The sequence below is a fragment of the Aquila chrysaetos genome, chromosome 14 (genome assembly GCF_900496995.4).
Source record: "Aquila chrysaetos chrysaetos chromosome 14, bAquChr1.4, whole genome shotgun sequence".
NCBI lineage: Eukaryota > Metazoa > Chordata > Aves > Accipitriformes > Accipitridae > Aquila > Aquila chrysaetos.
In genome coordinates this window covers 11,520,370-11,592,458 of record NC_044017.1, presented here as the reverse complement: position 1 = coordinate 11,592,458, position 72,089 = coordinate 11,520,370, and the positions used below count along the sequence as shown (strand labels likewise).

The window sequence follows — 72,089 nt, the reverse complement described above, 5'->3', positions numbered from 1 at the left end:
AGGACATAATGAAATGAAAACACACTATCCAGTTCTGAACACAGGAAAAAAAATCTATATAGTCATCTTTTGATTTCACAAGTGGGATATAATCTCCCATATCTGTGTCGTGGTTTAACCCCAGCCAGCAATTAAGCACCACGCAGCCGCTCACTCACTCCCCCTCCCACCCAGTGGGATGGGGGAGAAAATCAGGAAAAGAAGTAAAACTCGTGGGTTGAGATAAGAAGAGTTTAATAGAACAGAAAAGAAGAAACTAATAATGATAATGATAACACTAATAAAATGACAACAGCAATAATAAAAGGATTGGAATGTACAAATGATGCGCAGTGCAATTGCTCACCACCCACCGATTGATGCCCAGCTAGTCCCTGAGCGGCGATCCCCCGCCCCCACTCCCCCCAGTTCCTATACTAGACGTGACGTCCCATGGTATGGAATACCCCGTTGGCCAGTTTGGGTCAGCTGCCCTGGCTGTGTCCCCTCCCAACTTCTTGTGCCCCTCCAGCCTTCTTGCTGGCTGGGCATGAGAAGCTGAAGAATCCTTGACTTTAGACTGAACACTACTTAGCAACAACTGAAAACATCAGTGTGTTATCAACATTCTTCTCATACTGAACCCAAAACATAGCACTGTACCAGCTACTAGGAAGACAGTTAACTCTATCCCAGCTGAAACCAGGACAATCTGACATAACGGTATTTTCTGGAACAAAGAAAGAATTTCAGTGTGTAAAGAAATGTATAAAAATGCAAGTACACTTTATTTTTCTCAAAATATGTCAGTTTTATTTCTTTCAAAGAACATTTGGTTCTATAGAGTTTCCACCACTGTAGTCATTAGCTTTGACTGTATTCCATCTCATCAGTAAACAACTGACATACCATGTTTACCTTTGCAATTTGGTAATCTTCTGACGATGTTGTCCAGACAATAAAATGTTAATTGTTTTCAGGGTTGTTTGCTTTGACATCTGTAATCATGGTTGCTCTTTATAATTGCTCTCATAACAGAATCTTTCACATGCAAATTAAACTGTCTTTTTATAACAGTCTTATTAAAAATTATTATTCCCTCAGTGGGCTGAGACAGCATGGAGGTGACATATGTGTTCTCTAGGGGAAGGAATGGAACATCTGAATGCATGACAAGTCTTTGCTTTAGGAAAATAAATGCATCTTTGTGACTAAAGTGAAATTAAGTGAGTTTTATTTTGGTCTCATTTTGAAGAGGTCTTGGAGTGCATTCATGAATACAACTGAAAGATACAGTATTAATCCTTCAGTGATGGCAGCTAGGTTTCTGACTCATCTTCCTTGCACTAGGAGTATTAAACTCCAGAATGACAGGATTGTAATGTTTTTACCCATAAAAATATCAACAATGAGGTTTAACAATATGAAAAGTTTTATTTGTCCTTTCATGCATGCATATTGCTCTCATTGGTAGCAATGGGAATTAAGAAACTAGCTTGGAGATGAAAATAGTCTCCTAAATACTTCATCGAATTATTTAAGACAAATCACTGACAGAACACAAGCCAAGTACTTATATTTCATTATGAAAACCTGGCTATGTTAAGGTGGGACATGCCTTTTCCCCTTATTTTTGTTAAAACCAAACCAAAGCACATGCAAAGCATGATGTTTGCAAATTAGGATATCCAACAGATATAAGACAGTAAGAAAGAAAGAAGCCACTAAACCCCAAACAAACAAAATCCATTACTTGTAGGCAAATGAAGATTTCTGAGGTTGGGTGATTTTGCCCTGCCCTGCCCTGCCTTGCCCTGCAGTAGTCAATGTATTTAGCCCAAATCATAAGAAGAAAGTAGAAAGCAGTATGGGCACCGTTGACCTCAGAGATGCATGATATCTTGCCTTTGGCTTTGTTGTACCTGTGGTCAGCAGAAACATATCTGCACATTCAACATACTATCCCCCAAAAGATCAGAGGTGCAAAGAAATAGGAAGGGTCATGCCGCTGTTCTGTAACAGACAGTGTGAATATCAAGCCAGGAGTATATGGGAAACAAAAACTGTTCCTGCCTGTTTCTGTAGGAGGGCTCCACAAAGAATGGTGAAGTTTTTTGATGCCACTTTCTGCTCTAGCACAGGTGACAAGTGATACAAGAAAGACTATAAACTATAGTACATTTGACATTAAAAGTCAGAAGCAATTTGTCAATCTGCAGATTTTCAGAGCAAAACACTTTGAGAGATTTAATATTTTAAAACAAAACAGAAAATATGTCAAGAAGGAGTGAGGTGGAGAGTGGCAGAATATGTATCTGTGGTCTAGGCTGTAGGCCAGGTGAATAGCTGGGAGTGTCTGGGGTCAATAGAAAATTAACTACTGGACATGGTCCTGGAAAGATAGTCATATCTCATTAAAATTGTATGCGTCTACTGTTTTCTGTAATGGAGAGAAACGTTTTGGAACTGCTAAGGAGATAGGCTTTATAACCTCCTGAGACTGTACTTTTGAATTTTGAGCTTTCAAACACTTTTTTTTTTCTTTTTTGTAGAACTTTATTCTGTGTTTAACAACAACATTTATGTCTCCTGGAGCTCAGCTATGTATGTCTTGTGTGCCCATAGTTCTGAAAGTTTTGAGTAAAAAAAAATGTAAGAAGAAAACCCCTGAAGTGTTGAGTCATCACTGCATCACCTTGCTGATGAGGCTGTTCCTGTGCAGTAGTAGCATGGTGACGTGACTGTCTGCATTGTATCTATCCACAGTATAGACATATAGAGATGAGGACTGTGAGGTCTGACAAGGACTGTGGATCACACTTGTCCCTCACTGTCCTGGTTTCAGCTGGGATAGAGTTAATTGTCTTCCTAGTAGCTGGTACAGTGCTATGTTTTGGGTTCAGTATGAGAAGAATGTTGGTAACACACTGATGTTTTCAGTTGTTGCTAAGTAATGTTTAGTCTGAAGTCAAGGATTCTTCAGCTTCTCATGCCCAGCCAGCAAGAAGGCTGGAGGGGCACAAGAAGTTGGGAGGGGACACAGCCAGGGCAGCTGACCCCAACTGGCCAACGGGGTATTCCATACCATGTGACGTCATATCTAGTATAGAAACTGGGGGAGTGGGGGTAGGGGGATCGCCGCTCGGGGACTAACTGGGCATTGATTGGCGGGTGGTGAGCAATTGCATTGTGCATCACTTGTATATTCCAATCCTTCTATTATTACTATTGACATTTTATTAGTGTTATCATTATCATTATTAGTTTCTTCTTTTCTGTTCTATTAAACCATTCTTATCTCAACCTATGGGTTTTACTTCTTTTTCCCAGTTGTCTCCCCCATCCCACTGGGTGCGGGGGGAAGTGAATGAGCGGCTGTGTGGTGCTTAATTGCTGGCTGGGGTTAAACCACGACATTCACACTGGTAATAATCAGTGAAAACCTTTAGTACTTTCATCAGTACAAAAATAAATCTGAGTTCAATGAGCAAAATTTAGCAGTATGTGAGGGAGAAAAACCATATTTTTCTCTAGTCTTTCATTTTTAATCCCTTAAAGTTTATGTGTGAATTAATGGTTGATTTCAGTGCTGTCAAACTGGGCAAGTAAAACGAACCTAGATGTTGGTCTCCTAGTACCTATCTCAGCTGAATCCTACCTCATAAACCTATCTTATTCCTGGGATGGAAGTGATTTTGTATGTGGGTGGGAATCCAGTGTTTCTTTTACATAGAAATAAACAATACAGTGACATTTCCTTCTTAGGATATTTATAAGGAAAAATACTGTCATGGTTGCTTATGTGGAAATATAGAGTGTCAGAGACAGAAAACTGTTTCTCTGCATTTAAAAAAGAGAGTACTTAGGCAGTGCCAGGACACAAAGGAGGTTTACAAATTTATTAAGCTAAGGTGAAAAGTAGCATCTTGTGAAACAGCTGTCCAACAGCAGACTGTATTTCTGAATTCCCCTTTTATACTACCTTTAATCAAGACAGTTGTTTCAAATGCTTCTGGGTGCCATAGCCAAAGGGAACTACTTTAAATCCCTGGATTTATTTGGTTTCCACATATTGTGTACCTTTCAAATACATTCTTCAAAATATAAACATTCCCAAGGTCAAGTTACAGAATAAGATTGTATGAATGCAGTGTCATAAAATGTTAATAGTACTATGTGACTGAACATTCACAGAAAACGGTAAAAATGTTCAACTGCTGAATGTACCCCTTTACCGATGCTAAGCTCCACTGATGGATGGAGGAGTATGTCTACACAAACATACTGCAAAGCCCTTAAGCCCATTTTACATTTTAAAACATTCTAAATTTGCATCCATACCATACAGGCTATTGCACATTAAGTCTGTCTTATTAGCAGATTATTCTCTAGTGCTAACAATCATTTTATTCCTAGTTGACATGCACAGCACTACAGTAAGCCTAGCCAATCAAAATTCAATTGTCAAGAGGCAGGAGAAATGTCTCCATTCATATTACACTCCATCAGCTTTCTTAATCACTTCAAGTAAATAAGTTTGAAAACTTTTTAACTTCATTTACATAAAATGCATCTTCGCTTCTGTCTCCTGTTACGTGAAACAGATTTTTATCTTTAAATGCCTTCTCTGATACCAAGGATGCTGAAGGATAGCAGAAAGAATATTACTGGCCTAGTAGGACTTTGTGTCAAGGGCATTTGTGAGAACAGCAAGCCCTCAGTTTCCTCAGTGATCTGCAGTGGATTTACATGACAGTAGAACAGGACTAAGGAACATACTTCTGCTTGTAATCAGAGACTTGAAGGATCAATCCACAGAGAAAGGACTCTGCATGTGCATAACCCTGCATTTTTAGTTTCTATTGTGAACAGACAGGCAATGAAAGAGCAGTGAAAAACTAGGGACAGGCAGATTAAGGAGAATTAAGAAGGCAATAAAAAGCCTCTGGAGGTAATATTAAGAGTAATTTCTAAGGCTGAGCCACGCAGTTTGACAGAAGGAGTTAATGCAAAGTTTATTAACTGAGTTTCTAAGACCAATTGTAATGTGTATTCAGCACGAACGGGAGATGTTGCCTTTCAGGACAGCAGCCCTACCTTCATTTTAAGTTCATCCAGTGTGTTCTGTTAAGATTGGGGGCTTCAGCAAGAGTGCATTTATTCCCAGAGATCCAAAGCATGAGCTCGGATACCTAAATCTAAGTGACTTGGAATCTTGTAAGGGATGCACGGCAAGTTAAGGCATATTTCTGGAATTTTAAAGCAAGTGATATATATCCACTGCTATATAATTGCCATATAACTATCTGTTATGTGATTAGGTGGATTTGAATGTTGCCACTGCCATTATTTAAAAGAGGCAGAATAAGGTGTGGAAGAAGAGGAAAATATAAATAAGCTTTTAAGAATAAGGATTGAATCTTTTATATCTAGCTGCATTGGTTTTCTCTTTTTTTGTGAAGGTATGAATTGTACACAAAAAAATGGATTTGTACTTGTTTCTGTGGTCTAGTTGGCACAGTAGGGAACTGGTTAAGTTTTCCTAGTTTTATACTCTGGTGTGTTCAGACCTCAATTTTTCCCACGCATCATGCACTGAGAGCTCAAAGCTGCTGTAGGGTTAGTGGTCTGTGTCAGCACTGATAATCAGTGCACAGGAGCTAAGCATTCTTTATTTTCAAACTTTCAGAACATGTCCATTTCTTTCCCTCTGTGTACTCTCCACACTGACATGGGTTCACTCATTTCTGTGAGCTGAGTGAGAACACATGAATTTTGAGCACGCCAGTTCATATCTTGAGCTGGCTGCTTTGTGCCACCTCACCAGTTCTTAGAGTCAAGGGGAAGGAGAATTAACCAACACTGTACAGAATTCATTGCTAAGGTAACTGTGTATCTGTATATTAAATTACACCTTCTTAGTTATACCTGAAGAGTTTAGTACTGAATGACCACAATGTTTTACAGGTTATTAATTGCTATCAGAATATAAAAATAATTATAGATGAAACTCATTGCAGTTATTTGAATGGTGATAAAAATTAGTTTTTTCCCCAGATTTGTTATGGATTGTTGATGATAATATTACCTTTGCATTTCATTATTTGCATAGTGTCATTTACTTCACAGGAGGTATATTCATACGCTTTGTTCATTTTTCTCCAGTTTGTAGGCTATCTCTCTATCATTCTGTATCAGACATTCCTGCATCAAATGTACTCTACCTTCCAGCTTCCACATCTTTGCTTGAAATGGTAAATTAACTTTATCATAGGAGGTATAAGCTTTACCTTTCAAGGAAATTACTGTCTTAGAACATATCTGTATTTTTAAAAAAACTGAATACATACATGCATGTCTTCCTTCCTTCCTTCCTTCCTTCCCTCCCTCCCTCTCTCCCTCTCTCCCTTCCTTCCTAGTTCTCCTCTCCTCTCCTCTCCTCTCCCTTGTTTCTCCCAGATGTCAGACTGCTTTTTCTTCCCTTAGCATATTTTCAAAGACTTGAGATGTAACTACAGAGTTGTAAGCAGGAGGAACCAATGCTGGAGGAAATTTTGACTATCTAAAACCATAACTTTTTCCACTTCTTTCCAATTTCTTATTATTTTCATTTAAGTCTTGCACTACTTAGCAACTTTAAGCCATATATAGCAAGTCCTTTTCCTTTTCCACTTTGTAAGTCTTCAAGTTGTCTTTAGTTCAAGCACGGAGACACCTGAATTGATGAACATTTGTTCTATATTCAAGTGCATGCATCTCTAAAGAAGCTACAGCCACTTCAGGCATAAAGGCTGAATTTAGTAATGTAGCTACCTTCTTTATTACAGAAAGATAAGTCAACCTATCAGAGTGAAAAGAATTAAATACACTTGCAACAAGAGAAGTTCTTTACAAGAGCAGCAGACAGTAACATTTAAAAAGCTAACAAAAGAGAAATCCTTTTAAACAAAAGCTTCCGTTACACTGTATTTTTAATAATGTAATACTGTCTTTGTATATAGCTAAGAAGAAAGGCTAAATAAGCAAAATAACCCTCTGGGGAAAGAAAGAATTATAACTCTGATAGTATAATATGTACCATAGCATACTGGAGTGTATTTGGCATGATTACAGGAAAAAATAAATGACTGCTTTAGTTGTTTTCTGGTCTTTTCTGTCTGCTGAAAGCACAAAAAATATTGTCACATCATGGGTAAGAATAATTATCAGGAATTTTCACTGATAACTAGATGAAAAGAAAGCTCATGATAGCCATATTACTGAGGCTACGTGTATTGATAAATAGAACAGCATTCCCCCACTTTTAAGGCCAGTTCCCTGTAGAGCAGATTGATGCATCCCCACTGCATAGCATTTGGTTCTGGAAGTGCTCAGGACTCAGTATAGGAACTGTATGATTTTAAGACAGAATTATTTTCCCAGGACTGTTTTTTTTCCCACTTTCCTTTTTTTCAGGTCAAATCGCTTTAAAAACTGGAAAGGCTCAGCTGACTGTTTCCTTCCTAGTGTGAAACTGAGTCAGCATGTTTCATATTTTGTTCTGTGGCATGAGGATATGTAGTGGTAGCACAGGTACAAAGCTCTTTCTGTTAAAGTTGGAGAGAGATACGGAGTGAAGGGAGCTGTGATGGGTTGACCCTGGCTGGTTGCCAGGTGCCCACCAAAGCCGTTCTATCACTCCCCCTCCTCAGCTGGACAGGGGAGAGAAAATATAACAAAGAGCTTGTGGGTCGAGATAAGGACAGGAGAGATCACTCACCACTTACTGTCACGGGCAAAACAGACTCAACTTGGGGAAAATTAACTCACTTTATTACAAATCAACCAGAGTAGGGTAATGAGAAATAAAACCAAGTCTCAGAACACCTCCCCTCCACCCCTCCCTTCTTCCCGCGCACAACTTCACTCCCGGATTCTCTACCAACCCCCCCAGAGGCACAGGGGGACGGGGAATGGGGTTTACGGTCAGTTCATCACATGTTATTTTCTGCCGCTTCATCTTCCTCAGGGGGAGGACTCATCACACTCTTCCCCTGCTCCAGCGTGGGGTCTCTCCCACGGGAGACAGTCCTCCACGAACTTCTCCAACGTGGGTCCTTCCCACGGGCTGCAGTTCTTCACAAACTGCTCCAGCATGGGTCCCTTCCACGGGCTGCAGTCCTTCAGGAGCACACTGCTCCAGCGTGGGTCCCCCACGGGGTCACAAGTCCTGCCAGAAAACCTGCTCCGTGGGCTCCTCTCTCCACAGATCCGCAGGTCCTGCCAGGAGCCTGCTCCAGCGCGGGCTTCCCACAGGGTCACAGCCTCCTTCGGGAACCCACCTGCTCCGGCGTGGGGTCCTCCACGGGCTACAGGTGGAGATCTGCTCCACCGTGGACCTCCCGGGGCTGCAGGGGGACAGCCTGCCTCACCATGGTCTTCACCACGGGCTGCAGGGGAATCTCTGCTCCGGCGCCTGGAGCACCTCCTCCCCTCCTTCTTCACTGACCTTGGTGTCCACAGGGTTGTTTCTCTTACATGTTCTCACTCCTCTCTCCGGCTGCCGTATACTGCCTGTCCCAACTTTTTCCTTCTTAAAAATGTTATCCCAGAGGCGTTACCACTATCGCTGATTGGCTCGGCCTTGGCCGGCGGCGGGTCCGTCTCAGAGCCGGCTGGTATTGGCTCTCTCTCGAACACAGGGGAAGCTTCCAGCAACTTCTTACAGAAGCCACCCCTGTAACCCCCCCCGCTACCAAAACCTTGCCACACAAAGCCAATACAGGATCCAATCCTTGAACAGTTTTGTGCCTATCGTCTATGGGAGTCAGACCTGGACTTAACTACCCCATGGCTTTCTAGAATATCATCAATTAAAGGCTGTCCACAAGAGGTCCAGAGAGTGCCCTGACAATTAAACAGCCTGGATAATCAGGCATCATCTTGTTGCATGAACTTCTTTTATTTAGCAGAGTAGACATGTTATAGCTAAGTAGATAAGCAGTGGTTAGCTACCAAAAATACATTGCCTGCACTTTACATAATAGATGTTTCTCACTCAATTGCTCTGCATGCACTCGTTAGTGTTTGCAGTAGTAGTATATGTAGCAAGATTCTGCAGTAATACCAGTGTATAACACAACTGCTGAATTACAGTATTTTGCAATGTCATACCAAAACCATTGTAAACCCAAATAGTCAAGGAGAAACAGCTCAATCTAATATAATATTTTTGTCCTTTTTTTTTAAAAAGTGCTTGAAAGCGTTCCTGTAAGCTCCATAGTGAGCTTTCAGATCATTTGTGAAGCTGTTTGTAGCAAGAAAAAAAAAAGTTGAGATTCTTCTCCTGGCTTCTAACATAATAAATCATCTTTTTCTATTTAAGGAAGCATGATTGCCACTGTAAACCCAAATTATTCCACAAGCAGACCACAGGAGACCTTGTTCTGGATTTCAGCTTCTAGCATCTTGAGATACCCCTAGCAGTTCCACATCATCTATGTAGTTCACTGAAAACATACTGGAATTGTGAAGTTTTGATTTTTATCTTATGCAAAATGAGGTGTCAAGTACAATGAAAGAAATAGCTTTTTATTTTAACGTTAAGTTAAACACTGGAATCTGCCTTAGCTGGGAACACAAAATACAAATGCATGGTAAGTACCTTACAGTACTTACCACGTTTGGTGGTGGCTGGTTTTTTTCCCAAGTGATAGGCGGGAATGGTAGGTGTCCCGAAGTAACTCATCTGAGCTTAAAAAAATAATGATAGTTTTCATTAGCAAAGACAACACTAAACACCATAAAATAATTTATAATAATGATACTTCATTCTATGTAGTTATGTAGTTGGAAACTACAAAAAAGTCTTTAGACCAAAATAAGGCATATGAATAAAACTATATACATTTAAAGGTCTTAATAAAAACAGCTGTAATAACATAGTGTAACAGCAGTAACAATAAGTTCTCATTTAAAATGTTACAGACCCTTCAAAATACTTTGAAAAGGAGAAACATGTAATTATGCTTATTTTTCACCTGGGAATAATAATAGCGGGGGGGGGGTTCATATATATTTGAAAACAACAAGCCTAGTAGCTAAATACTCCCTACAGCAAGTAAGGGAGTCACATTAAAAATCCTCTTGGGCTGCCAAGATACATGTTGTGTTTCCTAGAAGAATTCTTTAAGCATCAGGTCATAGGTGAGGAGGAAAAGGGAAGGCATGGTAATGGCACTATTTTCAGACGTGTTGCTACTGTAAAACAAGCAATGCAAAAATCTAACAGGCGTGCTCTTGCTGGTATTTGTTAGGTATGATGACAGGATTTAAAGGGCTTTATATGGAGCAGATCCTGGGTGTCTGTTTAGACAAGATCTAAGCATGTATAGAAGAACTGTAAAATATAGAAAACACAGAAAACAGAAAACATTCTGATCAGAAACAATCTTAATGTATTTTATATATATCAAAGACAGGCACAGATTGCCCAATGTGTGATTTACATACTCTAGTACTCCTTTATATACCTAATCCCTTATTTCTCTGTAGTCCCAAATCTCGTTTTGAAAAATGATTCAGTCAGGGATTCAACAGAGGGCATTGTGATGCTTAGCACTGCAACATCTAAAATGTAGATACTCAAAACTGAATTTCCAGTGCTGGTTTAGATGCCTAGATACAACTATACACCAAATACAGGAACCTAAATTAGTATTCAAAGCAGCCAACGTGCTGAGTGCTGGCATGTTAAGCGCCTCTGTATGAAACGTGAATCTGAAATTTGGAAGCTGAAGCAGCTTCCTGGGGATTCAGAGCTCTGCTTTCTTTCTGAGAGCAAGACACTACTGAATACCAGCTTCCTCCTCTCCTGTATCTTGTTGCAGGAGCCTTCCCATGGAAGATGCAAGCCAGAAATTGGAGTATGACAGCAAGTTTTCTCTGATTTTCTTTCCTCAAGGTAACTCTGCAAATTCCACATGAATGATGCCTAATGTCTTGTTGAATACTTGACCTAATCTTTCAGGAGCCTAATTTCCATTGCCTTTCACACTTAAATGTCTTCCTTTTGCAAATTGGGGCTTTTGCAATTTTGAAAAGGTTATACCTTTCTGGCAGAGAGCCCACACGGCAAAAATTCTGATAGGTTTATTGCACACCAGACAGTATTTTTTCATACTCTCTCATGGTCTAAGACAGTTTAAAATACATGGTAAGTGGCTTGAGGACTGGGGAAGGCATTGGTTTTACAGCTTGCATTTTGTCAATGCCCAGTGTCTGATATTGTTTCCTCTTTGGAACTGGATAGTTGTTTTTACTGTTTTGTGGTGTTCTTTCTTTTTATGTGAGCATATGTGCAACAGCTGTTGTCTTAGCTGTGATCTAGGGACTTCCAATGCTTAAGTCATGATCCTCTACAGTTTCAGTGAAAGGACTAGGTCTGTAACTGAGGGCAAGAAAAGACTCATATCCTCTGCGACTGGGCACAAAGGGGAGATAGATAATACATGCTTAATGCTGTGTTAAGCACACACTGTAGGTGGTAAATTCCCCAAACTGCAGTTTTTCTCAGAAGCACTTGGATATTAAATTCTTTATAATTTCCTCAAATGAACTAACAGCTGACATAATCCTTCCTAACCCATCTCATATAATAAAACAATAGCAATCTGGTGTGTTCTTTTCCCATCTGTCTCATGATGTCATTTGTGAACTTTCCTCCATCCCTAATATGCTTGAGGAAAGATTTTTCCAAATAACCTTTACAAATCAAGCAAATTTTGCTAAATTAATTACATTTGCTTCTTATTGTTTTGTATCAGTAAAAGGCTTTTAAAATACATTAAATTATCTGAACACTTTAATAAATGGAATGTTATTTTGTTAAGAAAAGAAAGCAAAGAAAAAAAGATTCCTTTCAGTTTAAAGGTGGAAGACAATGTATAGCTTGTCTGCCACTTAGCTAAGCTACAGCAACAACGATGTCCTGGAAGAATCATACCAAGCTAGGGGAAAAACAAAACAAAAACAAAACAATCAAAAAACCAACAGAAAAAATACCCTTGGGGTTATTTTGTTGTTATTGTTGTTGGAGTGGGGGTGGGGTTTTGGTTTGTTTGTTTGTTTGTTTTTCAATATCAGGAGGAGTTCTAGCCACCTTTCTACAGTTAAAATAATTGTAAGATACCATTAGTCTTTGTTATGTAAGCAGGTAAGAGGAGATTGCCAAACTAAGCACATATGAAAACAGTTTGAGCAGAAAGTCAGCTGGGCGACTAGGAACATTTCTCTAGGAACAAACAGAGAGGTTAGAACATTAATCAGTAAGCTGTGTGAGAAACTGCAGAGAGATTTAGAAAAAAAGGTGTTATGATGGTAGCAGATCCTGGAAGCAATGGTGTATAAAACCTGAGGGCAAAGACATGCAGTCAGATTACCATGGCTTAAGAAGTTACTGCTTGTCATCAGAACACAGGTAACTGTTAGTGACGAAAGGAAGATGACAGAGGAAATCCTATCATTCGGGAAACACTGGAAAAGAATACACACCTTGTGCGATTGCCGTCGATTCAAAGCATGCTGTCTCCCAAAGTCTCTATAAAGAAGGAATACACTCATAGGTGCAGAAAGGCAATTGGAATACAAAGGCCAAAAAATGCCACACTTAAATCTGACACACCTGAAAAATAGCTACAGGCAACTGAGGGATGGACTTCATAAACTAACTCCATATAATTACAAGAGAGCCAGATCATCTTAAAGATTTATCTGTCTTTTAAATAGACTAAGCCAGCAATAACTGATATGATGTGTCTTAACGTAAGGCACAGTAAGATAGCACTGAACTAAATTGCTTTAGGAAGCATATGTACTCCAGCTAAGGATGCGAAGAAAGATAGTTATTGTGGGTCACTTTAGTGGAGTAATGGTACTTGGAATGTAAGTCAGAAAACAATGAAGAAAAGGGTTTTGCTTTATGTGCAAAGGAAGTTAGCTCTCTGAAGGAAAAAATAATTCGTCTGCCTTTGGTTTTATATGTGCTATAAGAAATTAGAATTTTGTGCATTCTTTGTACATGAATATTCATTCCAAATCCAGCTGGGCCTATGGACCACCCTAAAGCAAACACCATACAAGATCAAAATCTTACCCATTTGAGTCATAAAAAGAAACCTCACCCTCACTTGAAATCACTGTTGTCCTAAACACATAATACATTATGTAATCTTTTCCCTAGAGAGTTTGTGATGTGAAGTTTTGTATATGTGTCATGGTTTAACCCCAGCCAGAAACTAAGCACCACGCAGCCGCTCATACACTTCCCCCCCCACCCAGTGGGGTGGGGGAGACAATCAGAAGAAGAAAGGTAAAACTCGTGGGTTGAGATAAGAACAATTTAATAGAACAGAAAAGAAGAAACTAATAATGATAATAGTAACACTAATAAAATGACAATAGTAATAATAAAAGGATTGGAATATACAAGTGATGCACAGTGCAATTGCTCACCACCCGCCAATCGATGCCCAGTTAGTCCCTGAGCGGCAATTCCCCCAGCCCCCACTCCTCCCAGTTTATGTACTAGACATGACATCACATGGTATGGAATACCCCATTGGCCATGTTGGGTCAGCTGCCCTGGCTGTGTCCCCTCCTGACTTCTTGTGTCCTGCCAGCTTTCTTGCTGGCTGGGCATGAGAAGCTGAAAAATCCTTGACTTTAGACTAAACACTACTTAGCAACAACTGAAAACATCAGTGTGTTATCAGCATTCTTCTCATACTGAACCCAAAACATCCCAGTATACCAGCTACTAGGAAGACAATTAACTCTATCCCAGCTGAAACCAGGACAATATGTATGAAAGTTAGTATTTTTATTATCCTAATTATATGGGTGTAGTTAAATCAGTGTAACTTTTTCAATTAGTACTAATTTAAATACTTTATAAGACAATTTTTATGATGCTACATCTAAAGGATGTTTAATTTAGAATATCTTGTTCTAATATTAAGATCATAGATCAAAAATCTAGCTGAATAATTACAATAGTACAAAACTATTTAAAAGAAGACCATGGAGGAAAATGGAGAGAATGGGGAGATGATACCCCTTATTTTGCTGGGAACTGTAAAACACAGTAACTAGGTAGCTTCCCCAAGATTACAGAAAGAACCTGTATCAGAGCTAGAAGCTCAGAAATTCAGTCTGTATCTTTTTGGTCTCTGTATAGTGCTTAGAAATTATCATCTTTACTTATGGATCACTTTTAGGACTGGTACTGTGAGTTTGTGATAGATTGTGTCAAATCGAAATCTGAAGTATTTGGGCTCAATACCATAACAGAAGTGAGTTTTGCCTGGTTACAGCTGCTGTGAATTTGGTCTACGCAAATGCTTCAAATGAGAGGTCTGATTCTTCTCTCAAGTAGGTAAGTGTCAGTGGTGATAATATTGGAACTGATGGCAGTAGACATATCTGCATTCAGCTGAAGGGGAATGAATCAGGCTTTATGTTTATCTTTACCACTGATTACTTTCCTTATAACCCCAAGACAATACCAAGGTGATACATGGATATTTAATCAGCATACAGGCACATGAGAGGAATTCTATGTTTATATTTTTTTGCAAGTCTACTGATTGTCAGATTGAACAAGATATGCTCCAGGGCAAAATATGGCAAAATACTGCAAGGTGACAGATCAAAATTTTCAAATAAGAATTTTCATGACACTCTGTAGTTTCTGTTGAACTTTTCATATACTTTTTTTGTTTTGTTTTGATATGTTGTGACCTAATGGAAATAAAACAACAATGTAAAAATAAAAATTTTGGAAACTTCCTTCAAACACGTTTGAAACTTGCTAAAATAAAGATATATATTACTTCTATGTTTCACAGAATAGGCATCTAAACATAGCTGAAATGAATTCTATTCTTTTTGTGAAACAGGAAGTTGAGTGGAATTCATTTCAGCTATGTTTAGATGTCTGCTTCTGAGGTAGTTGATGTAGGAACCCTTTATAATCAATGCAGATAGAGTTCTATTCATCTGACCTGGTTTAGATGTTGAATTTAGACTGAGATGAATGGTGTTGTACAACTTACAGAATGAGCTGAATAGGCCAAAAATGCCAATTTCCATCTCTAAAGTGAAATTTGGATGACTGATGCAGATGTTGCCTATGCTTACGCTGTAGATACCGACACGTGATTAGATGAACTCCACTCAACATACCTACACTACCCCATGCTTCATAGGAAAGATTGATCTGGTATATGCCTATTTCAGAAAGAAAAACAGTATGTCCATTTTATATCTCAATACTGACCCGAGTCCTCAGCTCCTTGTCTGTAGTGCTTCTAGCCCAGACTGGTACCCCTGACCACTGTAGCAAACTGTGTGGATGTACAGAATTGGGTCCATGCAGTTTTTTGTATTGCCTCATTCTGTTCTATGGGCAGGATTATCACATTCACTTTGCTTTTAAACAGATGGCCAGGAATGTCTTTATTCTTCTTTCTCCATTTTGAGGATTCCCTTTGGACAGAGCCCTTAGGAATTATTGTAGTGGAAAGGTTAAATAATGATAGACACCCGTGTCACATGAATGTGTTTCTACAAAAAACAAGCCAAAAACCAGTGTCTTTGGAATTTCTGGGTATTTGAGCTAGTGATCTTGATGGTTGTATGACATGATATGCTATGCTGTGAGTTTTTAGCTTGATTTTCAGCACATGCTCATACACATTTCTGCAAGTGATTAAAATGTCTGAATTCAGAATGGTCACCAGGCTGAAGTGGAAATTACTGTTTCTCAGAAAGGGAAGATGTGTGCAGAGTTTCAGATCTGTAGTAGGTTAGGGCTGGAAGATGCTACCTTAGGCAAAATGCTGTTGATTTATATGGTACCTTTCCTGTGTAACAGATGATAGCTTTGGACTCACAGTTTGGAAGTCAACTGGCATCAGGAAGTCAGGGTAAGTTGATGGCTGATATTTTTCACAGAAGAAAGGTATTATTGATGTGATGATTTAGGAAGGCTTTGTTGTCTCTCAGGACTATTCATTTGTTGGGTTTCTTGCTTTGCAGGCAGTTGATGCATTTTCTTCTTCAAAGCAATACTGGTATCGGAGTGCAAATCCCTGCATTTTAGTTAAGCACAATCACAATTTTAATTTAATTTTCTTCTTTTTTCTCCCCTCCTTTTTTTTTTTTTATTTATTCACTGGCACAATCTTTGATTTTGTATCATCTTTAAAAAGATGACTATTAGATTCTGTGTGAGTTAGCACTCAGTTTTATAGCTGGTAAGGTATATGAGCTATACCCAGACAGCTGTGAAACTCTGTGAAACTTCAGAGCACAACTTTCTGAACTTCTAATTCATTAATGCAAAAATAAGAACAGATATTCAGTCTCAGCAGTACAGGCCAACTTCTCATGATTATAATTTTATTTACTGTTGTTGTTTAACTCCAGCCAGCAACTAAGCACCACGCAGCCATTCACTCACTTCCCCCCACCCAGTGGGATGGGGGAGAGAATCAGAAGGAAAAAAGTAAAACGTGTGGGTTGAGATACGAACAGTTAAATAGAACAGAAAGGAAGAAACTAACAATAATAACAACAATAATAAAATGACAATACTAATAAAAGGATTGGAATATACAAAACAAGTGATGCATAATGCAATTGCTCATCACCCGCCAATCAATGCCCAGTTAGATCCCGAGCGGTGATCCCCCATCCCCACTCCCCCGTTTATATACTGGGCATGACGTCACATGGTATGGAATACCCCGTTGGTCACTTTGGGTGGGTCAGCTGTCGTGGCTGCGCCCCCTATCCCAGCCAAGACCAGGACATTTACTTATATCAGTTATTCTTTACTTCTTGACATATTTTACACCAGTGCTCCAAGAATCTTAGTAGAATTTTGATACCACTCAATCATTATATATTTTATAGCAGCAGTATTTTAACCATAACACAAGTATACTGATTCCTTAGTCTCTGTTTACATTTAGATAAAACCGGCACTTATTTGCAAGTATTTTGCCCTAGATACTTTTTATGGATTTCCACAGTTCAGGATGTTCACAGCAGAATGGAAGTAATCATTGGTAATCCCCCAAATACAAGCATGTTAAGACTTGAAGTAGTGCAGTCTCACTTGTCATCATGCCTTTGGGTGAAAGCAGTAACAATGGAGTAACAGGAAACATCCAAATTTGATTATACATACAAAAAAACCCTCTATTAGCTTATACATAAGCAGTTCTGACGAAGGAGATGGAGAACTCTAGGTTTTCTGTAGAAGGCTGAACCTTGAACTAACTAAGTCACATGGAAATTTTCCATTCAGCTAATAGCATTAGAACTAGTAATGAATTCATTTCAGTTTGCTGGTCTGTCTGTCTTCCCCCTCTTTCCCATTTCATAGAAAGGAGGCTGTTCAATCTTGGTTCATGGCAGCCTCTGAAATTCATTCTGGATTAATCATCCTGGAATAAGCTCTCCATGCTCACCTTCCTGGTTGTACAGACAGTGGCACATTTCTTGGCTTCCACTCAGAACCCATACAAGAGACATAAAAATCTAACCATGGCTTATTTTAATCTAAGTATGTCATACCCCAGAGCATAGTTTTAATTTAAATCATGCTTTACCTACAATCTCATGTTCAACATAACCATTGCTTCTAAACAGAAAGGGGCAAAATAGTATCACAAGAACAACATATTTCTTTCTAAATTGCATCAGGTTGTTTTTCATTTCTTGAGTCTATGGAAAGAATATGCACCAAAAATACATAATATTTAATTAGCAGTAAAGTTATTCTTTAATATGATTTTTATTTCCAGTAAATAATGAAGAAACATCTTCTGCCATATAAAAGACAGAATTTAACATTTATTTTTCTGTTTAAAATGTGTACTGTTTTTTCAAGTCTGTACCTGTCAGTTGTTTTGAAAATAAGCTTTAAGGTAAAATCTTTCTCAAGCCATTGGCTGTTATTTATGTACTAATTGTTTTTCATTTTTTTTTAACAGGAAAAATTATAGGGCATACAATTTTATGATTTTTGCATAAATTATCTCTTCTAATTGATGCCAGCATATATGAATCCTGATAATTAATGTTGTTTGTCAGAAGTAAGAATAATTATTTCATTATAATGCATAAGTCCAAAAATCACTCTTCTATAACTTGCAGGGTTTCCACTTGCTAGATTACTTGCTTGCTAGAAGCAAATTTATTATTAAACAACAGAAATTCAGAACACTCTTCTCTTCAACCTTTCCAAGTTTTTAAATAACAGAAATCATAAGGACTTGCTCATTCATTTGCTATTAGCATAAATTTATCTTTTTTTTTTTTTTTAATTAGAGAATTTCTTATGCAAGCAAATTTGAGGAACATGATTCAAATACTTCACAACATATTCAGAAACTCAAATACATGTACCTTCTCACAGAAGGTCATCTTAAGTTTTGCGTTTCTTAATATTGCTGGAATATGTACCAATTTTTGAATTTGGGGGATATTATTTACAAAATAAATGTTCGTTCTCATTAGTTAGGGCATCAACATGGCAAAATAGTACTCTATATGCAGGGGAGAAGATAAGATTGCTCTTGCATCTAGCTTCCATTATATTTTCCTTTTGCATAGATCTGATTATTAACATTCTCAGCAAATCACATGAAATAATTTTCATAATCTTTATTAATAAGCAGTAACCAGGCTCCCTGACATTTCTCTTCTTTTGATGCATTTGAAGATACATGTTACTCTGTAACAGGGCCGTTTAGGGTGAAATTCATAAGCACAAGCTTCCTGAAAGATAAGATGACAAGAGCGCTTTTAAAGATAATTTTGTATCTTTACTGACTTAATAGGCAGAAACACATTTCCTCATGTTACCTATTACCCTATCCCTTTAATCACTATATTTTATACATTTTCAGATCAGCTTCAAATCCTTAGACTTATCTAAAAGGCTAGAGATTCCAGGCCTATAAAGGTTGTCACTGAGAAGCATAATATATTAAATGAACCAGTTTTCCAGAACCAATTCTGAAATCTAATACAGGATGTAACTCTTTGTATAAAATAGCTGCAAATGTCAGATTGTGCAAAAGCTTTTTTGGGGGGTGGAGAGAATCAGAGATTGGATTGCAGCTATTGCTTCAGTATCAGAAATCTTTTTTTTCAGAAGCTTCCTTCACAGAACTATCTGTAAATAGCTGTTTCGTTTTTGTGGTTTTTTTTTTTTTTAATTTCTTTATTGTCTATGTACCTATGTACCAGTGCAGAGATTTCACTTTATGACAGGCTCAAAGCCTTTTAAAGTGAATAGGAATGCCTCTGTGGATGCTGATGATCTGGATTGGTTCCTTTTTTGGATACAATATTTCAAGGAGTTCTGCAAATGCACAGAAATAAAAGAAACTGCTTTGAGATTAAAATTTTAATACAACACAGAAAATGTTATTTAAACCTAGATAATCCATAGCCAGAAGAACTGACATCAAGAATGATGGATGTAATATGTGTGAATACTGTTTGAATTAACTTTTTTTTCCCCAGCTAAACACTGAATTAATTTAGAATCTGTGCCTCCCTCCCTCCCTCTCTGTCTGGCTCTTAATCTAAACTTCCAGCAACTTTAATTTTCCCAAACTTTTCCCTAGCTTCCAGAAGCATTTCTTTTTCTAGGTGCTTATATGTTTTTCTAAGTACATATATCACCACTGAAACCCTTTTCTTTTATGATTCGTTTTCTGTTTTGCCTTTCCTTATTTGTATCTTCTTCTGTTGTTATTTTCATGTGTTTGCTGTCACTGCAGAGATGTTTTCCTGTTCTTTCTTATTTCTCTTCGATGAAGTACACAATGAGGGATATTTTTTTCCTCTGTATTTTCTTCCTTACTGACTTTGCTTCTGACACTGTTATGAGCTGTAAAATGCTGCAGTTGTCACTTCCTTTTCCACGACTGAGCAGACAAAAGACAGGTTTTTGCAGCTCATGCACTTGACATGGAAAGTAACAGGGACAGGGTTTTTCTGCAGACTGAAAATGTTGCTTGTAGTGAGTGTTATCCTTCAGCTTCAGTACTTTTCGAGTCAGTCTGCAGAAAATGCCACAGTGTTTCATACTTCAAGAAAACAAAAATATTAAAAGAATGTGATATCCACTCACAGTATAAGCAATTTGACAGTGATTTTTATAACATTCAAATAAAACTTTTGGCAGAATTTTGGAAAAGTTAAAATTACTTCAGAATGTAATGACTGCTGCAAAATTTGAGTAAGCAGACCTAAAAAACTCCATGAGACTGAATCAACTCTTTTGGGACCATTTAACACTAATAGCATGTATCTATGCTTCACATGAAAAATGTTTGCACTATAGTCCTCTAAAAAAAAAAGAATTAAAAAAGATCAAGTAATATCTCTTCTCCTATTTTATATTTGTTGAAGATTTTCTACGAAGTCATATCCTTGATGTTGTCCTACATTGGTCTTCAGGATTTGTATTATTGTCTAGATTTGAAGAGCTGTTAGCATACTCTGTGGTTAATCTCTGAATTTTAAATTGCAATTGCAATTGCAAATAATTATCTCATTATCTAAAGAGTAAACATTCCCAGATCCATGTTTTACTTTTATAGTAAATATGAAAGTTTGTCTAACTTTGTGTTAGAAAAAATGTAAAGATTTTTTAATGCCATTTCATTTAGGATGACCTGAAGGGAAGTTTCTAGGGTTTGTTTGGGTTTTGGTTTTTTTTTGTGGTATAGCAACTACATGGAGAATTAGGGCTTATTTAAAAAATGAACAAGAATTAATCATTGTTCCGCAGAGCCTGCCATCAGATAGGTAGTCTGCAAATTTGTCACTAATATAAACCCAATATATTTGAGGAAACTACAGTGTATTTTAAAAAGTGATAACTAATGACATGCATTCATGAATCTATGTTTAATTTAAATGTGCCCATCGGTCACAGCTGCTGCTGAAGCAAGGAACATAGGTACCGCCATTGACAACTGGTTGCAGAACAGATGAAGGAGTTATTAGGAGATACCCCATTTTTCATGAAATCAGCACCATGGGGTTGCTGTGTTGCAGTGCCAAGTTTTAAGCTAAACTCAATGCTGTTGACAGAAAAAGCTAAGAACCTAAATTTCTCATTGTCATGCATAATATACATTGCACAAAAAGCCTCTCAGGATATTATTTAAACTAATGTTTTACAGCATAATGCTGTGACTAAGAATAGGATTCACCCAAAGGGTACGAAAAATTAAGGGGAGGATTCAGTTGCAGATTCTAGACACTTCAATTTAAGAGTCTAAGTGCAGGTGTCTAAATATCAATGAAGTGCTCAAGTTCTGAGGGAAGCCCAGAGGTATTTGAGAGGCCCTTAGCATTCATATAATCTAGGAAGAGCAGTCAGACATATCACAGAATCTCCATGAGGCAGCACTCATATTGACTGATAGCCAGAAGCCAGGTGGGTATGCTAGGACATCTCACAGAGCATTAGACACCCATGTTTGAGTAACTGAATCACTGCAATGGTTTGGATACTCAGGACTGCTATTCAGCTGAAGAACCAACTCCGTTCAATCTGAAGTAGCCCCACACTCAACCCTCTTCAGCTCTCTGTGATTCAAGGCCTAGTTTCATTCAAAGGAACTGTGTGACCTCGGAGAGTTTTACTGAGAAAATTGTTGCTAAGCTGTGAAAAAGTAAGTGCTTTAAAACCATGAAAAGTAAGAAAAGTAAAACCACAGACAAAAGGGTAGCTGGTGAAATGGGGAGAGTTAGTAGCTCAAAGATTCAAGAGGAGAAAGACACCAAAATCCTATCCAGCCCTCCCTCCCCAAAACAGAAGATCAATTAGAAGACAGCAACTCAGCAATATTGAGGGTCATTCCAGTCCCAAATGCAACAAAAGCTCACTTTTCCCTATGCAACTGACTGATGAACATGCTATTGATCAGCATACTAGTTTGTTAAACTTAGCAATATGCTGTGTGTAGTAACCTATAAATGATTGCTTTGTACTCTCAAATTGTGTATAACCTATTTCTGTATTATCTTTCCACACACTAAAAGTTGCCCAAAAAAGTGACTCAGACAAAGAGGTTTAAGGTAGGAACCTGAGAAAGTTGTGAAGTGAACTCCCATATTCTTTTAAAATGCTGTCTGGAAAATAAATAAATAAATAAGTAAAAATCAGAGATGGTTCTGTTTCTTCTGCAGGATTTACAAGGTGGATATTATTCTGACAGAAGTCACACTTCAAATTATGCCCTGCTTAGGAACCTTCACCTCTACCTGCCATGTTCTAAGTAGGAAGAACAACCAATGAATGCCTGCAGGGTGAAATACATGAGAGCGCAGTTAACACCTTCCAGAGAGATTAGCCCTGGATGTACTAGTACATGGACATGGCATGGAAAGTACTCCCCTCTCTATGTCTATGCTTTCAAAGCAGAGAAGGGCAGAAAGTGATCCCTCCTCACGAGATCGTGTGGCACTGCTGGTCCTTACTCAGATCACTGAGGGCTGTCCTGCTCTAACATGTTTTGCAAAAGGTGGGAGAAGACTAGAACAGATCCAGGAGATCACCTAACAGTTAAGTATTATGGATAAATGAGGTCCATACAGTTCTGGAGCTCATTCTGTGGCCTTCATTTACTTAGTGCTGGATATTTGCCTCAGAGTATTTGTATGGACTTCATTAGGAATCTGAAGCTGCGAATTTACCCTTTTGCAAGAGTTTGAGGTCTCTCTTAAAGGGAGTTGTAGTTGCTTTGTACTGTGGCATCTGAGGTCCTGCAGCGTGGATGAAGACCATCATAAGAGAGCAGCTGGAGGGTGAATCATTTTTGTTGAAGAAGGACAATAGATGTTTATTATGTATCAGATTTTTATAGAGAGAAGATGTAATTTATAAACAAAATGTAAAGTTCTTTTTTTTTTTTTTTAAATAGAATATATGTAACAAGTACATACTTCTATCAGGAGCTGGAGTTTAGGACAGTTAAGTGTTAAACTATGTTTTACTTTTCTGTACTGTGGAAATTGAAAATTTTTTTCTTGTGTTATGTGACACTATTGTACATAAAGATCTAGAAATGGTTTACCTCATCACAAGTATTGTTTCTCAAATCTAAGGCAAGATTGCTTGAAAATGGAACTGAGCAGAGTCTAAACCAGTTTGGGAACATAATCAGTCTTACCAGTAGAGGTTATATAGAAATGTAATCAGCAAAATAAAGACCTTCCTGGTGAACACTGACGATTTATGATGTGTCACAGTGAAAATACTTTGTAGAAGGTAAAACTACTATTCTGATTAACTAACGTAATTATGATATTATGCGAAGAGGTGGTTAAGATAAGGACTTCTGGTTTCTTATGCTATGTTACAGTCAATTTTTAAATTCTATAAAAGACCTGCTGAAATATGCAATGTAGAAGAGAAATTTTATTTCCTTGAAGGTGTTACAATGCACTCCTCATTTCTACTATGAAAAAGGGATGTGAAAACAGGAGGGGAGGAAGAGGCAGGACTAAGCCTTCAAAGCACTCTCTTATTTTCCTCTTACATGGAAGCTGTGTTCTAACACAGAAGCAGCATAGCTACATCCTGTACAAAACTGAACAACCACCCCCTGCGGCCCCTACCCACGAAAAAAACCCTAAACCAGAAAGTAATTTTTCTATCTTTCTCCTACTAAAGGAAAGTCTGGGACAAAACATGACTGTCTCATTTAGCTCTGTACCAGAATTATAAAGTCTATTTGCCCTTGTTTCTTTATCCTTTAACCTAATTTGCCTGATTTTAAAATATGACTGCTATTCTTCATTTATGGCTGAACTTAACACAAGATTTGGATTCTACCTACCTACTTCCCTGTCTAACAACTTACCTAATACAGACAGCCTCCAACTTACTGAGTACTGGAACTGTATTTCCTTTTCTAAATTTATTTTACTTTAAAATAACAAATATTGTCTCAGTTGAAAGGAACTGTATTTCCAGTATGCCTTTAGAGGCAATGATCATTTAACATGACTCAGTTACAGCTCTTTTAAATATGACCTGAACAACTGATAGTAACCTTTTTTGGATGTATCTGTTCTTTAAGCTACAAACAAATCTCACTTAAAAAAGATCCATTCAGAGAGTCTCTGAAATCACAGTATTCCCTTACCAGCCTTATCATTACTGTGTAACTGCTGATGTTTTCTTTCCCTTGCTGCAAAATCCAGGAGACTTCTGAAATGTAATTCTTCCCACTTCTGCTGAAGTCTTTGAAGTTTAAACAGTTTTACAAAACATCTATAAAGGCTTTCTATTATTTTTAATGCCTTATCAGTACCATATTCTGTCACGCCATGAAAAAATTTTCTCTTTTGCACATTATTTGGATAGGAAGAGAAAGACATTTTGGTTTTTTGCTTTCTTTTTTTTTCCCCCTTTCCGTTTGGACATTACCATTGGGTAATTCCAGACTTTCAATATATCTAGTGTATGATATCCAAAATTAATTGAAATTCTCTAAACTCTATTAAAATGCAGTGTTGTCTAATTCTACTGATAATTTACATTGTGGACTTTTTTCCCTTCTTTCATTTATCCAAGTGCTAATTTTCATTTAAATTTTTCTGTGTAAGGACTCACAGTACTCATGAGTGGAAAGAAAAAAACATTTTGGGAAGATTAACCTTTCAACAATATTCTTCTGTAGAAAAATTTCAGTGTTCAGGAAAAAGGCATTAAAAAGTTCACTTTTGTTACTGTTTTTGATTTCAGATGTTTTCATCCTTTGGAGCTGTAAAAGGCAGGTGATTTGTTTTTCAAACTTTTATAACAAATAAAGTGATTGGATGATGTGGAACTTTTTGTCAAGCTGGCTGTATTGATCCTTCTATGAGGACTGTTGGTTATTCCAGGAGACTGCAAAATATTAGATACAGCATAGGACTATAGCATATCCCCAAGCATTTACAATTTATGCAGAGACTAAGACATTGGCAAGAGGATCATGGAGTTGTGTGACAGGCTCAGAGACAGTAGAAAGAAAAATTTCCATCTAAGAAGGTGGTACAGAGGTTGCTGAATTGGCTGGTTGGAAGGAAGGACAGGATGAGGGGCTGTGTATAAACATTTTCATTAACTTGAGTTCTTTAATAACAGAGCTTTTGCAGCTGAAAATATAACTATCTTTATTGCCTAATTAAAATACTTTTTTTGTTGTTTTTTTTTTTTAAATTCAAAAGCCTTTTAATCAATGTTGGGTAACTCCCTACACTGTCTAGGTAGATTGTACATAAAGCCCTGGCTATCTTTATCTGATATAACTGAAAGACCACCAGGCATAAGAATGTAAGATGGACATATTTCATCACACCAAAGTACATTTAGCTCATGACCTTATCTCTGCTAGCAGTCAAACATGGAAGCCTAGTGAAGAGCACAAAAACAGAGTAAGCATGCAGTGACAGTTTCCCAGTATATAATCTCAGCCTACAAGATTATGTCTGTCTGATACTTTCTAAGCTCAAAGTGATGTCTTCATATTTAACAGATTTCTAAGGATTTCTCTTCTGTATCACTGTCCGGTCTTCCAATGAGTCTAAGTGCTTTTAAAATACTTAAAAACCTGTGTCATGGAGTTCTACATGTTAGCTAAAGATTTTATAAAGACTTGCCTCCTTTGTTTGTTTTGAAATGGTCATCTCTATTTGATGTTTCACATTTATTTAACCAGGAAAATTACACTCTGCCCTTCATGAACTTATAGACTTCCACCATATCACACGTCCACCATTTCTTTGCCTTAAGCTAAAGAATCCCAAACTACTTAATCATAGATCATTGGTGTTAAGGCATAGTAGCAATTTTTATGACGTTGTAGTGATGCTTTTTGATTTGTTTGCAACAATTTACATTTATCTACAATACACATGAGTCTTTTTTTTTTTTTGCGTAGTCATAAGTCTTGTATGATTCTTCTGCAATACTTCACATTTGGCCCTCATTTTCAATAATTATCAGAAAACTTTCTCACCTTCTATTCACCCTCACCCTTTTTTCTATGTCATTTATGACTGCTGAACATCATGAGTTCTAGTAGAGATTGTTTTAGTGATCCTAGCAGCTGCCTCCCTCACTGTGAAGAATTAAAATTACTCTGACATTTTGTTTCCTAACTTCTAACCAATTATTTAGCTATCAATAGCTCTAGTCTCTCAGGCTGCTTATCCTCCTTAAAAGCTTTTAGTGACTGCTGATATCTTTTAGAAATTCAAGGAGATCATCAGTCAGACCTCTCTTAACACACACTTGTTGACTCTTTCAAGAAATTAGAAGGAGTCACATCCATTAATAATAAACTTTCCATAAATATAATTTTTAATTGTGACTCCATTAATTTTCAGTTGTTATTATTGTTCTGAGAGCCAAAACTGTTTTGACCACATACTGGGTCTGGCTAGGACAGAGTTAATTTTCTTTGCAGCAGCTCATATGGTGCTATGTTTTGGATTTGTGACCAAAACAGTGTTGATAACATACCCATGTTTTAGCTATTGCTGAGCAGTGCTTACACAGCATTAAGGCCTTTTCTGCTTCTCACACCACCCCACCAGCTAGTAGGCTGGGGTTACACAAGAATTTGGGAAGGGACACAGCCAGGACAGCTGACTCAAAATAACTGAAACGATATCCCATAATACAACCTCATGCTCAGCAACAAAAGCTGGGGGGAAAGAAGAAGGAAAGGGGAATGTTCTGGGTTACGGCATTTATCTTCCCAAGTAACAACTACGTGTGATGGAGCCCTGCTTTCCACAAGTGGCTAAGCACCTGCCTGCTGATGTGAAGTAGTGAATTAATTCCTTATTTTGCTTTGCCTGCTCGCACAGCCTTGTCTTACCTATTAAAATGTCTTTATCTCAACCCACAAGTTTTCTTACTTTTGCCCTTCCGATTCTTCCCCTCATCCCACTGCAGGGGGAGTGAGCAAGTGGCTCTGTGGGGCTTAGCTGCCTACTGGGTTAGACCACAACAGCCCAGTACCCAAAACACTTCTTAATTTTGCTGGAATCCCTTAAACAAATTAACGTTGTTGAAGGTTGCGTATAAGTGAAGATGTAACTTCACTGAATGCTCCATCACAGCCTGAACACGACAACTGCTGCTACACAGTCCTATTAAATCTGTTAATTATTTTATTGCCGAAGTGCTATTAAAACTGCCACAGATATCAAAACCAAACTCTAAAGAGGGTTCCACTGCACAGCTACTACAGGACAGTAGTATAACTATTACTGATACACAGCTAGCCCTTTTCATACCAGCATCCTGCCAAGTACTCCTCTCTATCAGGTAATAATCACAGTCTTTCAGCTCTGCAACACCCCCATTGCTTTTACTGATCCACTTACTCTTTCTGCAGTAGCTGTAGTCTCCAAAAGAATGGGACTGCGGTCTGTATTGCAAAGCCTGGGCCTTGCTGCTTTTGCAGGACAGTCTAAAATGACAGCTGCCTCTTATCTGCAGCATCAGCCTAAGGACAAGGAAACATATAGCACCAGCCTGCACCCCACAGTGGTCTTACAGGAAGCTGTAGGATCCCCCCCAACCATGGGAGAATGGAGTCCCCGCAGTAATACACACCCTCTCTGTGTGACACTTTTACCTCAAAATCCAGTATGCAGTTCATGGCCAATTGACTGGTTCTTCTGATTCACGCAGTCTTTTAGGGGATCCCCTTTGGGTCTTTTCCTTATTGTTCCCACACACATGTTCTTCTGAAGCTGGCATTTTGTTCTGGTTTTCCATTTTTGCAGACAGCGTTGCCTGTGCCTTGCCATGCAGACCACAGTCTGCCCCAGTAATACTGCGTGATCATCCTTTTGGGCTGAGCCTAGATAAAGGGGCCTCCAAATCTGGCTCAAAGGACTGGGCTATTCTTTGCACGTGATAGGATTTATACCAGCAGCCCCTTGGTGGGCTTCCTGTGAGGGGGCCACAGCCCTTGGTCGTGTTCCCACTTGTCCATGCCCCTCCCAGGCTTTTGGTGCCCCTCCTCTTGAAGCGTCCCCACCACCACAGACATGTCAGGGCTTTCTCTGCAGCCTGGGAAAGTGGGAGACCCTGAACCTGCCTTTTACTTTTGTTTAATTAATTTCTAGTCACATTTAAACTTCAATTATTCATTCCATTAGCTCCTAGTAAACAATCTTTTATCCATTTTATACCTATGTTTTCATGGCTGTATGTATATAGTTTCTAGAGCTTTATAAATGTGTATATATATAACAAAGATATTCACCTATATACACATATGGATGTATATATATAAAAGTGTCTCTATGTATAAACAAATAAATGGTTACATTCCTTTATATATATTTCTATATACATATATATCGTATTTATTATATATAAATGCCTATTTTTTTATATCTGAGCACTTCCTTGTCCAAAGGAAGCAGACAACCAATGACAAGGCTGCCTGAGAGCATGGGTGTATGACAGTGTCAAGAAACATCTGTCAGCCAGTCACAACGAAGTATGAAAATGCATGGGGAAGGATGCTGCTGAAAATGGTGTCCTCCTTGTAGGTAATGGCAGGGTGCCTCCTTTTCTGATGTGCTTCCAGTTACACTGGTAGGGGAAGCTTGTCCTGCCAACCAATCCTGCCTGCCAGCCAATCACAGGGCTGCCTGAGAACACATGGTATGGTGGCGTCATGAAATGCCATCAGCCAATCACAGAGCAGTATGACATTTAAAGCAACAGCAGTTCTCTGGCATTAAATGGCAGCACTCAGTCATTAAATAGTAGCTAAACCAAACTGGTGGGCCCTGTGCATGAAGGGGAAGGACCTCCTGGGTCTGATGTACTTCTGGGGTAAACCGGTCGGGAAAGGGTGTTCCTGCCAGCCAATCACAACAGAGCATATGACTAGGAAAGAGGAGAGACTTCCAGGGCAAACAGCCCCTGAGGCTGCTGGGAGGGGGCTGGCTTCTGCCAGAAGCTGTGGGTAGGGCCGTTCCAATGTCTTGTGTTATGTGTCAGTGGTACCTGTACTACTGAAGCTAATTCAAGGTTACTTGCCAGAATGTTTTGAAATATTTTCTGGATAAGTTAACCTCTAGTTTTAGCAATGAATAAAGGTTTGTTTATAGATACAGAGAGGCAGTTGGTTTACAGTTATATTTATTAGCAGATTTTGAGTCCAAAAAGCCATTGATATTTCTGCATGTATACTTAAATATAAACAGGATCAAGCCATATTATTGAGCCTACATATAGAAATGGAAGGGTTTTTTAAAGTAGGTCTGTTTTGAACAGTATTATTTATTTTACCAGTATATGAAGATATAATTTCTAATCCAATGCTAAAGAAAACCAGCAATGTCCATAGGAATAGATTCAGCCATGGTCCTGGTCTTTTGCATTGAAATAAAGCTTTGAATAAATAATAATTTAAGGAAGGACTGAAGTACTGGACCACTTTGTGCATAGAAAAAATAGAGTATGACTTTTCCACTGTGTTCTGCCAGTACTTTTCCAGAGTAGATTTGAAAGATAGGCCAGCTCCCAGAATTGTACATCAGACTGCAATACTTAGTATGAAGATCAGTTTGCGTGAGTAATCATTGCCATTCTCAAGGCATTTGCTTCTAAACGTGAACATAAAACTGTTTGGGAACGCTTTAAATCTCTTAGGCAGCAATTGCTGCATTCTGAAGCATGAAATGTTTGTCTGTGGGAATATGTTTTGTTTGACTTTGATTCTCTATTTTGCTGCTTTTAATAACAAATGGCACTCTTTAGTTCAATTTTAGCGTTACTTGTTAGAAAGGGGTTATTTCTTGGTATTTGGGCATGATGATTTTGTTCTAGCTCTGTGTATCGTATAATGGCTACATGTTTTTTACAAAGCTGTTAACATGCATTCTTTAGGGGCTAGTAAAATCTCCTACAGATATTTTCTAATAAAAATTAGTCTGGTGACAGTTGGGTTCTGAAGAAGAAGCACTAGTTTTACAGTTGTACAGTTAAGAAAAGAAAAGCCCACACACACACACTTTTGGGAAGCTATAATATCAATATAGCAATAAACCTGCTAATTAGTAAAAACCAGTGTTAGAATGAATGCTATATTATGTGTACAAATATGTTAATGCAAAGATAAAGAAAGAAAAGTTTCAAAGGATGTTGCCTATTCATCTGGTTCATCTGCTTGAAATGTAGTATTTGTGAAAAAGAAAAAAGCACCCTAAAGGGCTTCCTTCTTTTAGGGCAGAAGAAAAATACAGTGACATTTCTGAAGCAGGATGAACCTCTGATGTACACTGTACACTGTAAAATGTGTTTCCTTTCTCAGTGGAATTCTTTTTCCAGAAGACAAAGTATAAGATGAGCTTCAGCGTCTCTGCTTTAGGCTTTAACTTATCTTTTATGCAACATCTAAAGCCATGCATTTGAGTAATCCAAACGTCCTAAGTAAAGAACACTGGTTGCAGCCAAATGAGAGAAGTACAGGTCTCCACAGGATGTTTCAAGACAGCTAAATAAGATAATTCCCTTTTTTCCTTTGACTGCATAGGGAACTGGCATAGGGTAATGCAGTGACCTCAGGTGATAAATGTCAACAACATGGAAGCAGCCAATAACTACCCCATAGATGACATTAAATAAGTATCTTTATCAGAACAGGTACTTGATTCAGAGGCATGTGGTAAATCCCTCCTGTGCACTCGGGATTCAGAATGCCTAATCTTCCCTTGTTGATGGCTACAAAGCAAAAGAAACTTCCTTTTCCATAAACTTCTGTCGGTTAATGAATTCGTCCCAGATGAGGAATTTGTGAGTTTTAGATCTACCTCAGCCTGAGGGAACTCTGTCTTGCCAAGAAAAAAAAATTAAGCAACAAGCCACAGAACGGTTTGCAAGAAGTTCTCTTGAATTCTTCCCACAAACTCTGGCTCACTGTGCAGTAAAAAGACTTTAAAGTTTATGTGACCAAAAAATGCATGGAATTGAATGAGCAAGAGAGAATGTGAATATGGAGTTCCTAATACAGAAGATATCTGTGGCAGGATTTCTTCCTAGAAGCTGTGTCTATACAAGTAAATAAAACAGTGTTTGGGAACATTCTCAAACATCGGAACACAGTATTTTATACTAGCAAAGTGTTAGAGAATTCCCCAGGGTGATTTTGGCATGTACCAACCAGCAGTCTCCCACAGGAGTCTGAACACTCCTCAGACATTAGAATTTGCTAGGGACCATTCCAAGAGGAATTCTGCATAAAGGCACCTAGCTCTGGAGACTGACTTGCTAGGATCGATGCTCCCTGTTTGTTGCCACCTGGCCCCAGTGCCCAGGTGCATTCATGGGCACATGTAATTTATTGGTTTATAACCAACAGCTCGAAGGTTTTCATTATAAAGTCTTTTCCCAATGGTCCTAATGTTTCTTTATCCTAATGATAAAAATAATTACAAAAAAGAACAGAAATAGTCCCTAGAAAAAGGATACCAAAGACATTCTTGCCCAGCCTTCTGCAGTTATTTCCTTCTCACTGGGCCATATAATTAAGTTTTTCTATTTATTCTCTTCTTCTGGACCCATAAATCTTGAAATGAATGGAGAAAGACTTACAGGCAGGTAAAATAAGTTGGTCATCTACCTTATGTGATCTATGACCAGGTGACCTGCCTAGTGGATGAGGGAAAGGCTGTGGATGTTGTCTACCTTGACTTCAGCAAGGCCTTTGACACTCTCTCTCATGGCATACTCCTTGAGAAGCTGGCGGCTTATGGCTTAGACTAGTGTACTTGTCATGGTTTAACCCCAGCCAGCAACTAAGCACCACGCAGCCGCTCACTCACACCCCCCCACCCAGTGGGATGGGGGAGAAAATCGGGAAAAAGAAGCAAAACCCACGGGTTGAGATAAAAATGGTTTAATCGAACAGAAAAGAAGAAACTAATAATGATAATGATAACACTAATAAAATGACAACAACAATAATGAAAGGATTGGAATGTACAAATGATGAGCAGTACAATTGCTCACCACCCACCGACCGGCACCCCGCTAGTCCCTGAGCGGCGATTCCCCGCCCCCACTCCTCCCAGTTTATATACTAGATGTGACGTCACATGGTATGGAATACCCCATTGGCGAGCTTGGGTCAGGTGCCCTGGCTGTGTCCTGTGCCAACTTCTTGTGCCCCTCCAGCTTTCTCGCTGGCTGGGCTTGAGAAGCTGAAAAATCCTTGACATTAGTCTAAACACTACTTAGCAACAACTGAAAACATCTGTGTTACAACATTCTTCACATACTGAACTCAAAACATAGCACTGTACCAGCTACTAGGAAGACAGTTAACTCTATCCCAGCTGAAACTAGGACAGTACTCTTCGCTGGGTGAAAAACTGGCTGTATGGATGAGCCCAGAGGGTTGTGGTGAATGGAGTTAAATCCAGCTGGCGGCAGGTCACAAGTGGTGTTCCCCAGGGCTCAGTATTGGGGCCAGTTCTGTTTAATATCTTTATCAATGATCTGGATGAGGGGATCGAGTGCACCCTCACCTTGAGTGCACCAGTAAGTTTGTGAATGACACCAAGTTGGGAGGGAGGGTTGATCTGCTCGAGGGTAGGAAGGCTCTACAGAGGGATCTGGATGGGCTGGATCGATGGGCTGAGGCCAATTTTATGAGGTTCAACAAGGCCAAGTGCCAGGTCCTGCACTTGGGTCACAACAACCCCATGCAGCGCTACGGGCTTGGGGAGGAGTGGCTGGAAAGCTGCCCGGCAGAGAAAGACCTGGGGGTGCTGGTTGACAGCCGGCTGAATATAAGCCAGAAGTGTGCCCAGGTGGCCAAGAAGGGCAAGGGCATCCTGGCCTGTATCAGAAACAGGGTGGCCAGCAGGAGCAGGGAAGGGATTGTTCCCCTGTACTCGGCACTGGTGAGGCCGCACCTCAAGTACCGTGTTCAGTTTTGGGCCCCTCACTACAGGAAAGACATTAAAGTGCTGGAGAGTGTCCAGAGAAGGGCAACCAAGTTGGTGAGGGGTGTCATGCGCCGGTCATAAACTGGAGCGAGGTTTTGCTCGTATTCTCGGGAACAGAATTAAGACTCAAAACAGAGTCAAGCACCAGGTAACTTTATTTGCCTGACACAAGTTCGCAAATGCAAAAGAAAGAGAAAGAAAGAAGGAAAAGAGTTTGTTGCAATACGTACCACCACGGAGCTGCGGCATCCCGACAGTCCAATTCTTCAAGGCTGGTGGGAGGATGTTCCTTCCTTTTTTTTTTTGCTTTTTTTGTTTTTGAATTTTCATTTTTAAAAATACTTTTTTCAGTACAGACAGATTGGTTAATTAGCTTCAGCAGGTAACCTAACATTTGATCAATCTTTAATTTGCAAGCAAGATGCAACATGTATTGTAAGTATTGTAATCTTGGGTTGGAGCAACGGTCTCTTTAGTCCTGTACTTTATCAATGCCTGTGCTCCATGTTGGTTGCTGCTCCAAAGTCACAAAAGCTTGTAATCTACTTTACTGTGTAATAAGACACCATGAGGGAGATTGCTTGTGGATGTCAGTTGGTGATCAGCTTATGCCCTAAAGCATAAAGATTGATGTCCCTTGTAAATTTTTTTTTTTCCAGAGTTAGTGTAACCACAGATGTTATTTGCTATTATTTGTTACCACAGTTATTTATGGGCCATGCTTCCAGCAGCAAGTCTACAGATCTTGAATGAGAATCTTAAGCACTTCATTCTACCCCGTCTACTTAGAGCTGTTATAAAATCTCATCTACTTCTTTTTTTAAGCATTACTTCTTAATTTTTAAGTGGTAAATCAATCTAGAAAGATCACAGTGTTGCAGCAGAATTTTTCCATGTGTGTTTTAGCTAGGTGTTTGCGATTTTTCTGACCGAATACCTCTCAAGGGCTTTTTATTCTGCATCATAGAGCATGATGGTACCCTTTTTGGTATGGTTCCTCTTAATTCACCAGTATATCAATATCTTAGGATTTGCAGTGCAATATTTATGTTACAGTGTCACAGGGGCATCTGAAGAACAAAGAGTGGTAACTCACCCATGTTGCATTTGAGTGGGGATTAACCAAATAGTGACCCCTGTCCATTTTGAATTGATATTGAAAACATGAAATACACTTAAATGAGAGATATATTTGGTAGCTTCCTTATGAATAAGCAATTTTAACCATTTCAATTTTTTAAATGAAAAATCCTTATCTCACAAAAGAAAATTTGTGAGTCTAAAGCACCAAATGAAATGTAAAATACATTTAGAGAAAGCAATACTGAGTTTTATACTTAGGTGTATAATAGTCTAGACATTTTAATGATACTGAATATCTGTAGTTCCAGATATTTTACTTGCTAAGTACTCACTAAGATACAGTTGCTGCACTGAATCAATAGTATATTATCTAAAGATACAATGAGAAGAAAGAATGAAAGGCAAAAATGAAACTTAAGAGATTTGAGATGATTTGCCCAAGGTCAGTCTTGGAGCAGCTGAGCTAAAAATAGAAATCAAGTATCCTGATGCAAACTCCAGAGTCCTGTTGTTCTTATCAAAGAATACAGGGAATACTAAACATTTAATAAAATACCTATTAAAGAGTTCTCTAATCTTTTCCAAAAACAAACAAAACCCCCTTTCATTTTTCTGTCTTCTACATCTTTTCTTTTTGTGAGTTACTGGTTTTGTTGGCTTGGGGTTTTGGGTTTTTTTTGACATCTTGAAAATCCAAATTCATATCTCAGATCACTACTTTGCTTTACAGAGTGAATCCTAAAAGTCTGTTCAAGAGCAACCCTGTTTAATAGTTTGCTACAATGGTTTTCCTATTACATATCCTGAATTAGCTTTATTTGTTTCATGGAAGTTCATGAAAAAATGTTAAAGTGGTAAGAAATTCGTTACAATTATCAATAATGTAGAACAGTAACTGGTAATGCAATATTGATGCAGAAATGAGATATTTCAGTCTTAGCTATTTGAGCCAATATTTTTCAGTGAATGGCCCAAATTCTTTATGCTTTTGGTGATTATCTAAAAAAGGGCAGAAGGAATATTAGAAGTGATAAAATATAGCTCTCTAATATTCTAAGCTTCTTGAGCATTTATGACCTTGAAAGAATCAAGCAAAAACTGAATTGGGCACCCATACAAAGGGCAAAACTCTTACAAGACTGATTGTTGCTGGCAGATTTCCATGTGTGTGCTTCCTGTAGTAGTATAAAGAGTCCAACATTAATTTAAATACTCAGTGGATGAAGTAAATACAAGAAGTAAGAAGGATCAGCAATTCTAGTGGTTATTAACATGTTTTTGGAAAAGATATGTTTGTATCACCCTGCATGAAGAGATCTAAGGAATAGAACCAATCTACAGAAATATATACATAAATATATATATAAATATATATAAAACTGTTCCATGCCCTCATGCAGAACTATAGTCATGGGAAAATCCTGTCCCTGCAGAAATCAAAGACAAACTCCCATGAGTTCTGGATTTGTATGTACTGGGTGCTGAGTATCTGGGAGAATATGTATTTCCTTTCCAGATACATTTTTACACAAATTAGAGTCCTGATATCATTTGTTATCAATAGGTCTGGATAATGACATGTTTCTATATTTATAGGTCTATAATTAAGGACAAAAAGGATTTCCTTATCAAATATAAATTTAAAAAAAAAATCACCATTACCACTTTAATTTAAAGTGAAGGAGACTGTTCTGTAATCTTGTTTTCATGATTTTTTGTAGTCGGGTGATCTAATTTTCTCATGATCCCTAGAACCATTTTGAAACTTTTGCAGAATCTAATTCAGAACTCTCTTTTGCTGGCAACTACTTGTCCTTTTGTCTTTCAAATAACAGACTCAACAATAGAAAGTGAAAATCCCTTATCTTTTTTTTCCCCACAGAAAAATACTTGAGAATCAGTTAATTAGTAGGGAAGAAATTGACATCAAAAGGAAAAAAAGAACATAATTTTGTCATTCTAAATCCATGCCTCTGTTCTGTTCCCCCCTTAAAAAAAATAAAAGAAAAAAAGAAAAAAAGAGGGGAAAAAAGCCCTACAGTGGGTAGAGATTACTGTAAAAACGTGGTCATCCAAAACTATGAAACAACTTTCATGTGAGGAAATTTGTAATACATTTTTAGCTTAGAGAGAAAATGTTTGAGGAGGGAAGTGACAGATTTTCATAAAAACATGAATGGTATGAACAAAATTAGTTGAGAAAGGTTATGTGCAATTTCTTATAACACAGCTTCAAATGAAAAAAGTAATGGGATAATTTTATGCATAAATTTGACCATGTATGTAAGTCCCCTGCTAGTACTTCATCCAACTGTGAATGCTATTATGGAAGAGAAACTGGAAAGTTTCTTTTAATCATAGCCTACTAACGTGTGCAAGAAGAAGATAAAGAATAATGTGAGACCTGGCTTCTCTTCATTTGATTTCTGGTCACTATCACAAAGTGAACACGACAGCAACTCATAAGCAGCTGTATGAAGAGTTGAAAGGACTTTCTAGAACAAGAATTGAACAGGAGATGACTTGTGACCCTAGAGCAGAGTTCATTTCATACAGTCTACTGTCTGTAAAGTACTGTCCCTTGCTCTGTGTGGATGGTAGAGTTAATTGAGCCCAGAGAGAACAGATTCAAGGTTTTTGCTTGCTAACATTCCACAGTTAAAACTCAATAGATTACAAGGAAATTATTTCAGTAAGTGAGGTATTGATGAAAGCAAAATCAAGAACAATGACTCTATCTGGTATAATAAGCTCAGCTATCGAGCATCTTATGCGTGTGCCATTGGACAAAATTTTCTGGCAAGTTTACTTTGCTGAACTTCAGTGCTGTAGTCTTTAAAAAGACCAGAAAGACTCTTCTAATTGAAAAAAAAAACCAAAAAACAAAAAACAAACCACAAAACCCCCCCAAACAAAACCAGAAAAAAACACTCCCCCAAAAACCAACAACAACAAAAAACCAAATGACATCACCACAACCCACACCTCCAACACAACTCTTTTGTGACATTTTTCTTTCAGTTTTCAGGTCCTGAAGCTGTGCTGCCATTCTGCACACAAGAACACAGAGACAAACAAAGTTTAAGCTGCTTGTAAAAAGAATTGCCATGTATATGTATTATTATTCTCAAAGTATTTTTAATCACACCACATAAAAGTGAAAAATCCATCAAGAATTGTTAGCAGATATCACATAGTCTAATTACATACTGGAAACTTTCAAGACACTTATGAAGCAACAGAAAAAAAAGAGTTATTTAAATAGTACAGTAAAATTGTATGTATTTACTCGAGGAATACTATGAGAATACGTTCTCTTCAAAGTTTGAAATTTTTACTTGCTAACAAACTAATATACAGTTTTGTTCAGTTAAAGTAGGTGATTTAAGATAATGTAACAATAAGCAAACTATATATGACTAAAAAACTAACATTTGGGTCTGTGTTTTTTTTCTTCTACATCACCTATGCCTCTGCACAGCATTATTTTTATGGAGCATGAGTTCACCATGAGCTTAACAATTTCTCATGTGAATCTAATGAAATGACACTCAAGGTACCATACTAAAGCATGGCTTCAAGTTGCCTCTTCTACTGGTACGGTAATAGCAACACTAACATTTGAGGTTATGTAACAGTTTCCATTCTAAATCATCATTTCAATTATTGATTACTTCCTGGTTCCTTCAGTTTGATGATAAAATGTATCAGGAATAAACTGTCCAATTTTTTTTCTATTTTGTACATGAATAAGATCCATTTTATGGACTGCAAGACAGTGGAAAGAAAACCAGCTGTCCCATAGTCCATGTTTTTATTCCTGACAATCTTTAATTTAAAATTACATAAATTTATAAAATGTAGTGAAATAAGAGATAATAAGAAAATGCTTTATGGGACAGTGCTCTTTGATGATCTAATGGAAACATTTTTTTTTTCTTAGTAATAGAATGTAAGAATATTTTTCTTTTTTTCTTTCTTTTTTTTTTTTTTTTTTCCTTTCCCCTGGTTGGTTATTTTTATGACAGCTGGTTTTATCCATTTAAGTTAAGACTCACAACGCTACCACTTTTCCATGTAGCAGGCTTGCTAGTATAGTAGAAATTACTGCAAGAGATGAAGTAGCAGGAGCAAGGGCATATGTAGGCTTTTCTGAGATGAGACTCTCACAGTTCATTTTCCAAATGCCCAACAGAGCAGAGAATGTGTTTAGTGTTGCCATCTTATGGAAAGGGGCGGTGGGAATCACAGACCTGATGAATTAGGGTTACCTGCAAAATCTCTAAAAGATTGTGTTTGAGGATTTGCCTTCTCAATAGACTTTATTTTTAGTTTGCTGACCATCAGAAACTTGCCTTCTCACAGTGCAACCCCAGCCTGTCACATTATTTCACTAGTCTTACATATTGTTTGGTCTTAGTTTCACAGGCACCAGTTAAAACTCTGCCTGGTCTTCTGGTAGCCTTAGCTGACTGAAAATTCTTCCCCCCCCCTTTTTTTTTTTCATTGAACATTTTTTTTTGTGACATAAATGTCAAAATTATCATCCAGTAAAAAAAGATGTGTGGCCATGATGTGTCACAACTGTCAGGGCAGAGAGCTGTTACGCAGAGAAGATACACTGCTGTGTTATGCTATGTAGGTTATCTGTCCAAAGTATTAATTGTTCAGTATCCTTATTCTTCTGGCATGGAATTACCGAGATGTAAGTAGCCATACAACTTTATGCTAATTTACTACTAGTTCTAAGTAGCTGAAACACAACATTAAGGTATTTCAGTGCAAATAAAAATCTCAGCAGGGAAAATTCATTACCAGGTAACATTTCACTTCAGCCACTGAAAATAGTTCCTGCTCCCCATCAATCTAGGTACCCTGGAACCATCTTAAAATATTCATACATATTACCCTCATCTTATTTTGCAGCAGAATAAATATTTTTATTAATTATTTTGAATTGGCAAATAAGACAAACTTCAATATCAGTAGGTAGCTAGTTTTATTTATAGTTCTTTTGCCTCTCATGTAACTTACTTCACCATTTACTAGTGTACAATACATATTGTATATGTCGTAAATTTAAATAGCACTAAATGCTTAGTGGCTGGAAACTGATAAAAATTAATACAGTCTTTTTAATTACATTATAACCAAGGAACCATGAGATCCATTGTAATTATTCATAACAACTGTTTTGTGACTAAAGTTAACTTAAAAATCAAGGGCAAGGTATCACTGATTTTTAGCCAAGACCATGCAGCCAGCATATATTTCATTAAATCATTTCTCGATCTTTTTTCCAATATGTAAAAACAAAAATGACAGCAGAATATTGATTATCACTCTGAGTTTATTTTCTCTCTGTCATGATTTCTGTTATTCTTTCCTAATCCCCAGTAAGATGTTTTATTTCCTTCATGGCACTTAGATCCTCAAATAAAATATTATGCATATTTTTCTTGGACAGCCCAATTTGAAAAGTATGTGACAGTGACCTGCTACTTTTCCTGGTCTATGACCAAATAAAATGAGAAAATACTGAGCTGTGGGCAAAATTATTTTTTTGTTACATCTCGTCCTTATTTTTAAGTGTTTAATGTCTTGTGACCATAAGCAACATGAGAGTATCTCAAGAGAGGTGTACTGTCCATGGCCTTTGACCTGGAGATAACCGATACAGAGAAATATGACAGGCAAAGAAAAACAGTAGGTATAACATCCTAAGAAATGCAGTAGCAGAGCCTCTTTCTGTCTCTCTGCTCCAAAATACCTTGGTATGGTACAATTACCATCTAACATTTGAATGGGAAAGTTACTGGAATATAAATCTGGGTTCCAACTGAACTATTAGGCATCCTAGGCACTGAATCCTTTATTTTTTTCTGTATTTTGTAAGCCTTGTGTTGAGTGGTAGAGGAAAAAGTACATTCTTATTTTAGGGACTTCTTTGACAAGAATCTTAATGTTTGCCTGTGAAAATGTTTGTTGTTTACAGCACTTACTAGCCATAAACAATGAACAATGGAAAAGTTTCCCACCTTTTGAACATAGCTGGTGGTGTATATATCCTAGGCAAATTTGAAAATGTTATGTCAAAGTGAAATAGTTTGCTGACAAAGGGAAAAGGGGTGGGAATGACAAAAAAGGAATGCAGGGGTAGAAGCGTCAAAGAGGGGGAAATCAAGAATCAGGAAAAAGAAATACATGAAAAATTGAGGTTCTGTCCCTAGCCTTGAAGAATTCCTTGTGACTGAGTTTTTTATTTTGCTTAAAACTAATCCAATGTTTGGCAACGCAAGTCAACAGAAGCCTTCTAGACTATTTCTCACGTCTCAGTTGTATATTGTTACATACGAATTTTATTTTAATACACAGGAAACACAACCAATGTGGAAGGCCTGATAGATGCATACATCAACAGGTAATTTTAAAGGCTTTTTGAGGGGCATCAAAATACTCACAGTACTGTTATGTTATGATACTTAGTTATCCCAATGCTTTACATGGATGTCTATTACAGGAACAGACCTCACATTATGGGAGATGAAGCTTATTTACTTGATTTTGGAATAAATTACTAAAAAATGACTGTTAACAGTGACAATGTCTGTATTGCACAATTTGGATGCTGTATGCTGCTGGATGCATGTATTTAAAAGCTTATTTTCTACGTTAGTATTCACAGAAGGATTTGATTCCTAGTTGCTGTACTACTTTGAGATAGCCTTAACTGCCTTAACTGTTCCTTTACCTATGTTATTATATTGTTTTTTACCATGTAGCTTGCACATCACAATTGATTTTAATTCTTCTAACACTCATTTGCTTTGTAATATGAAGTAATGTTACTAAAGGCTACCTTTACATTTAGGGTAAGGTGAATGTAAGCAAATACATGGTTGTCGTGGTTTAACCCCAGCCAGCAACTAAGCACCACACAATTGCTCGCTCACTTCACCCCCACCCAGTGGGATGGGGCAGAGAATCGGGGAAAAAAAAAGTAAAACTTGTGGGTTGAGATAAGAACAGTTTAATAGGACAGAAAGGAAGAAAATAATAATAATAATGATGATTATGATAATAATAATAATAATATGGCAATAATAATAATAAAAGTATTGGAATATACAGAACAAGTGATGCACAATGAAATTGCTCACCACTTGCTGACTGATGCCCAGTTAGTTCCCAAGCAGTGATCCATGCCCTCTGGCCAACTCCCTCCAGTTTATGTACTAGCTGCTGGGATATGAACCCAAGATCTCCTGTCCTACTAGGCATGACATCATATGATATGGAATATTCCTTTGGCCAGTTTGGGTCAGGTGTCCTGGCTGTGTCCCCTCTCAGCTTCTTGTGTCCTCCAGCCTTCTTGCTGGCTGGGCATCAGAAGCTGAAAAATCCTTGGCTTAGTGTTAAACATTACTTAGCAATAACTGAAAACGTCAGTGTGTTATCAACATTATTCCCATACTAAATCCAAAAGATAACACTATTCCAGCTACTAGAAAGAAAATTAACTCTATCCCAGTGGAAACCAGGACAGTGGTGAACACATAATGTAGAATCTGAATATGCCTGAGGTGGCGTAGCCTTGGCTAAGGGCCAAATGCCCACACAGCCACTCACCTACTCCCCCTCCTTGGTGGAGAGATGAGAAGATTCATAGGTTTTAAGATAAAGACAGCGAGGTTGCTTACCAGTTATTGTAGTGGGCTAAACAGACTCAACTTTGGGAAAACTAGTGTAAGTTATTGCCAGTTAAAACAGATATGGGTAGTGAAAAAAAAAAGACAAACAGTAAAGCAGCACCTTTTCTCCCCACTCTCCCAGGCTTAACTTGGCTCCTTCACTGCAGGCTCCTCCCCACCCTCCTCATGAGTGACACAGGAGGGAATGAGGGTATGGTCAGTACATAGCGGTTTCTTTCTGCCACTCCTTCCCTGTCACGTGCCCTACCCTGGCATGGGCTCTCCCCATGGGCTGCAGTCCTTCAGGAAAAAATCTACTCTGGCGTGGTCCTCTCCACGGGCTGTGTGGAAATACCTGCTCTGCTGTGGTCCTCTTCCAGGAGCTGCAGGGCAAGCCCTGCTCTGCTGCCTGGAGCACCTCCTCCCCTTCCTTCTTCTCTCACCTTGGTGTCTACAGGCTTGTTTCTCACACTTTTTTCCTCACTTTAGAAGGCCGCATTTTGCTTTTTCTTGAACGCATTTCCACAGAGGCACCCTGGCCTTGTCTGAGGGGCTGAGCGGTGCCCTGGGGTGGGCAGGTTGGAGCCGGCTGGAACCGGCTGGAACCGGCCGTGTCCGGCACGGGGCAGCCCTGGCCGTTCCTCACAGCCCCCCCGCAGCCCCCCCGCCCCCAATACCAAAATCTTGACACATATACCCAATGTCCAGTGGTGTATTTTAAACAATTACATTTTCTCCTATTGCACAGCATCTACAGTTTTAATTTACTTGGTTATTCCAAAGACCATCTTCACCTTTGCTGATTTTAATCTACTACCCTTTCATTTTTTGGACATCATTGAATCTTTTGACTAATAATCAGTTAAATATTAGGTAATATTTGGTACGCAATATTTTGGTATTTGGTACAGTAAACATGGAAGAAGTGTTCCTGATAATCAGAACAAAATGTTTTTTAAAAATAAAAAATCAGTTGGGGTTTTGGAGAGTGTGCCTTGATTTTTTCTTTGAAAAGCAGTATTTCACTCTGAGATTATTTTAAAAATCTGAGTAATCTGAAGTGCTATAACCGTAGCATGAAAAATGTAAAAGATATTGATTATGTCTGTGTAAAACTTGAAATACACATTTCATAAAAAAGTCTACTGCAAATGTAGTATTTTTATGAATGAGAATAGAATATAAAATTTCATTTTGTCATTTGGAATTTTTTTCCAATGAATGAAAATGTTTTAATTCAAACTTCTTTTATCTGTATATATATAGAGAGAATGAGACCCATTTTTAAGCAAAATAACTTTTGAACAGGAATATCCAGATTCTGGGTTTTAAAAATGGCAGAGGAAGATATCTGCACATTGGCAGAAATTTTATTTGTTATGTAAATTATGTTTACTGCGGTTGATATGCAAAGTTTAAATGCTGCAGCAGAAGTATTCATTAAAAAAACCAAACCTGATGGAGCCCAGTGACAATGCAGAGAGTCTTTGTATTTAACAAATCAGAATACTTACGTTTGATTCTGATTTCATGAACAGATAATGCACATAACATACAATGTTTGTTTTTTCAGCCATGTGCCTGAATTAAAACATAAATGTTGAGTTAATTCATGCAAAACAGTTGCACAAGATTAATATTTTCACTTTAAGAGTGAAAGAAAATAGATGCTACTATCTTTCTTTGAGTGTGGACTAACCATCATTCAGCTATGGGCAACCTAACTGTTGGCTTCTCTAGCTACTGTTGGGACCCTTTTTGAAAAGGTGATGTCTGTGATCACAGTGAAAAAGAAATGAAAAGCTGGAAGGCAAACAGTACTGTAAATACTGCACCAGCACATAAGCACACTCATTTCCTTGCTGGTCCCACTGTCCCTCAGATCAGAAGTGTTGCACTGATTACTGCCCAGATCAGCAAATGTTCCAACCAACCAACCAGCTGATGGAGCTGCGTTCTTTCCTGTGCTAAAAAACCAGCTAGTAGGTTCTTGACTCTTGGAACCTGACATACCACATTATATATGAAATTTCTGGTTTTCTGCTTTTCTGGATCTTCCAAGGAGAGTCGAGCTGCTTCCCCTTTCAATAATTTTATTCTTTTTCTAATTCTTACTTCTGTCTTTTCCTTCCACTGGGACATTTTTTTTTTCTCTCTCTGTATTTTCCTTTTTCTTTGAGTGGTTCAGATATGGCTGCTCATCATGATGAACACCTAAGTCTCAGGCTATACCTATACTATGAGATAAACTTACTTAGATGCAGTTTCCTTAACATCAAATTGGAAATTAACCTAATTTTCACTCCAAACTCACAAGCATGTCTTGAGTGAATGTCTTATTGATGGCGAAATACAGGAGTTAGTCTGAACGCTCACTTTTGACAGCGTTAGGGATGTCAGATAGCTTTCTTGTCTCTAAATAACGGAAAGCAAAAGGTGAGATTTTAGCCAGAAGTTTTTCCTTTACATATCTAAGCTATTAGATACTAGTATTGCTGAAAGGGTATAGCAGGGATTTTGAATCCTCAGACTATGAACACAGTATCCCACACCACTAAAAAGGAATGACTGTGATAAAAGGATAAGAATTGAGAAATACCTGCTATATTCCCAGGTTTCTCCACTTAAGAGGAAGGAAAAACTTTTAACCTTTTTTATTTTATTTTATTTTTTTAGGAGGGGAAGTTTCTTAGCTGTGAATTAGGTGTGCTTATATTTCTTTCAGAGGAGTATTTTTAAGTATTGTTTCCCTATCGAACATCCTGATACAACCCTTGACAAAACCAGTGCCTTTAGTCAGTTCTTGTCACTGAACAGTATCTGTATTTAGAACAGATAAAGAGCCGAGTGTTGTTTGTGGTGTTTTAAATATGTGTTACGAAATTTTCAAATTGCAGCCTTCTCATTGTCAAGATTCATGGTGATAGGAGTGGGTGTCTAATGTTTGCTTGTACTTTTGTTTCCTATGGGTAACGTCTAAGATCATGATGATACAGATTTGAGTGTATCAAATGACAGCAAGCTTGGAAGTTGGAGAAATTGTGAGTATGTGCCAGAGGCATGAACTCTAGCTCCACTGTAATTGTTACTGTGATGTGCTGAAATGAAAATAAAATACATTTAATGGCATTTTTCTCAATTAGCAATATCACTGCACAATGCTGAGACTATTTAATGACTTCATCAGAACAACAGCAAACACAGCTTTATCAAACATAAATGGAAGAGCTATAATAGGCTCAGACACAAATGCATATAACACAGCTGGGGATTGCTCAATTTGTAACCTGCATTTCTCAACATTTCCTTAAGCCACTAGAGCCAAATGAAACCTTCCCCAGGGATAACATCTGGGCAGTACTTCTAAATGGCATGCTGTCACATATGTCAAGCTCTCCTGTGGCTTAAATCTGCCGTAGGCTCAATAGCAGTTATCACTACTGCCATTGACATAATAATCACTTGGCAAAACACTGAATTATTTCTTCACTGCAATCCTATTTGTAGTGATTACTTTACTGAGATCTTATGAAAACTCTCTCCTTAATTATACCCAAAATGTCTGTGAAATAATTATGTTACTGATGTCTCTATTAGAAATGGAAGAATGAAAACTTTCCAGAAAAGACTTACAATAAAATAAGTATTCTGCAGGTTCTTCTTTATTGAAACATACTATTATCACATCAGTTTTCACCATTATTTTGAACTTTACTTCCCTTACCACTAAGATATGTATTGAACAATCGTGTCTCATTTTCAAAATGTTCCATATCAATATCGTCATATCTAATGCCAGAAGTCATAATATTGAATGAGATTTTTTTTACTGAAATTTGTTAATGAAATCTCATTTGTTATCTCTTACTGGTTTGATTTTTTGTTTATCCATCTCTTTTGAAGTCACCAAGAGTATGTGCTCTCTAGTGGAACCTTTGCTTTCACTGTTTGGATAGAGTAGGAAACTATTCCGAAATGATTATACTTAGCTCGAAGTTTAACGTGGATGGAGTGTGAAAACAAAAAGAGATAAGGTATCTGTATAGTATACATATCACAAAAAATAAGCAGCATTGCAAACACAAGCAATTAATTTGTACACAAAAGTAGTAGATATTGTCTCATTTCTCATAGATTCCTTTCAAAAGTATTCTGATTGTGAACCCTTTCCTCTATGATACCTGGTGCACAGCCTGTCTGAAATTCTTTCATATGTAATGTAACTGGTCAACAAACTGTTTCTGTTAAGATCTACCATAAAGTTGGACAGATATTAGCAGAAGTGCATCCTAGTTCTTTACCAAAGCATTAAATTTGTAGAGTTCCTTGAGATGTCACATCAGATGAGTAGAATGAAACAGGTGACACTGTCATATGTGTTGGAAAGATGAAATCAGTTTAAAATCATGCTCCTGCAGTTGTCAGGTCTGTATAGTCAAAAATGAAAAAGGAAAATTTGACACTCAGGTGAATAATCAAGAGGCTCTTCTTAAAACTTTGCCATAGCTGCCAAAAGATCAATATATCTATCACATCCTGTATGCTTAGCTTTTCAGAAAGGAAGAGAGACAATTTTAAACTGGCTTAACAAAATAAAATACTGGTAGACTAACAGTTACAAATTTAAATAAATAAAAAACTAATGTAAAATCACATTGAAAAGACAGTTGCAACTGTCTTAAGAAAAGAAAAAAGTGGTGGTAAAGATGTTATATAGCTACAGTTTAATTACTGGGTATGTTTTATAAGGCCAAAAGATAATGACCAGCTGAATACTTGACAGTTTCAGCACAGAAACAGTTTGTCTTATCTAGGTCCATAGCATCTAGAACAGATGTTTGCTAGCAAAGATGCAGTGCTGAAATTTGATGGACCATAATATATGTATAGATAGTGTGTGTGTGTGTGTGCATCTCTGTAGACACAAAAATGCATTCTATATGGTCTTTGAGGTGTTTTAGGGAATAAGTAGACAGCTCTGAATAACTGCAAATTTTGTTCTCCTAATGTCTGTTTTTTATTTGTATCTAGCAGTTTTTCTTCTATAATACTTCATCTCAAAATATATGGTTTTAAATATAAGACTTCCTAGCCATAGTTCATTTACTAAGATGCAAATTAGAAAGGCATTATTAAAATCTTTTATTAACAGATGTAAATATCACACAGTAAAAATTTAGATCGTTTCTAAGAGCTGGCTTTTACTGTATGTTTTCATATGAAATTAAATGGTAATTACCTTTATTTGTAAATAAATGCTCCAAAATTCAGGGAAATAGCTCTATCCACTACATATAAATAAAATCACTTTTCACTGGTGACTTATGGAGATTTTTTCCCTCATGTAATGTAATCAGTCTCAACTAATATTCTGTAGCATAATTTTAGTGAAAAAATCCTTGTTTGTATTATTGTAAATGTCCAATATACTGAGAGAAAATTGTCATGCCCTTCTATGAGAAGAGTGAGTCAGAAAGAACATAATGCTGCATTATAATGTCTTAGACGTTCTGTTCTGAAAATCAGGAGGCTTGCTACCAGCCTTTGCCTCTAGGAGTGTTTAAAAATTTTACATTTACATTGTTACTGCTTAGAAAAAATAAAAGAATTAGTAAAATCAAAATGTAGGAAGGAAAAAAAAAACCCACCTTCTTCTTCCAGTTAAATTACTTAGTCATACAGAGTTAAAGCTGTCTTTTACCTTCTTTCTCTGAAGTCCTCTGACTTGTATTCCTGGCCACAGTGGTTCAGCCTGTAGGGACGCCCAAGTGTTCTATCGGGGACTATGTAGACAAAGCCAATGTTCTTGTTATTTTAATTTGTGCTGCTCATGGTGAGGAAAACCTAGATGACTACAGTGAGTATGTTTTGCAGTTTTGTCAATCATCAAACTTGTCTGAGCACTGCTTTTGGGAAGAAGAAATCAAACAAGCAGACAAATACTTCTAATAAAGTGTAAGGTCTCTAACAATCTGGTATGATTTGAAATTAACAAAGTGTATAAATATTGTATTAAAACATGAAGTCAAATTCTGACAAGTCTTGCTGTGGAGAAGATGTACGAAGGTATAGCTCCCAATTTGCCACTCTACTGTTCTGCCGCAGAATACCATTTCCACATCAGAGCCAACTAAAGGGAACAGCTTTCTGTGCATGGTTATTTGTGGCACAAAATTATGTATCCTTTGTATGAACCTAATTCTAATGACAGTTCGAAGCTAAGATGGTACATTTTTACACAGAAATTTTAGCTGTAGGTGTATGTTCTTTTCTGCAGTCTATCACAGAGATGCTAACTTTCATTGGAAAGCAGAGGAGGAAGTACGGGGTGGAAAGAAGTTTGCCATATCTTTCAGTTGTGTAGCCAGGAAGTGATACAAGTCACTGACAATCCTTTGGCGATGATATCACTAATAAGTGTTATGATTAGAATTAGATGAGAGATGATTAGTGAAATTTTCAGTATTTGTTTTCTGTCTGTACCAAGAGGAATAAAAACTTTTATGTCTGTCCCCACCCTCAAACACCTCCTCCCTTGAAATAATAAATCAGCATTTTTGGAGATTTGGAATGTAGTTTCATCAGGTTCAGGTTCCTAGTGTTATGAAGATAGAATTTTCTCTAAAAAATAGAACAGCTTGAATATGAGCCATCTAAAATCAGCAGGAGATATTCACATTGCCTAGCATACATACCTGACTTTGTATGAGATTCATTTTATTCAGTGCAGTGTGTAGACCTTGGCTGGATGCCAGGTACCCACCAAGCTGCTTTATCACTTCCCTCCTCACCAGGACAGGGCAGGGAGAAAATAAGATGGAAGAAAACTCATGGGTCAAGATAAAGGCAGTTTAATAAAGCAAAAGCAAAGGCCATGTGCAGAAGCAGAGGAAAACACAAGATTTATTCTCTGCTTCCCATCAGCAGGTGATGTCCAGCCACTTCCTGGGAAGTAGGGCTTCAGTACACGTAGCTGTTGATCCACAAGACAAATGTCATAATAACGAATGCCCTCCCTCCTCCTCCTTTCTCTTAGCTTTTATTGCTGAGCAGACATCACACAGTATGGAATATCCCTTTGGTCAGTTTGGGTCAGCTGTCCTGGCCATGTCCCCTCCCAAGACCTTGCCCAGCCCCAGCCTACTGGGTGAGGCGGGGGGAAATGTTGTAGAGACAGCCTTGATGCTGTGCGAGCCCTGCTCAGCAGTAGCCAAAACACTGGTGTGTTATCAGCACCTGTCTAGCACCAATACAGAGCACAGCGCTATGAGGGCTGCTATGGGGAGAATTAACTCCATCTCAGCCAGACCCAATACACTCAGTTTTAAGCGGAAAGAAAGAATTCTGTTCCCATTTCAGACATTTAAGTGTCTCAATACGGGTGTTTGCATGTGATTTAGGTGTCTTAAGCTCCCAGTACAGTGAATGAATATTAACTGATGGAGGCTAAAGAGCTATTCTGATGATTCTAAAGTAGACATATAAAGTTTGATTAATTTGCCTAAAAAAGGGGGCTCACAGTGTTTGAGATAGATATCCTAGTTATCTTTCCAAGTTTCCAGCTGCCCCAGGATGTCACAAGTATCTTGTAGGTCCTGTATCCTCAGGTATTTCTCAGATATCCTAGGGCAGCAAAAATGGCTCAACTGCTTGTAGTTAGACAACTGAACCTAACCCATAGTGGTTGGTGTGATGGATTGCTTTCTAGGCTGCACAGACTGTGACTGTGATCTGTTGCCTAAAAATTGCCTCTAGTGCTATTTGAAGTTGCTTAGATTATCTGAGAAAACAGATGGGAGATCCATGCCTACATGAAGAAGGAGCTGGAAGGCTAGCAAAGATAGTTTAGGACTCAGATGGCACTTGCTATATCTCGTGGAGATTTGTACACGTAATTCACATGTAGACGCTACCCATGACCATTCAGGGGAATGACAATATGTCACAGTTACCATGTGACTGCTGTTTAATCAAGGTGTATCTAAATAATAGTATAATTAATCAAAGTACATATAATCAATATGTTGTTAATGTACATGTATTCAATGTGCATTTAACCGTATGTATATTGTCTTGTCCACTGGAAATACTATAGGCACCTCTTCAGGAACTGTAATTTTATTAATGAGATTAGGATGTTAGAGTGTGTTGTCCAAGAGATTCTTCAGACCTAAGTCCACATTACAGACATAATGCTATTAGAGATTGATGAATCTGTATTGTGAGCAAGACCTTTGTGCTGGTAAACCTCACCACAGATGGGCACTCTGTGCAGCGTGCCATGATCAATGAAGATGGGCTCGTCCAGTGCTGAAACATCTGGGGTTCCTCGCATCAGGAGGGACAGAAGATTGCTGTCAACTTTTCTATAATTTCCATCCTTCATGAAATAAATCCTGTAATCAACTTTGAACACTGGTGCCTTTCTTACTGAAATTCCAAAAGAACCAGCACTTCCTCAGTGAAAAGCAGACACTTACATGTGAAAAGCTAAATGAAATTGTCTTAATCTGGAATAGCATTCAGTTGTAGTGGCAAGATTCTGGACATGAGACACAAGACACATTCTTAGTGCCATTTTAGGTTTAACAGGTTATTCTGCCTGGCATCTGTTTGGTGGTCTGGAAGAGAATGAGTTTCCTCTATGATCTTTATTAGCTGTACATAGATGTCCCAGATGCCCTAGAGCTCCTCAGTGGGATAGATGTCTTTATATGAGCAACAGAATTAAGGTCATAATGGTTTGATATCCCAAAGCTCCTTCTATAGCTTGCAAAAGGTATAGGCATCTCTAGAGACTAACTCATCTGCCCTTTCCTATGCAGTGATTGTCCTTGGAGGTTATTACAAAGTGAGACCAGAGTGACTAATTAAGACTTGTATGCCTTTTAGATACCTAAAGTAGGGCAGATGAATCCCAAATATATGTACCTAAATTAGAAGGCTAGTCTGCATTGATTCTTATATAGGCAATGCAGAAAGATAGATTCCTCCAAAGAGCTACTCAAAGCAAGGATCTAATTTAAGTGCTCTGTATATAGAATAGCTTCTCATCCTTTGCTAATTACAGAGAAAACCTCAGGACTTTTACTCTCTCTGTCCTATTTTTTATTTTTTGGAGGCAGAAAGAAAATAAAAATGTCAGGGGGATGTTGAATTATCAGAAAATAACTAGAAATGTTGTGACTGTGTTGCTCGAATGTGATATGGAGGACCTAAGGACATGTCCTGGTTTTGAATTATAAAAGATACAATTTTAATCTTTTTCTGTAATTTTCAACATGTGGTGCCTATGCCAATATAGTATTTGGTGCAGGAGAAATATCTTTTTCTCTGATTTTGACGAGAATTTCCACCTCAAGAATTGTTAAAAGTTTTGTTGAAGCTGATACACTGTTATAAAAAGTTACAACTTTGAGAAATTGGCATTTTCAGTCAAACAATGGTATTGTCAGAAAATTCTTGGCTATATTATAACCAAGCGCCCAGAAATTCCAGTGCTTGTGACCGAAAGTCCAGTTGTGTGCAGTGCAAACTCAGCTCAGCCTTACTGGAAAAAAAAAAAAAAAAAAAAAAAAAAAAAAGAAGATATTGAGCACTAAGCAAATACATAAAGGCCATGTAAAATAAGAATAGTGACAACAAACAAAAATGGAATTGTTGAGACAGTACCATATAGCAACTTACAGACTCAGGAGAAAAATACTGATGCAAGAAGTATAAAACCTTAAAAAAGCAGAGGGTGAAAAGTCAGCAATTCAACCAATGCACCCCAAATTTAGTGACAATTACCCAGTCAACAAAGACCTGTTCATTGCCTACACTTGTAGGTCTAACAGTATTCAGACTTGCCCTAATATAGTATTAGTCCTACCTATCTTCAATGTGTATTAGTCAATAAGTAATTGCTGTGCATGCTGTATGCTATGTATGTATGCTGTGTATATACGCTTTGAAAAACATCTGTGCTTACTCTAAAGATGCCTGAAAAAAAGAAGACCCAGTAAGAGGAATTGTAACCTATAATTTTGTAATTAACTTATTTTATAACTAATGTATTTTTTAAAGATTGATGGAGGATTCTCTTAGATTTTAAAATAATATTATAAATGAGTAAGATACTTGTATCTCAAATAAATTGGCCCTGGTCACTGGAATTCTTATACACCTTTTGTGTTTATGGAATAAAAGTATCCTAATTCATCTAGAAAGAATATTTTCTTAAAGAAATGTATGTGACAGAGGGAACTTGTTAGATACACAACTATGAAATGAAAACAAAGTCATAAAAGTGATAACTGCCTATTTCAGATTGTATTTTTTTCAAGGTTGCACTAAATTTCAGTGCTTCTGGTTTGGAAAAAAAGGTCAAGAAATATTTTTCTAGTATCAAAAACATAAGGCTGAATGATTATTTAATTCTCTTCTTCTGTCAAGATTCTAATAACATTTTACTGTTGAATAGGTATTTACTGTTATTCCCAAATTCAAGTCTACTCATTCAATATTAATAGCATTCTATAAATTTGAGCTTATTGTAATGAAATATATTGTAATACAAGAGGTGTTTACTATTTACGGGAGTCAGACCATTTACGTAATTTGAAATATAAAACAAACACTTTGGTATCACACTGGATTCTATTTCTGTTTCTGTCAGAATTGCCGCTAATATAACACTGACTTAAAGGCAGTGAAGGTTTAGCTTCTAAACCAAGAGTCTGCCAAGGCAGGATATTTCATTTATGTGCATGGCACTAGAGAAGAGGAAATTAATTTGGCTTAGAGAAAGAGTCAAAACAGTGGGGCTCTCATAATAATTATTATTCCCTATACAATCAATACAGCTGCAATGACAAATAATAATCGATATAAGAAGATCTTAGTATTTTTATGCCTCCAGAGTGTAATCCATACAGCTGTAATTAAGCATAGATCTCCTCCCCTAAGGGTTTTGAAAACAGGTAGGAAGTGTTAGGAACCTCCATGTGTTTGGGGTTCAGTCTGCCTTGTCACGGGGAAATGTCTGCCTCTGCTGCTAAATATCAAAGGACTAGGGAGAGGAATCTTTGTATTCTTGATTATTTCCATCACTTAAGTGCTAGTTTATTCCCTGACTCTGTTTTAACTAGCTTTGTCCAAAAAAAATCTGCTATAGAGGGAGCTGCCACTAAGAAGTACAGACTCCAGCCTGATGTGCCATCAGACCTCTGAGCTGGGGATTTGTCCCTAACTGCTGTTTATTTATAAGTATAGACATTGTGACTTTATATATAAAGTGCATTCCAAACCACACAGACCAGAGCGTATTCATCAGAACACTTTGTAAGAGAGTGACAGCAATTTCTGAAGATCCCCATCCCAGGGTCAGGGAGCAACAAGTGTGGGCTGTTCTGTAAGTGCAGGTGAGCCGAGGGTGGCCCACGGTAGGAAGGACAGTGCCCTCACCAAGCACTGCAGTCCCACAGACCCTGAGCAAGAGTCACCGAGCGACTCTGGTGGCAGTAACCTCGATCAGCCAAATGGCCAGGAAAGTCCATAGCCATGAGGCAGGTCTGAGGATCAAGCCAGGAAGCCAGGTCAATGGGTCAAGAGCGGGACCAGGACCAACGCGATACATAGACGGGCACAGGAGTATCTGCTACATAGCACAGGCAAGGATAGTGCCTGAATGTGAATGCAGCTAAGAGGAGTAAGATCCTTACTTCCCACAACTTTTTCCCACAAAGCTTGTTTCACCGCAGTCCGATCCAAGGCCACACAGCAGCACGGGATCAGAGCCAGCTTCAGCACAAGCAGCTGAGACCCCAGCATAGGGCCCAGGGCTCTGACATACGGTACTGAAGTCTGGGACTAGATATTCAGCTGAAACCAATGATAGCCTAGAGGTGTCAGCTTTGGCTGTTCTTGCTTGCTTACTTGCCCAACAGCACTTGTGGCCACATGGCCTTGTTGCAAATAATGTAACGTGGCTTTCGTACAGAAGTAGATGGGAGCTATTTCATGAATCTATACTTCATCGGGCAACAAGGCTCCACACTTGTCATAGAAGAGTCTGCAACTAAAATCAGAGCTATTCATCCTCAGCTTTCTTGTACAGTCAACAAATACAAAAATGGCACTTTTAGGAAGCAATCTATCTAACCAATGTTAAAATAAGGTGAAAATGAGATAAGTGCCTCATTGTCTCCTCTCAGAATGAAGGGAGACTAAAATCCCTGATTTAAGTGTAGACATCTGTTCCACTGATCATGGAAGGTTAACCCTGGCTAATGGCCAGATGCCCACCCACCCACTCTCTCACTTGTCAAGAGGGCAGGGGAAGAAAATAAGATGAAAAAGCTTGTGGGTTGAGATAAAAACAGGGAGATGACTTACCAATTGCCATCATGGGCAAAACAGACTTGACTGGAGGAGAATTAATTTAATTTATTACAAATTAAAATAGAATTAGGTAGTGAGAAACAAAGACAAAAGATTAAAACGACACCTTTGCCCCCACCTTTTCCTGGGCTCAACTTCACTCCTTCATTCCCAACTTCTTTTAGCTGCCCACATCCCCAGCAGTGCAGTCCTCACTGACCTGCAGTGTTTGCCCTTTCTTAAATATGTTTTCCCCAAGGTGCCACCATGTTGTCTGCTGGGCTCAGCCGTGTCCTGCAGTGGGTCCATTGTCTGCTGGAACCAGCCGTGTCCAGCACAGGGCAGCCCCAGACTCTCCTCACAGAGACCACCGCCGCAACCCCCCCTCTGCCAACACCTGGGCACCTGCACCCAATACACTCCTATTTGTGCGTAGCCAATGAGTCCTATCTTAGCTCCCCAGCATGTCGGTCTGTGCAATGGCTTGGCTTCTCCAAGAACAGCAAGGTGGAGAATTCTGTGATGCATGATAATTGGGGAACCTCTATGCAGCAGATCTTTACATAGAGTTTAACAGCTTGTGTCTCAAAGTTCAGATGAGTGTTACGATTTGGTGCCACTCTGACAAATTAGCTAGGCTTATCCACCAAAATCTTTAATATAATGGCTGAAACTAGGACAACTGCCAAATAGAAGAAAGATATCTGTCACCTTAGAATAAAAATTTCTAAACAGGCCTGGGAAAGTTTCAAGCTAAACAGAAAGTTATCTAATTAATTTTAATGTCTTTAAGGTAACACAACTGAGGGAGGTAGGTAGAAAATTTCTATCTGGTACACAAATGGATAGATGGGATTTAGGTAAATTGATCTATATATGCATACTGTATTCATGGAAATCTCAGTAGAGATCATATTCAAACTTGTAACAAAATTTAATATTCATGCAGTAATTAGTTTAGATAATTAATAGTTTATACTTTTTGTATATAGACCTAAAATGGACTCTTACATTGTGAAAAGCAAAGCATTGCTGAATTATATGTGTAATAAGATTTCTTCTAATAAGTTCTTCCCATTTGTGGAATGTTGCAATATGTTCTGCACCTCCATATGTTGTTGTGGCACCAGACCAATTGCAAATAAGCTTTCTATAGAGTGCAGAGTTTTGATAGCCACACTTTAAAAATAACCTTAGAGGGGAAAGATAAAACATTGAAATCTGACAGAGAATCTGTCAAATGTCAGCTAGGATTATAGTTACACAGAACTTCCAAGAGATATCTAGAGGGCTTTTATCTGTTGATGGCATGGCTGACTATAATTTTAAAAGCAAAAGGATGGTCCAAATCTGTCCGTCTATAAATAATATTTTGATGGGTTTCCATAATCAAATTAAATTTAAAAAATGGTAATGCTATCTGGAAAAAACCCCCACAACTTTCTGAGATTTGAATGCTAATAGGATGCACAGATAAATACATGTTTAATTATGTGATTTATAGAACAACTAATATATCCTGCATTTCTATACTATCTTTTATCCCACAGGATTCCATTCACAGGGGCTTTCACTGTTCAGAACATTAGAACTATTCAACCAGTTTTCTTAAGAACTGAATGCTTTTGAAGGTCTTGTGGAACAAGAAAAATAATGTGGTTCTGAAAACAGTGTGCAAGGAAGGCATTGTAACTTACTGTATGCTTCCTGAAGACAGCATGCGAAGTATGCATAGTAACATACAGTGAGCATATTTCTGCAGGAAATATATCACAATGAAAATTTTCAGGATCTTAAAAATAGAACAAAATTTAACAAGTGCAATGAATAGAACTGAAGTTAAGCTTTCAATGTCTTGCTAATAATCAGCCTAGAGCTTGACCTTAAAATCTTAATAGTATACCTCATTCAACTCTCCATTTGTTCATGGAAAACTGTGCACAATATTACAATCTGTAGGATCAGAAGAATGGTATATGCACTATAAACACATGCTTACAGTTTTCATTACCTTTTATTAGCTCCAAGTTCTCATTTTACCCTTTTCTGGAAAAACATAAAAATGGTGAACTGATGTAACATCAGTCCTGGTACAGAAGACTTCCTCCTGTGTAGCAGAAAAACTGATGAAGATGTTAACCCTCTAAAATTTTAAGATACGTTTCCTTAACGTACCTGTTCATGGTTTAAACCAGCCAGAACCCATTGTAGCTATCCAAATCTCACTTCATAATCTTCACTTGCAGCATGAATTGGCTCACCTTCAATGCCACTAGCTCATGCTCAAGGCTGTGGTTACCATGTTCACTCAGCAGCTTCTAGTATTCTGGAAGTGTGAGCAGATTAAACTGTATCTGCTCAAAGCATAGACAAGATAGATTCATGTCTGCTAAAAAATCCCATGCTCTTTTTATATACTGAGACTATTTCATGAAAAGCATTAAAAATGCCTGATCAATCTGATATAATATTTTGACATTTGTCCAGAGAATTGGACTGGTCTTCTGCTGGGCTCAATCTGAATTTTGGAAAGAGCGGTGTTCTTCAGGCTTTCTGGAGATAATTTCTATACAGGATAAAATACTTTAAATGCAACAGTACTTTCTGCAGTAAGACAGGATACACTCAATATGTTGTCTAAACATATCCTGGTGTGCTGTGGTGGGTTAACTTTGCCTGGCTGCCAGGTTCCCACCAAGCTGCTCTGTCACTCCCCCTTCTCAACTGGACAGGGAGAGAGAAAATATGATGAAAGCCTTGTGGGTCAAGATAAGGACAGAGAGAGATCACTCACCAGTTACCGTCACGAGCAAAACAGACACAACTAGTGGAAATTAATTTAATATATTGCCAATCAAAATTCAGAGTAGGCTAATGAGAAATAAAAACAAATCTTAAAACACTTTGCCCCCACCCCTCCCTTCTTCCTGGGCTCAACTTCACTCCGAATTTCTCTAACTCCTCCCTCCAAGCAGTGCAGGGGGACAGGGAATGGGGGTTGCAATGAGTTTATCACACATTATCTCCGCTGCTCCTTCCTCCTCATGCTCCTCCCCTGCTCCAGCATGGGTCCTTCCCATGGGCTGCAGTTCTTCACGAACTGCTCCAGCGTGGGTCCTTTTCACAAGGTGCAGTCCTTCAGGCACAGACTGCTCCAGCGTGGGTCCCCCACGGGGTCACAAGTCCTGCCAGGAACCTGCTCCAGTGTGGGCTTCTCTCTCCACAGTTCTGCAGGTCCTGCCAGGAGCCTGCTCCAGCACGGGCTTCCCACGGGGTCACAGCCTCTTTTGGGCATCCCCCTGCTCCAGCATGGGGTCCTTCCTGGGCTGCAGGTGGAGATCTGCTCCACCGCAGACCTCCCTGGGCTGCAGGGGGACAGCCTGCCTCACCATGGTCTTCCCCAGGGGCTGCAGGGGAATCTCTGCTCTGGTGCCTGGAGCACCTCCTCCCCTCCTTCTGCACTGACCTGGGGGTCTGCAGGGCTGGTTCTCTCACATATTCTCACTCCTCTCTCCGTCTGCAGTTGTGCAGCATTTTTTCCCCCTTCTTAAAAATACTACCACAGAGGTGCTACCACTGTTGTTGATTGGCTCAGCTTTGGCCAGCAGCAGGTCCATCTTGGAGCCGGCTGGCATTGGCTCTGTCGGACATGGGGGAAGCTTCTGGCATCTTCTCACAGAAGCCACCCCTGTAGCCCCCTCCCTACCAAAACTTTGCCACACAAACCCAATACATGGGCTCAGAGGTTCTTAAGGCTCCTCAGAGGATTTTAAACATATCTTCTGCCTACATCTCTTCTGAGATTTTCCTTCTTATTCCAACACTAGACAAGTTTAATTATAAAACAAATATGAAATGCATTCAAGAAGATTAATTCAGACTCTTCTTTGTACATCAGAAGAAATTGTAAGCTGACTGTTACCCCGTCAGCATTTTACAGTAAAATCAAGGCTTGTGTAATCAGATATCCTAATTTTGGAGTGAAAATGAAATTCTTTGAAGCTTGTTTTCATTCAGTAACATTGAGAAAACTCTCAGATATAAATGGAAACCAGAGATAAAGTCCAACTCTGAAAGACATTACTCTGAAGATGGAGTATTGTTTTGCTGACATCTTGACAGGAAGAGCCAAAAATGCTGTATTAGTTTAAAAAAAACAAAAAAGAGAAACAAAAGGACAGTGTTACAAACAAAATTTAGGTGCCTATAGTCCAGGACAACTTTGTAAATCCTGTAACAGAATCAGAACAAGATCATAGAAGCCTACACACCAAATTAAGCATCTGAGTTCAACATTCAGGTACCACTGACATTCACCAAACTTCTAAAAGCTGGACTCCATTTTGGTGGGAAAGTGCTCACCTGTGTTTCTACAGATGTAGTCATACAGTTGTCTAAATTTATCCACAAAACTATTGAAGCCTGTCAAGACTACAGAACTAATGCTTGATGCTTAAATCCCTCATGCATTCACAAACCAGGTAATTTCTCATTTACATTTGGAGCTTTATCTGATAAAGCATGTGTGTGCTGGTTTTGGCTGGGATAGAGTTAATTTTCTTCATAGTAGCTTGTATGGGGCTATGTTTTGGATTTGTGCTGAAACCAGTGTTGATAACACAGGGATGTTTTAGTTATTGCTGAGCAGGGCTTACACAGAGCCAAGGCCTTCTCTATTTCCCTCTCAGCCCCCACCAGCGAGCAGGCTGGGGGGACACAAGGAGTCGGGAGGGGACACAGCTGGGACAGCTGACCCCAACTGACCCAAGGGGTATTCCATACCATGTGACATCATGCTCAGCATATAAAGCTGGGGGAAGAAGGAAGGGGAGATGTTCAGAGTTATGGTGTTTGTGTTTCCAAGTAACCGTTACATGTGATGGATCCCTGCTTTACTGGAGGTGGCTGAACACCTGCCTGCCGATGGGAAGTGGTGAATTAATTCCGTGTTTTGCTTTGCTTGTGTGCACAGCTTTTGCTTTACCTATTAAACTGTCTTTATCTCAACCCACAAGTTTTCTCACTTTTACCCTCCTGATTCTCTCGTCCATCCCACTGTGGGGGGAGTGAGTGAGCGGCTCTGTGGGGCTTAGCTGTCTACTGGGGTTAAACCAGGACAACGTGTCTAGAGACTACTACTGTGTAAAACACAGAGTAAATTCAATGGTATTGTTCTTACTGAATAGGCTAATTTTCTTCCTGTTTTCAAATGGTAATTTGCAATGTGAAAACTGTAACAAGTGTATTATGGGAAAGAAAGAAGACAAAAAGGTGCCACTCTTTTGATTGAATTTTTTTGTTTAATTGTTATGTATCAACATACATAAGTCTTATTAAGTCTTTCTTGTACTCAGGAGTCCAGACCTGGACACAGCACTCCTGATTTTGTCTCAAACACTCAATGTAATGTCTCTCAACCTATAATGATGTTCTAGGATGTTTCAATAAGCAGTGGATACACATATGTGGACAACTGAATGGAGCCCTTCATCTCCTTTGATAGGCTTTTGATTTGAACAGGTCTGCTCTGAAAGTACTTGTTTCCTCCACCGACTACAATGAAGGACTAAAATGACTAGCCCAGATGAAGACACCTATTAGCAACAGTGAGTGGAGAAAGTCACGAAGGTAAGTTATTCTGCGTGGGCATCTTTGTAATTTTGGGTGTAGTTTTCCACCTTGGCTTTTCAGAGAAATTACGAGTGAACAAACTTGTAGAAGTTTAAATCAGGTAAAAATAATTGATGGCATATGTGTAAGGAATATTTAGTGAATTAACCAAAAATTACAAAGACCTTGTATGTCTCTATGTATCTCTACTACAAATGGCACAATCTGGGTAATAGGCTTTATACTTCTGATTTACCCAAAAGGCCATAACTTTCATCAAATCAAGAGCTAATCTTATCTATCATGATATGAAATTAAATTACCATGGGCAACCATGATATATTCAAACTCGTATTGGAGGACACAGAGATTGATCAAGTCTGTTAAATATCCAGTCACATTGGTATGGGTTGAGATCAGTAGGCAAAGTCCATTGTGTCCCTAGATTTATGCACCAGGGAGCAGACTAAATAACTGTGAAATCTCTGATCTACGTCCATATATCTATAATGCTTAAAAAACTAAGTACAACACAACTGCACTGTTGAACTCATGACTGAGTTCAGGCTGACTACATCAGCCTTTGTAGATAATGCCCATAAATTAGGTAGGAGCTTTTAGGAAGGGCTCTATAACTGACAATAACGTGTGATATCACTACATAGATGATGCTAGTTAGGCTCTTTCACGCTGTAACTATACCTAACTATTAAAATCATGGTGAGAAGTCAAGTAGGCCCAAATTTTTCTGCTGCCTTACCCCAAAACTCAACTAACACATATGCCTGAGACAGGGGTTTTGTCAAGATTGGAAGCTACCTGAACTTCAAGATGTTCCTGAGCTCCTTCTTAAAATATAACATGGACATATGTTTTTGGTATAAATACTGGACATAGGTTTATAGTATAAATACTGAAGGAGCTTTGTCTTTAGAGTTTTACATGTTCAGCAAATGTGATCCTCAGTTGTCTGAGCTCCTTTTGACCTGCACAGCTGATGTAAGGTCATCTTATTCCAAAGCCATTGGCTGCAAACTGTACTGGAGATTGCCTCATTCAGATCCTTTGCGCTCATCAGCAAACACAAACTGAATAAAGAAAAGCTGCAAATATCTTCTTAGATAAAAGAGCTCCTGACAGACAGAACAGGCAAGGCACAAACCTATGTTACCAGCCTCACAAGAGGAAACCACTTGTTGGTGGAAGGAAGTTAATTTTTTTATCCAGTCCTGTCAGCCCCACCTTGCTGATATACATTATGTATGCGACACTGCATTAAGGGAAGAATTTATAGGAACTTCTACATATACTTTTTCTTTTAAACACTCTTGCCATACCATTGGCATTTCTTTTTTTGTTTCAGGATTTCTGTTTTTATTTTTGATGTAGTCTTCAAGTGGTTTTATTCAGAATTAATTGTATTTCGATTTTACTTCTGTTCTATTTTAACTCACATATTTAAATAAATAAAACCTGTCTCTAGTGAACAGTTACAGTTTAAAAGAGAACAAACCAAAACAGTTTAACATAGCGTACTAATTGTATTCATTTCCACTGAGCTTACCAGCATTTTAGCACTAGAGGAGGGGGGTCTAAGGATTATTTAAATTGAAAGGTTAGGCTGAAAAGCACTTGCATTAAGAAATTGTATATGTTTGGATTTGCTGAGATACAAACATGTTTATTTATTTTTTAATTTCATTTGTATTACTTGAAATTGATTTTGGTTAGAGTTGGAAATACTCAAAGGTAAGCCCAGTCTGAATTTGTACTAGAATGGCCCTAGTTACAAGGTAAACTATAAACTGATTTCTTGATTTTTTAATACTTGACTTTGCCAGCTAAATAACACACTTACCTCCATACATACATGAATACACCTGCATAGATATATTCATACATTTATATATATACATATGTGGGGGGGGGGGCACTTCTGTATATCCCCTTGAAATATAATGGGCTTCCTTGTATAACTGAAAGCTCCTAGGTTCAAGCTGAATGCTGCTAATGGGAGAACGAACATAGACATTTGTCTGAAAGTCTGTGAGAGAGGAAGATTTGATTCCCCTATATCACCACTTAAAATCCAGCATACAGTATTTAAACTGTTGTCCATCAGCCCTCCTTATGCAGGTAATTCTGCTGAAATCAGTGTACTTAATCTAATGAGGAATGACTATTCATGACAGAAATAAGAGCTGTGGAATGAACTCGAAGCAATAAAAAACGTTTGGGATTTTTTTACATCTCGAAGAGTCGTACAGTCCATGATAGATTAATTATACAATACCAAAGTGAAATAGCTATAGCAGGATAGTATTATGAGAACCTCTGCTGCCAAAAAGTCACTGGGTTCTTCTGGCTATGCCAGATTGGACAAAAAAATGTTTTTCTTGCATGTCAGCTAGCTATTTCTTTATGCAATATCCTTTTCTGAGGATATTGCCTCTTACTGTAGCAAAGAAGTAGTACAGCAGAAATAAAAAGTAATTATTAATGCTAAAGGAATAATTTCACAATCCAACATCTAAATCTCTCTGTTCTCAGAAAGACAGCTGAGAAGAGAGTGCTCATGGTATTACAGTTGTGGTAAAATGGTTTGCAATGCATTTCATTTAGCCTAGAAAAATTCCTCCCTGAAAAACAATATTTAAAAAAAAATCACATTTTTAGTAAATTTAGTCAGACATTACTAGTACCATCCTCTTCTCTCCAGAGAACTCTGAAACAAAGAAATCTGTCAGACTGAGATAAGCATCAACCTTTATATAGAATGTAATCACCTCTTAATAAATATAAAAGATACAACCAAAATAATATTTGTCTAGGATTTGCCCAGTATGACATGATCATGAAGTCCATTAAGAGACTCTCTAAGCCCTTTCAAAACACCATAGATATAAAAAGCCTGGATATAAAGTAATTTAAGTTGCACACTGAACAAATATCTCAAGGAATACTAAGCATGAATGATTATTATGGTAATTCTGGGGAACTGTAAAAAAGCAGTGCCAGCAATGACGGCAATGACAGCATGAGGGCATCACAAGATCATACATATATAGTCAGCTGTCATTAAAGCCACTTGCAAGCTTATGTTCACATACTCATATAAAAATAGCATCCTTTTATTGCATAATAGCTACCAAAGAGACTGTTAAGAACACTGTTTTTGTAAAAAAATATTACTGATCCATTCTTCCACAAAGTAATTTACAGACAATCTGATCTAACAACACATAAGCAGCAGAGAGCATATAATTTTATTTACTAGTACCTTATAACTGTTTGTTACATCTCTAGTGTAAATTTGCTCCTGAGTTGTTTCAGAAAATGCATTTCCATTCATAAGGCCTTTAAATACTTAAGTAACATAAAGTTACTTTTTTCCTATGAAATCTCAAAGTATTATCCTTATTAGAGATCAGTATCTAAGGCAGGAACATCTTGACCGTAGCACAGATTATTAAATATTAAAAAAAAATAATAAACGGTTATAAATATAATTTTGTTCTTTTGATTTGAAATAAGTTATTTTCAGTTTCTGTCTGGAAGAGGAAATTAAAAATATTATCTGAATAACCTAAGAATAAACCCATCTGTCATAGTATCCCATTCCTAACAGTAGCTGGTAATGGATACTTGGAAAAGAAAACAGGACTTTAAAGACAGGAACAGCATATGAACATATTTCTCCAAATAATCCTCCAACTTCCAACTGTGGAATAAGTACTTTCTAAGCTAGAAGCAACATGTTTGTCTCTGACCACTTGGATAGATTTTCTTTCCACTGCTTGCTGAATCCATGAGACTTGTTATCATCCAGGTGACAAGTTCCACAGCTTTAATAACATGTTAAATGAAGCTTTTATGAGCTTCCCACCATGGCTAATTTATAAACTGAGAAAATTACAGGACTGTGGCCTGATCTACCACTTTAGTACTAGTCTTGCTAAAGGATATTCTGTGACCAAATGACTAGATCAGGTTTCTCTTGTTCTTAATTTATAGTACAAGAATGAGCTCCAACTGCAAAGGCAGTGCTACTGTTATATTTTTCTTTTTTTTTTCTTTCTATTAATTGTTTGAAGGAAGCTACCTGCTGTTTTATTTTTTTTGTAAACACTTCATGTTAAAAACCTAATATTTTATGTTAAAACAAAACAACACCAAAAAAGCAACCAACCCAAAAATGGCTCAGAACTCCCTATATGCAGTTTTGAGATTACCATGCTTTTTAAATTTTTTTTTTCTTTTTTTTAAGAAACACATTATTCTGTGCTGCTGTATATCCTTTTGTGTGTGGGTAGGGAAGGCAGCCTTCCCATCCATCTTCCTCATTTACCTCCTATTGCTATTCCCATATTTCTTTCCTTCTTTCTGTGTTTTTTTCCCAAAGTCTTTCTTTCTGCAGTGGTTTCTTAGGTAATTTGCAGATTTTTCCTCTGCTAGATATAATACTTAGATATAAATGTGTATTACATGCATCTCTGAGAGGCACTTTCCTCCCATCAGTCTTGGCCTACTGCCGTAGACCTCATCCTCTCTAATACTGCCTGCATGCTTCAGAGAGTTTCTGTCTTTTTCTTACCACGATACTCAGCCTGCTGTACCTGTCATGTAGTTCTTGACATCTCCACATATTTCTATTCCTTGCCTAGCTGACAAAATGGCAAAGGAATTATGTCATCTGTTAGGACAGACTTGCTCCTTTTCTGTTAAAAGGGATATGAGATTAGTATCTGGACAGCCTCACTTCCACTTGCAAAATGTAAGTGGACACCGCAGCCTTCTTATAGAAAGATTCTGCTGCTTTCAGTACTATGATTGTAATGGGTGATGACAAGCATTTGGATAAATACAAAAGTTATCTAACTGAAGATTAAAGGGACAAAATCAGAAATTACTATGGTTTCTTTAAATCAAGCAAAGAATATTACGAATTTCAGAATAAAATCTCAACTGGTGGCTATGCTGCTATCATCTGTCATTCTTTCCTTACTCCTCTCACGTATCATTAGTCTCCCATTCCCCTTATTCACACCACATATCTTCGAACAGATTTCCTTCACTTTTTTCCACCACTCTGACATAACCAACAACTGCCTACACTTTCCTCCATAATTCCACATCTCTGTTGTATTCTGTGGCACATAACACTTAATAATGTTCTCCCACTCACTCCTTTGCTGTATGCATTGGAAATAAAGCAGGCAAAATATATCTTTCCACTAATAAGAGGATTCTCTAGGAACACAGGAAAAATTGCTAAATTTATTCCTGTTAGGTTCACTGGGAGTCAGGGTGAATAGCATCGACTCCTAAGTTCTCAGGAATTTCCAGCTTGATGACTGTCTATATAAAAGTGAGCTGGCCAGTCATTGCAGTCCCTTGTATCTCTGAGGACAAATGAAACAAGGTACTCTCTGCCCTGGTGCTATCAATTTTCCTCTTCATGATTTCATGGCTTGAGGATATTACATTCCTTTTATCCAGACTTAATATTCAGGCTTCCACTTCATAACTAACAGACTTTGCATGAAACATTGCATGTATTTTAAGGGCCTGTTACTATATTAGAAAATTTTGTAAAAGAAGCCTAGTAATATTTAGTATATTTGTCTCTCTACAGCAGTCCGTGAAGTAGGAAAATGCCACTTCGCAACCACAGAAGCAAGGCAACTAACTATCTCTGAAAGTTCAAGCTAAGTCCCAAGACCTTGGAGCTGGGAACTTAAATAATGTTATTTAAATCCCAGGAATGTTCTTTAACCCCTCCTAAGGTAAAGAATCAATATTTGCAAAAATTCTCTTAGTGGAAGGAATTTCCTGACAAGAAGAAAGAAATCCTCCCAAAAATCAAAACCTGACCTTTTTATTCTAACAATCAGTTGAGCCAAATAACTGTAAAATTATGGTTCTAGCATCACTCACTAAACGAGATACAGTAACTTAAAACTGAACTTACACAGAAACAGAAATAAGTCAGTGTGCCATTTAGCAGGAACCTTTGGTTCTATCACTGATGGGCATAATCTAGAAATGCAGATTTTACCATGTTCCAGCAGACTCCCCACCCCAGCCTCCACTAAGGAATTAAGATATGTAGATGCATTCAATATTTTCTAAAAGACTCTTGCATGCCTGTAGATTCCAGGTAGTGGATCCAAGATGGTTTTTATTGCTAGTATTTCATAGTTTATAGATACATAAATATTTAATTTCAGATTTTTTTAAACTGAAAACTGAACAAAGACATCAATCATTAATTCAAGACCCCCAAATTGCTCCTTCTTTAAAAGAAATAGATAAGTCCTGGGGAATGGCTAGTAGATACTGTAGGTACACAGTAAAGAGTCAACAGGAATGAAGTAGGGGATTTATCTTTCCTACATGAAGGCACTTTTTAATACAGTTTCTTTCATTGTTTCATTGATTTTCCAATTTCAAATCTGCTTTGAAAATGTTTTTTTTTTTCATTATCTGTAGCTGTTGATTAGAGTGTACTTCTGGTATTATGGTTTTATATTTTAACTTGTAACTGTGAGTCAAAGCATAGGCTTGGCTCTTACTGTGGTACAGGTAAATGTACAGTTGTAAAAAATGGTGCAATAAACAGACGTGCAACTGGGAATGCAAAAATGGGCATTTGAAGATAAAAAGAAGGTGAAGTAGAATGTTATTGAATTAATTGTTATCATAATATCTGAGGGGATCTTTAAGCATTGCCCTTTAACAAACATTAGCACACTTTCATACATACACATACACATATGCAGACACACTTATATAAATTTGATTTATTAATACTTGCATGGTTCATTCTGCTGCATTAAAATTTTTACAAAATGAAGAAAAGAGAAAATGTATGGGCATGTTTATTTCTATATCACTCAGGATTAACATGTTATGATGACAGGAACTGAAGGTAAAAGACATTTTATGGAGAGCTCTAGTTGAAAGCTACTTTCGTCGAGGGACCGTCTCAGACTGACTGGACCAGGATTGAAAAATCATGCTACTGAGTATTACCAACAACATACATAGAAGAGGTATGTCATCATCCACATAAATCTCCCTTCATTTGTACAGCAATGTCAATAGGACAAAAGGTTGTAAAAAGCCTTAATATCTTTATTAATTCTGTACAGACAGAGGTCAAGAACATGTTAGAGGGTGTTCTCAGAAGAGGAGGTTTGAGTAGCCTTAAAGATACCAAAGAAAAAGTACAGTAGTAGTAAAAGAAAAACAAAACAAAACAAAACAAAACAAAACAAAACAAACAGGATAGTATAAGTAAAGAGGTTTCAAACCTGAGGAAGTGCAATATCATATGTGGCATTTCCTGAAATATGGAAAAATTTTGGAAACTATTAATATCTGAAATTACCAATGTTATACTACAACATAAAGTTTGTAGGATAATACTGGTAGTTGACAGTCTTATATTCAAATTCTGCAGTCACTTGCTCTAAAAGAATTTCAGATGAAGGTGGGGGGTATTCTGTAATGGACAACTACTGTGGGAATAAAGATTTCTGTATTATTAGTTTTTCCTTGCCCACAGCAGTATGCCATTTTTTCATAAGGTGAACTGTGAGACTCTATTTTGACTCTTATGTAACATCAGGTAAGGAATCCATAACAATTTTGGAGTGCATCTATCAAATCTGAGGGTTGATTTTGATCATAACTTCACTGGTTATGTGCCTGTTACTCTGCAGAGACCAGTTGAGTCTTTGTTGATTTATACATGCGTGAGTAAAGCCGGATTCATTCCCTTTATTGTGAGATGGGGAAGGGACAGTTCCTCTCTAACTGCCACAGTGAGACAAAACTTCGTACAGGCAGTTCAGTACCTACTCACCTTCTTACCAGTGAAGGAAATGGTGTGAGTGAAGGAAAGGAAAACATAAGAAAAGTAGAATAAGTTTTACAGCATTCAGTGGAGTTATAATGAGAAAAATGTCAAAAAAACACATATGTATGGCTTCAATAAGTGAAAATAAAGAAAGAATATGTGCTGCTGTTCTGCTGGGTTGTAACTGTCAACAAAAAACACAGATTCAGTTATTAGGGATCACTAATAAACAGTGATGTGAACCCAGAAAGCTGGTAAAATTAACTTAAGCTGTTGTAATGCTTAGTTAATCTTTCCCATTTGCAAAACATGATTCAAACAGCAGTAGTTCACTTAAATAAATACAATAGAAAGATAAACAGTGTAATACAGATTGACTATTTCTTTAACAAACTCCATCAATATTCAATATCATGACATCTTCCTCTTCTGAGTTACTGATAAAACAACAATTAGAGCAGCTGATAACTTCTCATGTCCTATTAGACCTCCTTAGTTCACCATTTGTATTTTCCAGGCTCCATTTCTCTGTCACCTGTCTTGGTGGATAGAAAGGCATCAACAAACTGTCCTCCACCTTTTTAACTACTTGGTTGTGCTAGCTGCTAAGTCATGCTAACTGCTAATACTCTGCCTACACATTCTTTCTGTCTGTTGATCTTGCCTCAGTAGCTACTCCAGCAAGCCACTCCTAGCACTTCTTGCTTTGATAGCACTCTACCTGGATGCTCAAGCTAGTTGCTCCTGTCTTTAGTGGTGTCTGTGCTTTTGCACATGCTCATGCCTCATAACTTGTCTCAGAAACAAGGTCCTTACTGACAAAAGGAAACTTCTGAAGAAGACTTCTCAACTCATAGGATCATAGAATGATAGAATAGTTTGGGTTGTAAGGAACCTTTAAAGATCATCTAGTCCAACCTCCCTGCCATAAGCAGGGACATCTTTCACTAGATCAGGTTGTTTAAAGCCCTATCCAACCTCACATTGAACACTTCTAGGGATGGGGCATCCACAGCTTCTCTGGGCAACCTGTTCCAGTACCTCACCACCCTAAGAGTAAAAAATTCTTCATTAAAAACCATTGCCCCTTGTCCTATCACTACAGGCCCTGCAAAAAAGTCTTTCTCCATCTTTCTTATAAGCCCCCTTTATATATTGAAAGGACACAATAAGGTCTCCCTGGAGCCTCCTCTTCTCCAGGTTGAACAACCCCAACTCTCTCAACCTTTCTTCATAGGAGAGGTGTACCAGCCCTCTGATAATTTGCATGGGCCCGCTCCTCAAGCCCGTCAAGATCCCTTTGCACGGCATCCCTTCCCTCTAGCATATCAACTTCACCACTCAGCGTGGTGTCATCCATGAACTTGCTGAAGGTGCACTCAATCTATGCCATTGATAAAGATACTGAACAGTACCAGTCCCAATACAGATCCCTGAAGGACACTACTTGTTACTGATCTCCCTTTGGACATTGACTGCAACTTTCGATGCAGTTATCCAGCCAATTCCTTATCCGTCGAATAGTCCATCCACCAAACCTCTATCTCTCCAATTTAGCAACAAGGATTTTGTGGGGGACCATGTCAAAGGCCTTATAGAAGTCAAGATAGATGACATCAGTTCTTTGTCCACAGATGCAGTCATTCTGTCACAGAAGGCCACTAGGTTAGTCAGGCATGATTTGCCCTTGGTGAAGCCATGTTGGCTGTCTCAAATCACCTCCCTGTCTTCCATATGTTTTGACATGTCTTCCAGGACGGTCTGTTCCATGATCTTACTGGGCACTAAGGTGAGGCTAACAGGTCAATAGTCCCAGGGTCCTCCTTTTTACCCTCTTTAAAAATGGGCATGATGTTTCCCTTTTTTCAGTCACTGAGGACTTTGCCTGACTGCCACAGCTTTTGAAATATGATGGAGAGTGGCTTACCGATTACGTCAGCCAGTTCCCTCAGGACCCTGGGGTGCATCTCATCAGATCCCATGGACTTGTGTATGTTCAGGTTCCTCAGGTGCTCTCAAACCTGGTCTTCGAGGACCTTAATAAAGGTATAAAGCCTTTATTTATGGAAATATATATGAAATTCAAAATGTGCAACACTGAAACTTCTGGATAATAGATCAGATGCCCTTGCAGGAGTTTGGAGCTTTTATCTTCTAGTGGTCAGATTCTGCTTCTTTTATTTTATAGGACACATTGAACAACAATATGTAACACAACTGTGGTGATCACAGAAGTTTGTAAAAAGAGCTCTTACTTTAATAGCTTGCATTATGAATTATGAAGTGTATAAACACTGCAATGCTGGGAGATGCTTTTTTCTAGAATTTACTAAACATGCCAGGTGATAGAAAGGAGGAGGAAAAAGTATATATAAGATGGATGCAGACCACCACTGAATCTTGGTTTCATTGGAATTGTTATTAATGTTTTCACTTTTTGCAAGCTCAAAAATTATTAAAAAGTTAGTTTTTGTCTTCTGAAAAGTTTGAAGTAGGCTTTTCAGTGGAATCTTCTGAAGGACTTGTCGTGGTTTAACCCCAGCCAGCAACTAAGCACCACGCAGCCACTCACTCACTCCCCCACCACCCAGTGGGATGGGGGAGAAAATCGGGAAAAAGAAGCAAAACCCATGGGTTGAGATAAGAACAGTTTAATAGAACAGAAAAGAAGAAACTAATAATGATAATGATAACACTAATAAAATGACAACAGCAATAATGAAAGAATTGGAATGTACAAATGATGCGCAGTGCAATTGCTCACCACCCACCGACCGGCACCCAGCTAATCCCCGAGCAGCGATTCCCCCGCCCCCCCGCCTTCCCAGTTCCTATACTAGATGGGACGTCCCATGGTATGGAATACCCTGTTGGCCAGTTTGGGTCAGCTGCCCTGGCTGTGTCCTGTGCCAACTTCTTGTGCCCCTCCAGCTTTCTCGCTGGCTGGGCATGAGAAGCTGAAAAATCCTTGACTTAGTCTAAACACTACTTAGCAACAACTGAAACCATCAGTGTGTTATCAACATTCTTCTCATACTGAACTCAAAACATAGCACCGTACCAGCTACTAGGAAGACAGTTAACTCTATCCCAGCTGAAACTAGGACAGACTATAACACTTAATAGACATTGTTCCCAAAATAGAATTACCATAAATGCTGTTTCATTTTTAAAATATGTGTCACAGTTCACATCCAAGTACCAAGCCAGGGGAGGTTTAGACTGGATATTAGGAAAAATTACTTTACTGAAAGGGTTGTCAGGCATTGGAACAGGCTGCCCAGGGAAGTGGCGGTGTTGCCATCCCTGGAGGTGTTCAAAAACCGTGTAGACAAAACACTTCAGGACATGGTTTAGTGGGCGTGGTGGTGTTGGGTTGACAGTTGGACTCAATGATCTTAAAGGTCTTTTCCAACCTAAATGATTCTATGATTCTATGATTCTACCATTCCCTAGTTTAGTAAATTGGTAAATTGAAAAGGAATATGTCATAAATAGAAACAATATGAATTGTGAAAGTAGTGAAATGTCATTTGATATGACGAAGTTAAATAATAAAAATTAGAATCTGTGCTTTAAGTTAACTACCTTTCTTAAAAAGAGAAATGTGTAAAATCCCAAGTTTATTTTTTTATAAATGTTATAATTGTTCTTTGTTTTCTAAATTATTCCAAGTTTTAAAATTTAATTTTACCATTACATTGCTAAAATACAGCCGTCAGAAATATTTTTAGTGTTAGTAGAGTGAAATGTTGTCTAAAAATCTTGAAATATTCAAATATATCTTAGATGCTTTATTGTTGCACTGGTAGAACTTATTTCGGGTATCCAGTGGTCTGAACACAAAGAGAATGGCAATAACGTCAGTTCCAAGTTACTACATAGTTCCTTCTTAGTAACTGACTTAAAAGAAATACCTTCTGCAGGTCTATTTTCAGATATACTGCTTATAATAGAGAGTGATACCAACATTTGGAGAAAATGACTGACAGATGGCATTGTTTCTTTCTTTTATAAACACAGTTGGAATGGAGTTGAAGTCTAAAAGACCTTTTGTCAGTAATAGAATAAGGAGTGTGAAAGGGAGCCTGCACTTCTTCTAACAACTCTGAAGACAGTTAACTCATGCTCCACAAGATTTGCTCATCACTTAAAAATGCGACTTTCCAGAGAAAATAAAAAAGGTTACCAACACAAATGAACTACACTATAATGAAGAAAGCAATGTAGAGTGAATGATAAGAAAGGTCAGTTTGGGTTGCCAGCAAGGTAGTCTTTCATTAGTGGATCAAGAAGTTTAGACCACACTAAATTAAGACAAGATTTTTTTTAGGAAGGGGTGACAATGGAGCCTAGTAATTTTTTAAGTTAGATGTAAGAAATAAGCTTTCAAACTGAGCAAAGCCAGTGAAGCCATGGACTGTCTATCAGTGCTTGAGCAG

General features: G+C 38.0%; 1 long non-coding RNA gene across 1 annotated transcript; it reads left to right on the top strand.

The window, feature by feature from the left end:
• The first annotated feature begins 29,019 nt into the window (after positions 1-29,019).
• LOC115350697 lies at positions 29,020-59,787 on the top strand. Its single transcript, XR_003926567.1, has 3 exons — positions 29,020-29,113; positions 40,495-40,540; positions 59,694-59,787. It is a non-coding gene; the product is annotated as an uncharacterized LOC115350697 (long non-coding RNA).
• The last annotated feature ends 12,302 nt before the right edge of the window (positions 59,788-72,089 follow it).